Below are 72,089 nucleotides of genomic sequence, written 5' to 3' on the forward strand. Positions count from 1 at the left end.
TCCTGATGCTCTTTCAACTAATATGTCGGAGTGTGAAATATGTGTTGATAAAAAAGACGTGTTGATTATTTATTCATTGGTTCAAATGATAATGATTCAAATTCAAAGACAATATCAATTACATAGTTGTAGATATGAGTTGTATTGTATGAGTGATATAGAATCAATAAATAGTTTCCATCATTATATTTCGGAATGGTGGGAGTTGGAAGGTCTCCTTCTTATTGATTGCTCTAATTCTTATGAATCCATACCAATCTGTGGAGTATTAGATAAAATGAAAAGAATCTTTAATAATGATGATAATCTCTATTGACTTTTTGTGTCATTAATTAAGATTCCTATCCGTTATGAAGGGGGTAGAAGTAGCTCCAATATTGATAGTATTTCGAAACTTCCGTACCTGAGCTATATACTATTTGATATTTATATGGATAATATCGATCGATTTATAAAATATTGCTATCCTGTTTGTAAATATGCGCGCTTTCGAAGTTATATGGTTATAGGTTTCAATTCAATAGATGAAAAACTAACATTTATGTATGAAAAGGAATCAATATTTAAAAAGTACTTGTTACCAAAACCATTTACGACGCTTCTTTTAAGGGATTCGTTTCCTGTTCCTTTTATGAAAGAATGGTATATATACGTTAAAAGTAACGGAGGGTGTGAAATAAGACATCGATTGAAAGATCCAATGATCCACATTCAGAAGTCGTCATATAAACCAATTCGAACTAAAAAAAGAGTCCCTTATTCGTGGGAGTCTAAAGATAAAAAATAATAAGGGCTAGCAATATGGCAGAGAGTTGGAATTCATTCGAATGATAAGATCTCAAACAATAAGGAACGAGGAAGATCAATGCCTTTGAATTGTTCGAGGGAATATCTGTCGTTTAACAGTATCGGGTATTCTGATATGTGATAGCTCTTTAACATTGGTTTAAACGCTCTCTAGGAGAGCAATATCCTTTAATTGTTTGGAGAGAAAGACGTTGTTTAGCAGGTTTAAGGTAGTTCGATACTCGATCGTTTCTTACCTTAGGGTTAAACCTTCTTATTTTCATTGAACCGGATAAAGGAGATGTAACACCACAATAATTCTCTCTTAAAAACCTGTGAGAAACCGTATATAACCTGAACAATTTCAAGAGAATTACTGGCGTGCTACCGCCACGTGTTCAAACATTAAGGCTATCTCAGAAATTAGCAGCGGAAAACCAAAACAGTTTTAAATAAACCTCAAAACAAAGGAATTAAATCAAAATAAGTATTACAAGTTGGAACCATTAAGGCCCTTATTTAAAACCCAATAAAAGTAGTAAGTGATTAAATTCAGTGTTCAAATAAATTCAAACCCAAAGGAATTAGTGTCAAATAAAATCGAATTAAAATAAATTCAAACTTGCCAAAGACATAAAATGCAAACAACCAACTCTCTACTCAAGATCCCACAACCCTGATGAATGCTGCATGTGTAAGAACCTGTGGTTATTCTACTCCCCAATATTACAAGTGTAAAAATTGGATCGTCACAGGGTCATTGAAAGGCGAAGGCCATGACCAAAGAAAGACACACACAAAAGCAGCAGTCAGCAAAGCTGAGTACATACAAGCTGCGAAATCAAATTAAGAAAATACCTAACATGCCACTAATAATCAAGCACAAGCATCATTAAATATAGACTCAATTCATGACTCGGCTATTAAATTTATTAAGACCTCACTAATGGATACTGACTGACTCATTTAATTAGTTCATTGGATTTAGCAATAGACAAGGTTGTCCAACCCATGTCCCATTTGGAACATCAATAAAGAAAAACCCCATGCCTCCTTTCGGAAACATCAATAAACATCCAACGACCACGGGCGCGACTCCATGACCGTAGTTAGTATGAGATCTCACCTAACTCCTAGTTTTAGAAAAATAATATTTGAAAGAGGAGACTCGTAGATCAGACGGCCTCGATAAAAGTACACGGCTAATACCCCATGTACCCCAACCCCTGATTGTCATTACTCCAGATGTGCACCATTCCAGAGTTTTATTGCTCATCCATCTTACACTTTACGTGATTTACAGGTTTAGACTTGGTGATGACTCATATACATTTCAATACAAACATCCCAAACAATTCAATCAAACATGGCAAATTCTCAATTTAGATTCTTGATTTATTAGTGATAAACAACATTTATTAATTATTCCATTACTACCTCGGTGTATAAACACCTTGAGTGCATAAGGCACCCCAAAACCTTAACCTCATCTTACAAGACTTGAATCTCTCCTTTACTCATCATGTTTACATAATCATGAATGAGTAATAATTTGATTTTTACACCAATCACATACCTTTGCCTTTAAGCGCACCTTGCATAATTAAAGCACACATAATACTTGCATTATAAACTAGTGCACATCATTTGAAATTCACAATGTATAACCAGACAATTTAACCCAGTCAATCCTGTACATGATACTAAGTTCTCGATCCGTCCTTAAACATGCACCTACAAGCAAGGTTTCGTAACTTGTACGTACCTTGAGTAAACAATTCTATTGGCCACTTTAAAACTAGAAGTCGCCTTCTACAATGTCCTCTCCTAAACCAAACAATTAGAAATAAATCAATACCAAAGCAATTAAAATTACAGCAATACTAAACTACTTTAAAACCTCTTAAATCATCAAAATAAAGCCTTTAAATTGTCCCCAAAATCAAGGTTAGTAATACAACATCCCAACTTCAAGTTTATATATTAGATTTATGAAAATATAGTGTTTTATATCAAATTACAGCAACTTTAAAGTGGGTAAATAAATCTGGAAATTTGTTTTAAGTATATTAAATAACCCCATAAGCATAATTAATTGAAATAGTCATTATATAGCAAGTTAAAAACCCAAAAATATATCAATTCAATGCAATTAGAGGCTTCAAAATAAAAGCTATGAAATCTGAAAATTATTTTTAAAGTTAGAATATAAAGTTTCAAAGCTTTTTCAATCACAAAATACTCACCATAATTATTTTATACGTTTAGAAGCATAAAAAAAAAACTTCGTTAAAAATAAAAAACTGCCCGAAAATCAATGCAATTATTTCTTAAAACGTTGTTTCCACATGGAAAACACTACTTTTTTTTATCAAAATCGGATGAGTTCAGAACCTGATCGGGATTAAAAAGGGATTAATATTAACGAACGAAAATCTAAAAATTAAAACACGAATTTACGTGTTCAAAATAATCTGGAATTAAGTTAATCTAATCATTAGTTATAATCACCAAAATTTCAAAACATCATTACTATAAAAGCACTAAATTAATTGTTCGTAAAAACCCTAAAATCATGATTTTCAATAATTAAAAACCCTAGGTTATAAAATTTACAAAATCTGAAAATTATGACATTTATAAAATCTGAAATTATAAAGTTTAATCATCAAAATACAATTTGATACTAATTAAATTAATTTCAAACAATAAAATCAAAACCACAAATTAATAAAATAAAGGAGAAAGAAAATAAGACTAACCTTTTTGTGTGGGAAATTTTTGGGGATTCATGGTGTATTTATAGATTAGGGAGTGTAGGGTTAAATTTGGGCTTATAAAAATGTGGGCTTAAGTTATGGGATAGGGCTTAAGTTATGGGTTTTGGAATGGGTTATTCCAATAAGAGTATGTAGGAATAATTTACATTGCCCAATAATTAATAAACGTTTGGTCCAAAATATATTTTACTTTTATAAAACCTTATACTTAAAATACTTTAACCCTTTAAAATATTTAATTAAAATACTTGAGCCCTTAACAATACATTTTATTAATACTTAAATACTTTATAAAAAGTACATAAAAATACGGGGTATTACAGGAGATCCTTGATTGACCCTAGCAAACCCCAATTAACGATATGCTTGACTAGAGTAAGGGATCCCTTGAAAGGGGCACGTACGTGTTTAGTATAAAGAAAGTAAGGAACAACTATCTTCTTAGTGTAAGTTAGTGTCGTTAAATACAGATTTTATCAAATTAATGAAACAAAACCAGCTATCTCCCGTTGCCATTCCTAAATCCGACCTCGATCAAACTCCTATTATCGAAGCTAACGAGTGGAACGGGCATAAGGATAAGGTTTACCAGTATGGCAGAGTTTCGTAGCCAAGTTAAAGACGTGCCAACTTTTCAAACTCTTTCTTAAGCGCTAGTTCTGCTTTTACTATATGAGCAATATAAGAGCATATAAACGATAGGGCAAGATAGAAACAATAGCAACAGGAAGCTCTTAGCCGGTCTATCGAACGTCCCTTGTTATTAGTGGGCTTTAGCAATAGGAAGAGGAGATGGTTCATTAATACTAGTTTAGTTAAATAACTATGTTGTTAGCTCCGGTTGAGCTCTTCCTCCAATAACAAAAGGAACAACTGGTTATGATATTCTTAAATCGCGGTATAAAGACCATAATTGGCGTAGATTAGTAATTAGAAACTAGATTCTCCTATATGCATCTTATTATTGGTATAGTGTATTGGAATTAGCTAAAGGAGCTATAAGAGGAATGTAGCTACAGTGAAACAGTAGCTGTAGTAAGAATAGAGCTATAAAATAGTAGTTAAAGCACCTATTATGACAGGAATAAGAAGTAGCGAAAACGAGTCTAGCACAAATAAGAAGATAAGAGCAACCGATCTTCTTTCTTTAGCAGGCACTCTATAGGGGATTTTATCAGCACTCTCAAGGGTCAGGGTTAAGGGTATGATAATCAGTAAGATAGGGAACAAGAGAACAAGAGAACAAGAAAGGGTTTGGTTAACTAGTTTTCTCTTTAACAGCAGGAACTACAATCAAGTATACTCTTTTAGTCGAAGTAGGTCTTAATCGTCCGAGCTCTTTTATAGAGAGCTCTCACTCAAGTCAAGCAGATCCGACAGGTAGCAACATGTCCGTGGTATCGGAAGAGCTGCATTCATTAGTATGTTAGTTCATTACTTCCTTAGTCCTAATGAGTTCAGCCGCAGCATTTCCCTGCTGGATGTCTGGCCTCTAGATAGGCCTGTAACCGTAGTTAGGAAGTCTCCTGTATGATTCCTTAAAACATTTGATTCCATCAAATCAATTGATCCTATCAATATTAAAAAGATCAGACACCGAAATAAAAAGTATCCAACCTATATCCCATCTGGGCAATCTAAAAGTCAAAATAGGAAACCCTTCTTGGTAGCTGATACGGAGACTATTTTATTAGATAAAGAGAAAGGTGCAAGAGTCCACAGTACCTTAAGGATCCTGTAAGAAGGTAAGTTCTGATTTTCATTTAGCTTCCATTTTGTGAGTCTCACAAGAGGGTCCGCATGCCAAAAAAGACATAGTGCCTACTACGCCCCTAAATAAAGGATAAGGAAATTGGACACGAGCGAGAGCTAGACTGACTCTTGGCCCAATGCTCGTGGGCGATGAAGACTGACGACCCCTTCTGCCTAACTTTCTCTTTTCAAGAATTAGCAATTCGAGAATGTGCTGCAAGCCTAGGATTCATATCATCTAGTGTATAATCCCAATTGGCTGAATTGGCTCTAGATTCTCTTAGGTTAGAAAAAGAATTCCCATTCCCGGTCCAATCAAAGTACTAATGACTTTTCAGCAGATTCAATAGCTGCGGTTTCATGAAATGAAAAGAGACCTTCTAAGGAAGGGAAGGAAGAACGGCAAGCATATATGGTAAAATATATATAAGTAGGATCAATCCCCCTCTTAAGGTTAGACTTTGTTCGCTTAGCCTCATCGTCGTTTGGAAGGGAAGTACAAAAACTAAACTGGAAACCGCAGGGAGGGCTGCAAAGCTTTACGTGTGTCAACGAAGTGATTAACTTGCTAGAAGCACAACCGAACCCACAAGCACGATGGACCGCCGGCAATCATATAATATATGATTTCACTCTTTTTATTTCATTTGTTGTGAGCTTAGCTGAGCATGGAGCTGGTCTGTGGGAGGGTAAGATTCTCTCTCCTTCTTTCTTTCGAACTTTGCTCTTACGTCTTTTTTTTTTAACCGGAATTTTGAACGAAGGGCGTAAAGACGAGTTCCAAGAGTCGTCTAAGCACATCCATTCTCTTAGGCCTTAGGGGATGCCAAAAGCTAGCCTCACTCTCATATCTCTTTACCTTTCTACCACGGTCAAAGGAATGAGTCCCAGGTCAACATAATGAAAGAGGAAGGAAGATTCTCCCACTGGTGCTTACTCTCAGTCTGAAGGAAAAGCTTTTATGATTGGGCGGACATACCGAATAGTTGGAGAGAAGGAATAGACCTAGGAAGGAAAGAAAACCCCTCGATACAAAGGAATTGTCCCCGGGCAGCAGGTAAGGTAATCGAAAAATTTATCAAGGGCTTCTCCTACAAAGACGATCACGAATGGGGCTCCCCTGCAATCTAATTCCTTCCCTCTCACCCGAGTCTTAATCTCAAAGAAAGGGAATTGGCTCTTATACGACTTCGAAGATTGTTAGACATGGACTGCTAGCGGAGTGGAAATAAGGACTTGTTACATCCTCAAAAGAGTGAAAAGTACCTCAATGAATAGAAAAAAAAGTAAAGACAAGAAGAAATCCAGTCTAGCCGCAATAAACTACATGAAAGCAAGCAGAGGAAGCAAGGAAGTACTTAAGAGAATGGAGGGCAGGGACCTCTAATCAAAAGCAAGGTGCGTAGCGGGAATCGGGATATACTGATTAACCTACCTTTGGAGAGCTGCAAATCCTTAGATTGCTACCAACTAGACTAAAAGATAGAATGAAGATAGTGCTTGACTTACATACGTTATTTCCTACAAGACGGACTAGAGGATAGTACCTTGGGCTGAGAGAGACTTTTTAGGCCATAAGCGATAGGGTCGTGCTAGAACTATAAGAAGAGCTCAAGGAAGAGAGAAAACAAAAAAAGGGAATTCAACCCTTATCTCACTGGAGGAGTGAAACAGTCTCAAGACAAAAGAAATAGACACTCATCCGAATAATAAAGCCACTCGGGAATGGGTTAACTAAGAATGCGGGATGGACCACTTCTGGACATAGGCATTGTTCCCTCCTAGGGCTATTAGATTACACCAACTTTATCCGAGGAAGGAATGAAAGACTCACAGAAAGCAAGACATCCAAGATTGAGAAAGAAATGAAAATCAATACAGTACTCGTTTAAGGGGAGAAGAATTAGGCTGCTGTAAAGGCTAATGCGATTAGAAGGCTAGCAAAGAGCAAAGAGACTAGAAAGCCGGGAAAGCATGAACTACATCCGATGCCCTTACTACGAATACGAAAGACGGAGAAAGAGATCCATGCGGGAATGAAGGGGATTTGCTCTTCCTAATCCTGGTTATTTTCTGTTATTACATTAGACCCGATGCGAGGCTTGATGTAATTGAGCTCTAAATAGAAAGTATGAAAGAAAAAAGCGAATCATGAAGTTTGCTTCATAGTTTTGCTTGAAGTTTGGTTCACAGTTGTGACTATAAGGAATAAGACTCATAAAGGAATTGGCTTAAACCTCAATCTTTACTTTCAAAAAACGCCCCAAGTAACCATGAATTGGGAATCCTTTCTAAATTCAAGTATAGGCGTCGGTGATTAATCTGTTTTTTGACTTTTTACAAGCAAGGAAGAGAGAGACACTAGTTCAGTTTGAGTATTTATCAGGAGTAGTTGCATTGCTAGTAGGCAGAAAATCAGTATTGCGTTAGCTTTTCTGTTCATTTTAAAAAAACCCCTGTTTGTGCTCCTTTATGCCGCTCTCGCTAGCAGGGAATCTAGTTCAGCAAGGGCATTTTTTTATAGAGGTTGAGTAAGGTTGAGCGAGATGGCTTGACTCTAAGTCATTTCCTAAACGAAGGGTATACCAATCAACGACATGGGAGAGGTCAAAGACCAATTGACGAGTTTACCTGGATGAACCATTTGAACTAGTCAATTTTGAACAAGAAACCACCCTCGTGGGTGACTGGCCATATGAGGGTCCAAAGCAGTATATCGTCTTTTCTAAGCTAGAAAGCTAGTTCACAATAAAGCATTGGGGTAGCTAATGGAAAGCTACAAAGCAGGGGAAGGAGCTAGACCACCACTTTCTGGCCTAAAATCTCAAGTTACCTACTCTCAAGGAATGGGACTACTGGTACCAATTCACCTTGATCAGTTGAAAGTTTTACTCCCTTTGTTTCCTCTTGCAACTTCTATACCAAGATAATCTCTCATCTTTCCTAGATCCTTGAATGTGAATGCCTCATCCAAATGCTTCTTCAAGAATAGTTGAAATTGGAGTCCCTGCATTGTGATCTACATCTTCTTCACAGTGCAGTTGTGGCAACATCTGTATACAGTGAGGAAGCTTGTTAAACTCTTCTGAACTTTACTTAAAAGGAAATATATGCTCCTTAAACTCTACATCTCTTGACACAAAGATCTTCCTTGTCTCTAAATACATTAATCTGTAAGCTTTTTGTCCACCAGGGTAACCTAAAAGGACACATCTCACACCCTTTTCTGTGAGTGTTAACTGCATAACAAAGGCATCCCACCACCTTAAGGTGATCACAATCAGGAAAATTCTTCATCAATATTTCATAGGGGGTCTTCCATTTGAGCATAGAGGATGGAAGTCAATTTATGATGTGAGTTGCTGCTAGAACACACTCTCCCCATAAATTCTTAATTTGTTGCAGTTTAGAAGATTCCCTGATGTGTTTATTTCTGAAGTTGAGTGGGCCATTAAATGTGGCAGAAGAAATAAGCCTCAACATCAGATTTATTTTATGTTTTTTGTGGAGTGTGTTGTAGAGCCTCTGATGTTCAGAGAGCTGTTATTTTGAGTCTAGTGAATCACTAATTCACTTTCCAAAGCTAGGTTCTCTTCTCTCTACTACGGGCAGCGGTACCTTACATTTGCTCTCTCTCTCTCTTCTGTCAAGTGTTTTAAAATGTATTATACGTGTTTTAAAATGCTGGCTATGATTAACACTTCTTCTTTCCGCTTCCTTGATACACTTGCTTCGTTTTGAAGGAGGGGAAACTAGAAAATGGCTAAGAGAAGTACTTCTCTTTGGAGCTTGTTTTTGTCCCCAAGGGTTAGAGCTGCAGCTTCTGCTTCACCTGGGTTGTCTCCTCAATGTGGATTGGAACTTATATACTTCAATAGTTCGCTAACCACTCGGAGCTGTTTTGCAGTTTAGGATATAAGCTAGTTGGTTCTTTGTCTCATATGGCTCTTCAATTAGGAATTTTGGGGGAAGGGTAAAGACTGCCCAATGGGCTCATTCCTAGTGAATGGAGGGTTGTAATAGCTTAAGCGAAGCTTTTGGAAAGAATACGTTTTTGAGTTTGGTTGGTTTGTCTATGTGTGTGTAAGTTGAACGGCTGGAGTTCGTTCGACTAATGGGGGGGTGCTATAATTGGTAGCCCGTTAGTCTCTCTTGCTGGCCAAAAAGAAGCTAAAAGCGGGGTCTTTGTCTTCGCTTCCCTAGTATGACTGATTCATCCGTTAAAAGATGAAGTCATAAAGCACGAGGAACTATTTAAGTAGGCCTTAGTTAAGGCATCCTTCGACAGGTGATCGACCAACAATGATATAAAAAAGAATGAAGATAGATATAACGTTAAGGAGATAACAGCTCGGGAAGCAACAGGGGCTAAGAGGAGATAGGTGTTTGCTTCTAGCTCTACGACTAGCAATTACCTTTTCTTGTATGTTCACAAGTAGTTTACCAAAGCGAAAACGACTAGAAAAGGGTCTCCTGTTTAGAATGTTTTTTCAATTTTTAGCTCTCTCTCTTCTGTCATGTATTTTTACAAAATTTTTATATGCCTATATGAGAAGTGAAACGTCACTTTATCTGCAATATGATTAAATTAAGGTACTTTACTAGTAGTTACTCGACATCCTTCTGCCTTCAATGCCATAACAACATTTTCTGAGTTAGGCTGCATGAAAAAACAACCATACATGTGCTCTCTCTCTTCTGTCATGTGTTTTCATCTTTCATAGGTGCTCTCTCTCTTCTGTCATGTGTTTTCATCTTTCATAGGTGCTCTCTATCTTCTGTTATGTGTTTTATAATGTATTATATGTGTTTTAAAAAGCCGGATATGATTCCTTAGCTTAGTACAAGGTCGAAAAGAATGCTTTGCATCCCAAGTGGGGTTCCATAGTGGAGAAGAAGGAGCGAAGTCTTAACTACCACGCACGCTACTACTAGACTACTAGGACTCTACGAGTAGATTAGTTGAGTGACTAGACTGAGACTCTCTTTGATATCAATCACTAAACTCAAGAAAGTTGCAAAAATCATAAGAGAAGAAAGGTCCACATAAGGTTGGGAAGTAGTATGCCCGGTTCACGAGGTTCTACCACTGCAGGACCCAATCATAGTCAAAAGAAGAGTTTGATCTTGTCTGACCCCGCCATTACCTGACCCCGAGGAAGGTACTGGAATAAGAGGTAGAAATAGGATGGGGGAGGGGTGCCTTGCTCAGAAGGAACGGTACCATCCGATTCGCTGCCGAAAAAACCCTTATACTATAAAAATGGTCTTCATCTTCGGCAAATCGGCTTCGTCTTCGGCTTCGGCATCGAGGTGTTCTATTCTAATAAGAAAAAATGACAAGACAGAAAGGTGTCGGTAGAGTTGATCCTCCGGAGGAAGAACCATAAAACTTTAATTCAAGCAAAAAAATGGAAAAAAAAACACAATGCAAAAAAAAAAACCACTGTATAAGAGAATTTCTTCTATTGGAAATTCAGAAAAGCCCGGGACAACTGACAGAATCACAGCTATTAAAAGCGCTTACAGGAGAAGGGGCTTTTGGCTACAAATCCATCGTAATTGCGGAAAGAGAAGAAAGCAACAACTTTTATTACTTAGTAGGGCTTCAAATGCTAGATGCGTCAAAGAACAACTACAAGAAAAAAAGAAAAAAGCTTTTTCCTGAAGTGAAAGAAGAAAACTTCTGCGCCTCCGCGAAAAAGGGAGTTGGGTCGTGGGCAAGTCCCTGTGCGCCCCGAAAATGAGAATCATCTACTGTTCTGGCGAACTTGAAAAGTCCCAACTTTTAAGTATCGCACAGCAGGGCAATAAGAAGAAAGCTTTCTTAAAAAAGCCAGGCCCATCAAAAGAGGCGGGAGCTCTAAAAACAAGTGCAAAAAAAAAAAAAACCACTGTACAAGGGGTTATCGAGATCCGTTTTTAATTTTTTTTGTTCCACGATAAAAACGGTTTATCGAACCGCTCTAAACCATTTTACCGGCCTATGTGTCTGGAGCTTATTTACTGCCTATTTCTTCCTGTACAAAGACGCTGCCAGCATCACACCCGAAATGCTGTGGCGCTTGAATCTCAAGGAATTCCTGGTTTGGCTCTTCGACTTTCAAACCCCGGGGCTCCCCCCAGAGTGGTACGAAACAGTGAGCAAAAAAAAGGAAAAATTGAAAAGTTGATTCAATTCATAAAAAACATTTCCTTCTTCATTTCATGGCTCTCTTCCTTTTTCTCCAATGTTATTAAACTCAAAGATCAAATCCATCGTGTGTATTCGTGGATAAAAGAACATTTCCGCGACGGTTATTGTAGACACCCATTTGTGTCTCCCCAAAACCAAACCCAGTGATGAATGCCTTTCACGTCGAACCATAATCGAATGAGGTGAAAGTGTGAAAAGTCAAGTGTTGCGGTTAGTTTTTATTAAAATCCTTCTTTCTGTTTTCGAAAACCCACTCTATTTTATGAAAACGTCCAATTAAGTTTATTTTGGTCCATGATAAGGGTCCAATAATAGTGTAGTTGGATGGGTCTTGAAAAGAACTTTCCAACGATATATTATAAGCCCAATTCCGATGAATAATGAGGAAGTTATGGCCAAAATACTAAACTGGGCCCAAACCGGATTTTACCTACGACCCAATGATCATGTGGAGGGTCCAAAGGTTTAATCCTATTCCTAAAATAATTAGGATTGATTAGAATCTTCTATAAGTTTCTAAAATATCTTAATTATCCTTTTTTGAAAAGATAAGATCATGGAATTTGATTTGAATATAAACTTTCCTTTTTTAAAACTTTCCTAATTCTGTTCGGATTTAAAGATGTTCAAAGATAGTCAGATATTATTTTCGTTCCTCATATATTTTATCCAAATTTTATATGGTTGGATAGATCTTGAAATTATCTTTCCAATGATATATTATAATATTAATTCTGAGCTATAACGAAAAAGATATAAAAGATATACGAAACTCTATTCAAAACTGACACCCTTTCACTATTTCGGCCATATCTTTTTATCTACAAAATATTTTAATCTGATTCGAATTTCATTTGAAAGTAGACTTCAAGAGCTTTCCAACGAAATATTATATGACTTATTTGGACTTCTAGATCAAAGGATATGATAAAAACAAAATCCGCAAAAACTGTCTCTGTCGCCAAACGACAGGTTTGTCGCCTTGCGAAAGACTCTGTCGCCTGGCGACAGGATAAATTTCTGGCGACAAGGTCGGTTTGTTAGCGACAGCGTGGAGTTTTATTCCTCTTCAAATTCTGACTATTTTCTTATAAATAGGGTCCTCGGATCCCCGTTTTCATTCATCAATTCTCTCTATCAATTCTCATCTACAATCAACTCTCATCATCAATTCTCTCTATCAACTCTCATTAAGAATTACTTAATTCTTTATTATTTTCTCCCTCTTTCTAAACTAGCTTTTTTAACACAATATTCCGCATTCACAAGACTTAGAGTCTCTTAGCCAAGTTCGAAGTTGCCTTTGCCCTAGACGTGAAAGGTTGATATTTTCTGAGGGTTTGGTCCAAAACTAGTCAAAACTTTATTTAAATTGATTTCAATTTGATTCTTTAATTATTCTTTATTGATTTTCATTGAAGTTTACTAACTCGTGTATTTTGTTATTAGAAAGAGGTACGAGGTTTCAAAGTAAGTAGATTAGCTTACTCCCTATTTTATTAACAATGTAGAAAGCATGCTTATTATTGTTTTATGATTCCTAGTATCATGTTAGGATGTTTAATATTCCTAGTATCATGTTAGGATGTTATTTTATGCTTTCTAGTGTCATGTTTAGGATGCCTTTGCTCTTTTCTAATATCATATTATCATGTTAGTACCATGTTAGGTTTAAAGCTTTGATCTTTATTGTTTAGTGACATGCTAGGATTTGTTATTAATCTTGTTAGTATCATGTCTAGGATCTTGCTATTATTTTCAAGCTTTATTATGCCTTATCATGTTATTTTCATTATTATTGTTTTATTGATTTATTATGTTGCTTGTTTTATTTTATTGTTATTGCTTGATCACACCTTTTATGCATGTTTAAAGGGAATTTGTACTTGAAATCACGCTTAATAAGATAATTAATAATTTGGTTTAGGCTAAAGTGATTTTAACTCAAGTGATCGCCAATAATAGTTTGTTTGTGCATTAATATTCAACTAACATAGATAAACAGGGTAGGATTAATATGGTGTTTGTATGTTATTCGAAAAGCGCACATGAATACGAGCAGAACAAAGTAGAGGCCTATTTTATAGGGCGGGTCCTTTCTTTTGTAGATTGGATTCGTACCCTCATCCCCGAACCCTATTTGGTTCAAGACCTTATGGAGTAGTTGATGGTCCTTTTGGATTGTCTTTTGGGTTTACAAGTTCCTAAAACTTGTTGGCGACTCTTTTTGCTCTTTTTCTTTCCCTTTGGAACGCCACCGTACTTTAGTGTATGATCACAGTGGGGTTCAAGTTTGGGATCGTAATGCTTGAAATATTCCCTACAGTTTTTGGCGACTCCACTGGGGAGGATTTCTATTTATATTCCTGAAATTTATTTTGGCAATTATTTAGAATGAGCGGATGAGACTCGAAAAATTCTAAGTATTTCATGTGCGTGATTTGATTAACATCATTGTCATATGCATTAAAAGGTTCTCATTGGAGAGCCCCATGAGTCAATACCTAGGAATTTTACACGTAAGAAATTTTAGAAATATCTTTCATGACTAGAATCGAAAAGATGATGCGAAATCTGGAAAATTCTAAGAACACAGAAACTTGCCGAGGCATGTAGGAACTAGCGTCTAGAAAACAGGGCTTGTCGCCCTTAAAAAGTTTATGTCGCCTGGCGACAGAGGCTTTTTCGCGGCGACAGTCCCTGTAGTCTGGCGCCAAGTTCTTCCAATACCGAGCCAGGGGTCTGCCTTCTTGCTTTGACCATTTCTAGCATTGTTGGCTTGATTTTACTTATTGATTGAGTCCTTTTCTCACTTTTCTGAACCCATATGTGTTCTACATATGGATATAACCCTCTGGGGGTTCCTGCTTCACCTGCCCAATGGAATATCCCACTATCATGTGCAAAGTTCAAATTTGGGTACGTGCAAAGTTTGTGAATCCACCAAACCATGGAGTCGAGTTCGATTTCATCACGAACTCGCGGGGTCCCGTCCATTCGCTCCAACCCTCACGGTAGGCTTGTGTGCAATGCATATGGATTCATAACCATGGACCTCTTTTGACTTAACCCATATCCTTGAACTTTAGAGAACTAGAGCCATGGTTAGGTTGCAAACTCATTGCATCATATTGTGACTATGTGAACTACTTGTGCATTATTTGCTTGTGCATAGCTTATATGTGACTAAACTAACCGTTTGGTTTGACTTGTGTTTGTAAATAAGTCTAAATAAACTAACCAATGACTAAAGAACTTTGTTTAATTAATTAATTAATTAATTAATTTGAACTAATAAAAAAGCCTAAAGTCGAGTCATAATTCTTTTTAGTCAACCCGGATTTTTATTCCCGTATACTACACATGCGTCAACTTGTTTTGGTCATAGCCGGAGTTCTAGGAAGAACCACGAGTCGTACAGCCTATGGATCTGTAGCCCTGGGTGTTATCTTTAATTAGGCGTTGGTTTCGTCCCAATCAGAGTCACAGATTAAAAGTTATGACTAAAATACCACATCCTGTCCAGTTTAATGCACATACGTGAAGTCTTAACTTAGTCTTTACTTGAGTCTAGTCATATAGTCTAGCCACATGGTCATGAAACAAGTCTTAACATGTCACCTACACTCATTAGTCTTAGCACACACATAACATGTTTGTCACACTATGACCATGTCTTAGGTTCATGCATGAGTCGTTCTTCCTTCATTTGAGTTGGGGGTCCATTCTATTCTTAATTCTTCCATATTTCTCCATCTCCATCATCTTCCCACTTACTACATTCTCTCCCCATGCATATCATACTTCTCACTCTTCCATAATCTTTTCCCATCTATTGCATGTTGAATGAAGCTTGAGTCAAAATAATTGGTATAAAACTTATCCCTAATTTCCCTTTCTACAGTACTTGGTCAAGGAGAGAAGGGCGATTAATAAAGGACAACACTTTCATTCAAGTAGCACTTTTTGACAAACCGGTTAGTAGGAAAAGGAAAGCTAAGAAGGCAATGGCTAGTCAAGAAGAACTTAATGAAGTCAAGGGACAGGTAGCCAACTTGGCTGAGACATTGCAAAATTTATCTCTGCAAATAAGTGACCCTGCGAGACAAAAACAAATGGACCTAATCCAGGAAAGCTTGGGCAAGCTGTCCAACGACTTTAGATTCCAAGGGATTAGCTCACAAGGGGTCTCGGTGGATAAGGACCTTCTCCCGCAGAAGTTCAGTCCCAATGACATCCCTAAATTTAAGCCTATGGATAACCCTTATTTTCATTTAAGAGCATTTGAAACTATAATGAATATTAAGGGGATAGACAAGAAAGTCTTTCATTCTGTATTTTCCTTGTCTTTAGAAGCTATATGTCAAAAATGGTACTTTTCTCTTGATAAAGAGAAGACCTCAAATTGGGAAGAAATAAAAAATGCTTTCATCAATAGATATAAATGTAACATTCAAGTTGAAACTGACCATAGACAGCTTGAGATGCTAAGACAAAAAGAAAATGAAAGTGTCACTTTCTTTTTCAACAAGTGGAGGGAAACTTCCGCTAATATGATTGAAGTCCCTACTGAGAAGGAGTCTGTGAGGTTGTTTATCAAGAATTTACAAGAGAAGTATTTGAAGCATTTGAGATATCAACACAACTTGAACACTTTCAAGGCAGTCTACGACATAGGCATAGAGATTGAAGATGACCTTGCAAAACAAAAAGCTACTAACAATAATAACCACAGTGGCTGGAAAGGAAAGAAGAACGACAATCCTTCTTCTTCTTAAAGCACCCAGTCTAGTAACAATGTTAGTACCTTTGACCTCAATGAAGTCTTAGCCATGAATAACCAAGAATCTAAGAAAGAATTAAGGAAAGAATTCACTCCTATTGGGATGAGCTATGATGTTGCCTTCGATCGACTCCATACTAAGGGGCTCATTACTCCCATTGGACCTATTCTAGACCCCGCACCTGAAAAGAGATTGCCTAGTTGGAATCCAGATCCACATTGTAAGTACCATCAAGGTAGGGGTCATACTACTGAGAGCTGTTAGAAGCTAAAGGAGGCCATCCAATATTTGATCGACAATAACAAGCTTCCTATACCTCCAGTCGGCAAGAAGACCGGGTGATGATAAAGCACAAGACAAGAGGCGAGCTTCAACGACAAGATTTCGTGACCTCTTTTTTCTATTTCTTTTTTTTAATTCCTTTCCCCCAATAAAGTCTAGCATAGGTACCTTTCATTTTCCCCTAGTTTTTACTTTGTAGGACTTTCACTTACTTTTTTCCTTTTAATAAAATGAGCATTTTATTTTCTTGCATATGATCATTGCATTGCATTATTAAAAAAAAAAAAAAAAATCGCCGAATTAAGCACAAGGTATACCAATGATTTGAGGCACCCTTGTAGCCATATCATATCCTTCACCCTTTAAATATATAATCCTTTTCTTGATAAACCACTTTGAGCCTTGTCTAACGATAGACCTTTCGTTCTTCAACCCATGTCTAACTAACCTTGGGATGGGATGGTGTGTAACTTATGCAAGTTCTAAATGCAAAAGCTTGAGTGATCTCAAAGGAATAAAAAAAATACAAAAATAATAAAAGTGTACAAAAGGGCAAGTGTTCCAATGTCTATGATATGAAAATATCTTTGATAAGAACATGTCTCAGATTGCGTTTCTTATCGAGTGCTCGGTACCGTGCCTGAGAAACATGAATGCCAAGTGAGTGATAGACCACATGATCGAGATTGCCCACACATATAAAAAAAATGAGAATATGAAAAATGCAAAAGCAAAATAAATAGAAGAGCAAACAAAAAATAAAAGAGAGCTCAAAAGAGAGAAAACCTCAAGAATAAAAATAAAAAAGATTCAAAAGAAAGGTTGCACACCTTGGGGGCTTATTCAGGGTCTTGAGCCTTTATCCCCTTCTTCTCTAACCTTTAGCCTAACCACGTTACAACCCTTAAAAAAGACCTTTTTGAGGTATACACACACTTGTGCGAGGTTCGGCTAGAGCTACATTTGGCCTGATTCCTAACGGATACGTAGGCAACCTCACAATGAGGTGCGGCCATAATAAGAATGCATTCATATTCACACTTACACCGTGATCATATAAAGGGATCTCCAATGCTCATCCCTATTTACTTAGAGCTAGACTTGGGGGCTTGATCCTTACATCATTAGCCTACCTAGCCTAAGAGTCTTCATTATTTGACTCTTATCAAATAATACTTTTCCATACACTTAGCCTTTGCAGCCTAACTTTAGTGTCACTTTCACACACTGCACAGATACATGACCAAATAGACTTCCAATTAGGAAACCTTTGTCATGAAGTCTTAACACATCGTTGAAGCATGCTATGTCATATCACACATCACTCATCACTCATAATCATAATCATCATCATCATTGCATCACAAAGTATGAAGTACTTAGCCTCCGCGCCTAAGTTACCCAAATACTTTCATCATTGAGTCAACAACTAAGATAGTTTAGGATGAATTACTCCTTGCACCTTGAGGGACAGTATTGAATGCGTATATTTTCCTAAGCTCATTCAACATGCACCATCAAACACTTCGATTCTTTTTCGCGTCTTTCTTTTTCGGGAGAAAGTCGGTACCCTCCACAAAAATGACAGAAAATTTTTATTTTTGAGTCATGTACACATCGAGTCGAGTGCACACACGAGTCACACGTAGTGAGTCATCATTAAGTCAAAGTTCACACCTTGAGTCATGTCAAAACACATGTGTCAAAGGCTTTGAGTCGAGTCATGTCAAGTCAGTGAGTCAAGCAACACTAAGCCTTAGGTCAACCCTAAGATAATAAAAGATTAGCAAAGTCCTATAGTCCGAAATATAAATGTAGGTACATTCCAGTGAGTAAGAATAATTTCGAATTTTTTCGAAAAACCGCAAATATAGATGTATGAAACTTTTCCAAGATGAGAGAAGTTTGAGCAAAATTATATGGAGATGAAGAGCCTTAATTTGCAAAAGATTTGAGCGGATTTGGTTGTAAGGAAACGACCAAATTGAAAGTTCGGAGTGAAACCGAGCAATGAACAGCAGCATCAGCGGTAGAAATGAAAAAGAAATCTGTCGCCAAACGACAAGGTTGTCGCCTGGCGACGGAACAATATCGCGGCGACAGAAGGTTCTGGCATGCGCCAGAGCAGCAACAGGTCACGTGGCTTCATGATGTGGTCATAGAGACCTGGTTCAGCAATTTTGGGTTCCTTGGTACGCCAGTTAGCCCCTCTAAGCAATTTGACATGATTTAGTGATCGACTCGATTACAATCGCAATGGGTGATCGACCTGACAAAAGATCGTCTCACTTAGCTTAAAGCGCCTAAGCATTGGCTCACGCAGGCACCAAAGCAACGGTTCACAAAGATTTCCTAGGATGGAAGAAGATTTTAAGAATCAAGAAGACGAAGCTTTCAACAGGGGGGCTTTAAAATTTAAAGGGTTTCACTATGATTGGGGAGGTTATTATTAGATTTGAGAAGAACGGTTCAAGATGAAGCGGTCTTTGATAGCTTTCGCTAAGATTGTGGAAATTATCACTTGATTTGAGAAGATAGCACGAGATGGGCGATCTTCGACGACCTTCGCTAAGATTGTGGAAGTTGTCATCAAGATTTGAGAAGATAGCACGAGATGGGAGATCTTCGACAATGTTCGCTAAGATTGTGGAGAATGTCATTTGATTTGAGAAGATGGCACGAGATGAGCAATCTTCGACGACGTTCGCTAAAATTGTGGAGGTTGTCACCGAGATTTGAGAAGAGCGGTTCGAGATGAGCAATCTTCGACGACATTCACTAAGATTGTGGAAGTTGTCACCTATATTTGAGAAGAACAGTTCGTGATGAGGCGGTCTTCGACGACATTCGCTATGATTGGGAAGGTTGTCACCATAATTTAAGAAAAAGCTCGAGATGTAGCAGCAATGATAGACAGTGTTCACTAGGATGTGGAGAGTTGTCACAAATTCTGAAGATGACAAGATATGGTCACCTTCGACGGTCCCTCAAGGTAAAGAAGAGATTGTCTATAGCGGCGATGCGCTGCCGTGGCGACGTACGGCCACAACCCTGGAGATAACGACATACAGTTATTTTTGACGATGTTCCCGAAATACTGTGGAGGATTGTCACCAAGAAGTGTTGAAGATGACGACGCAATGTTACCTTCAAAGATGGCGTTCTCTAGCTTGTAGAAGGTCGTCAAAACGAAATGCAACAAATTGGTTACGTTCAGAGACGTGTGCTCGACGGTGCAAGATACGCGTTTCTTAACTCTTTTATCTGTTTAACTAACATTGTTTGCAGGTATCGGAGTTATAAGAATGATTTGGGATCGCAGAACGTTCTGAATCATTCTCCGTCCCTATCGCTACTTTGACTTTCGTTTTTTCGAAACATAAGTTTCTCCAAACTCAGTCAAAGTGGGGGCTTCTGTAGACACCCATTTGTGTCTCCCCAAAACCAAACCCATTGATGAATGCCTTTCACGTCGAACCATAATCGAATGAGGTGAAAGTGTGAAAAGTCAAGTGTTGCGGTTAGTTTTTATTAAAATCCTTCTTTCTGTTTTCGAAAACCCACTCTATTTTATGAAAACGTCCAATTAAATTTATTTTGATCCATGATAAGGGTCCAATAATAGTGTAGTTGTATGGGGCTTGAAAATACCTTTCCAACGATATATTATAATCCCAATTCCGATGAATAATGAGGAAGTTATGGCCAAAATACTAAACTGGGCCCAAACCGGATTTTACCTACGACCCAATGATCATGTGGAGGGTCCAAAGGTTTAATCCTATTCCTAAAATAATTAGGATTGATTAGAATCTTCTATAAGTTTCTAAAATATCTTAATTATCCTTTTTTGAAAAGATAAGATCATGGAATTTGATTTGAATATAAACTTTCCTTTTTTAAAACTTTCCTAATTCTATTCGGATTTAAAGATGTTCAAAGATAGTCAGATATTATTTTCGTGCCTCATATATTTTATCCAAATTTTATATGGTTGGATATATCTTAAAATTATCTTTCCAATGATATATTATAATATTAATTCCGAGCTATAACGAAAAAGAAATTAAAGATATACGAAACTCTATTCAAAACTGACACCCTTTAACTATTTCGGCCATATCTTTTTATCTAAAAAAGATTTTAATCTGATTCTAATTGCATTTGAAAGTAGAATTCATGATCTTTCCAACGACATATTATATGACTTATTTGGACTTCTAGATCAAAAGATATGATAAAAACAAAATCCGCAAAAACTGTCTCTGTCGCCAAATGACAGGTTTGTCGCCTCGCGACAGACTCTGTCGCCTGGCGACAGGATAAATTTTTGGCAACAAGGTCGGTTTGTTAGCGACAGCGTGGAGTTTTATTCCTCTTCAAATTCTGACTATTTTCTTATAAATAGGGTCCTCGGATCCCCGTTTTCATTCATCAATTCTCTCTATCAATTCTCATCTACAATCAACTCTCATCATCAATTCTCTCTATCAACTCTCATTAAGAATTACTTAATTCTTTCTTATTTTCTCTCTCTTTCTAAACTAGCTTTTTTAACACAATATTCCGCATTCACAAGACTTAGAGTCACTTAGCCAAGTTCGAAGTTGCCTTCGCCCTAGACGTGAAAGGTTGATATTTTCTGAGGGTTTGGTCCAAAACTAGTCAAAACTTTATTTAAATTGATTTCAATTTGATTATTTAATTATTCTTTATTGATTTTCATTGAAGTTTACTAACTCGTGTATTTTGTTATTAGAAAGAGGTACGAGGCTTCAAAGTAAGTAGATTAGCTTACTCCCTATTTTATTAACAATGTAGAAAGCATGCTTATTATTGTTTTATGATTCCTAGTATCATGTTAGGATGTTTAATATTCCTAGTATCATGTTAGGATGTTAATTTATGCTTTCTAGTGTCATGTTTAGGATGCCTTTGCTCTTTTCTAATATCATATTATCATGTTAGTACCATGTTAGGTTTAAAGCTTTGATCTTTATTGTTTAGTGACATGCTAGGATTTGTTATTAATCTTGTTAGTATCATGTCTAGGATCTTGCTATTATTTTCAAGTTTTATTATGCCTTATCATGTTATTGTCATTATTATTGTTTTATTGATTTATTATGTTGCTTGTTTTATTTTATTGTTATTGCTTGATCATACCTTTTATGCATGTTTAAAGGGAATTTGTACTTGAAATCACGCTTAATAAGATAATTAATAATTTGGTTTAGGCTAAAGTGATTTTAACTCAAGTGATCGCCAATAATAGTTTGTTTGTGCATTAATATTCAACCAACATAGATAAACAGGGTAGGATTAATATGGTGTTTGTATGTTATTCGAAAAGCGCACATGAATACGAGCAGAACAAAGTAGAGGCCTATTTTATAGGGCGGGTCCTTTCTTTTGTAGATTGGATTCGTACCCTCATCCCTGAACCCTATTTGGTTCAAGACCTTATGGAGTAGTTGATGGTCCTTTTGGATTGTCTTTTGGGTTTACAAGTTCCTAAAACTTGTTGGCGACTCTTTTTGCTGTTTTTCTTTCCCTTTGGAACGCCACCGTACTTTAGTGTATGATCACAGTGGGGTTCAAGTTTGGGATTGTAATGCTTGAAATATTCCCTACAGTTATGTTAAAAAAAACCTAAGAAGGACAGGTCGTAACAAGGTAGCTGAAGGGAAACGTTTGGCTGGATCGAATCAATCTTTAAAGTGGTGTAAGCCCATGTGTCGTGACTTTCACTGTTGGCGTTGGCGGTTTGAGTATTCTTAATGCTATTGCTGGGGCATACTATGAGAATCCTTCAATGATTATGGGACTAGCCGGGGGTTACATCAGAGGAGACGGAAGCCCAGAGAAAAGCACGCCGCAGGGCAAAGCTGTCGCATTGTTTGCCCTAATAATGGCCTTTTTATTTCATTCGTATTCCGACGAGTGGTTTTAGTTGTGGATGGGATTGCACGTATGGGTTGAGCGAAAGCTCAAGAAAGAGTTGCTTGTGGCTCTAGGCCACCCCGGACATAGTCTACCTTCGTTAGTCTTTCCTTTTGTTGAAGATATTGATGAACCGGGTAACCAAAAGTCACGATCGGTAGGTCGAAACCCAGATCATGATTCTGGAGCATGCTGGTTCAAATCTAGCTCGTGACAAGACCATGGTCATATACATGGGAGGATAGCCCTTTTAGGAGAGTGGTTGTCTATCCAACTTATCGTGGTTAAGCTACTAAGAGCGGTGTCAGGTTTATGCATGAAAGTCTAGGGGGGACAACCTAAGTAGTTCGAAAGCCCTTGGTCCTTGGTGCCGATGCGGAATAAGCTATCTTGGGGAAAGCCGCAAGCACCACGAGGTCCCAAAAGAGGTTCCTTGTCTCTAGGCCGAGAATAGCAACAGAGAAGGAGACAGATTCCGTTCTACTATAGAGTGAACTGGTCACTTGACTGCGGATGTTGACTGTCTTGAAAGACTAGGTCATCGCCCATACTTCTTTTATTGGTTTTAACACTACTCTGCTATCAGAATAGGGCGATAGGTATTAAACCGAAACCCTAACCTGAACTGCTAACGGCTTCTTCTCTTGTTAGAGGAAGCCCTAGAAAAAAGTCTTATTAATGTTACACGTAGCAACTCTTCTTGTTCAATCCTGACATCCGCTCTCAGGAACGACGAGAGAGTGACTAAGCCAAAGCGCGGGACTTCACTTTATTCTATGTAATAGAAAGTCTTCGGTACAACTCTTCTTTCCTCCGAAGACCCCTCTCTTTAGTCAAAAATCCATGTGTTGAAAGATCTGATCGGTAAAGAAAAGGAGTTTTTCCCTAATATAAATTATATCTATCTCTTACTGTTTCTTCCATTCGTTGATAAAATCCTCAGGCTACTCAGCTTTATTAGTCTTCTACTGATTAAGGATTTTTTTTTACGCCTTTCTTACTAAGGTAAATCTCTATTTATATACTCCTTTGGGTTTACAACGTTATCAAAGACTTGGGAAGTCCCGAGACCCGCATCAAGTTAGAAAACTTCTGCTATCCTCCAAAAAAGAAAACTCTTTTAGAGCCTTACCTTTGGAGATTTCCATGTATTCCTTAACTTGGCTTACTGAGTTAACACCTTAGCTACTTCAAGTATAGGTAGAAGTGCTACTCCCCCTGAAAGATTCTTAATGTTAGAAGAATGCCTCCGATACCGGATCTGCTAAACTAAAGAAAGTAACATCTAATCTAATAAGGAATATAGGAATGCCAGCTGCTAGAGATGGATAAGGGGATTTGAGGGATTCCTTCTTCACTACTCTTCTGTTCTCTTTCTAGCTGTTGTTGGTGATATAATAGCCATTGCTTTTCTTTTAAGAAGTGCTCCTATGGGCAAAAGATTAGGAGCGGCTACTCACACGGTAAGAGCGCCTTTTGGAATCACTTCCTATTCTAATGATATCTCTGGCATTAAGTCAGTGAAGTTACTCTCTTTCAGGCTAGGCAAAGTCTGTCTTTCCTTTCCAAAAGCTTCGCTTAAGCGATTACATACCTTCTTAAGGAGTTGCTAGCTTAGTTCATGAGTCTAGTTCTGTTGAGTAGTAGTAGTTTAAGAAGTCTTTTCGTAGGCTAACCTTCTTTACTCACAAAAACTTCCACTGAATAGGTGGAAGATTCATCACTTGTAACAAGTCATGTTAAAGAAGAAGAGAAGATAGTAAGAAGACTGGATTTCTACAGGCTCTATATTGCGTTATAATGCCTTTTATGATAATTATCTAATTCCACATATATGATATGAGAAGTGAAACGTCGCTTTATCTGCAATATGATTAAGGTACTGTACTAGTAGTTACTCGACTGTAAAGGTAAAGGGGAGGTTCGAAGATGCTCGTAAGAGGAACGATGTTGACTGATTGCTCAGTCAATCACTCGATAAGATTGAATTATTAAGGGCTCATGTAGCCCATTAGAATGAGTTTTCTTGTCTAAATGTGGATGACACACTAATGAATCGTTAAATGTTGTTTTATCAGTAATAATCTCGCTATCATAGTTAAGGTGCGTAGTTACTCTAAGCTATGCAACGAGGTCCATCAAAGGGATTAGATTATAAAAAACGCATTAGAAAGCTATCTAGAGCCCTATAGAATGAAGAAAAGCCTTTGGTTCACATAGTTTCCTAACCAGTAGGTTAGTGACTTACGTACCTATTGGTAAAGCCGGCCTACACAACCCTATAGGTGGGAAAGAAACATGTTTTTCTTATGAATTGAAGTTGTCCACCGGGCCTTCCGTTTTTTTAGCTATGAGTGACTACGTTCCTTAAAACAAAGGACTACTAAAAAGGAACCCCTCATCACTGTTACCAGCAACGAGGTCAAGTGTTGTGTGCATACCTGAAAGTGGTACACGTTAACCATTCATATAGGGAATCGTTAACAAGATGACCAGAAAACGAAATATAATGCTATTCTTTCTATCAAAAGACCGAAAAAAGAAGAAATAGAAGTCAGGGTTGTAATAGCTAAAGCTATGCTTTTGGAAAGAAATGTAGCTTTTCCACCTAAAAGAAGTTATTTTGGGGCTTTCGGACTAGGCAGGTTGTTTCTATTAGGTTTGATGGGTACTAAATAGCGAGTAAACCCATCTATCTACAGTAGGAGTTAATCGGCCTTAACCAGTCAAAAAAAAAGAAGAGGAAGAGAAGGTAATTCCTATTTTTATACTTGGACAGGAGAGATCTAATTAATAGAGAAGTGAGGACAAGGGAGCAGTTGAGATGGTACGAATGGGATGGATGTCACTTGCTCTATAATCTTCCTTCTAATAAAAAAACAGGACTAACCATAATATACTAAATAACGAGACTAAAGCACTACCGGTACCACCTAGCGTAAGAGTTAACAGTCAGTCCTATCTTAAATAAAGTACTATCATTTAGAAAGCATTCTTAATTAATGCTTTTCCTAATCTCTTGCAGGTTAGTTCCTTTCGATTGCAGCAAGTTCCAAACCAGACCAGTACTATACTAACTTCTTCAAACCTTCTTCCTTCGTTTTCTTTGCTTAGTCTGTTTTGGTCGAGGAATTGACACCAAGGATTCACATTTGGCATCATCACTGCCCACTAATAAGCTTTATTCACTAAGAGTTGTTTTATCAATATCCGAATTTGGAATCTTTTTCCTCTTTCTAGTAGAAGATCATCATCTACAACCGTAGAATCAATCTTAGTTTTATTACTAAAAAACGGAATTCTCTCTTCTTCATCTTCTTTTGCTATCTCACGTATTAAACATCGTAATTCATCAACACATTTGTGCAATTCCATTTTTAAACATCCTACAAACTTTGAAAAGAAAGATAAATATCTCATTTTAGACTGATTTTAATCACATTAAGCTAAAAGAGGGTGTTTTCTTTTTCATATGAGAGTCTCTACCCACTGGACTAGATAGGTATCTTAGATTTGATTCATAGATACAAGCTAACTACCGTTAGGTAGAAATTCAGTAAGAATAGAAGCCTGCATGGTTTTTTCACTCCGATCATAAGAGGATCTGCGCCAATACTGATTCTTCAATATACAGATTTATCGACCGGAGTCAGACTTCGCTGGAAAAGAAGCATTTCAATACGTTATTCTCTATCCCACGAATTATCCATTCTCTAGAGATACCTCTAGTACGAGACACTTCTGGCTCTGATATCCGAATTCTACGTTTCAATATTCTTTTATATATCGAGTAAGCGACTCGCAACACCCTTAATTCAAACACTAAGCTAGTAAAAACCATGATAAGAAAGACAGAATTCAACATCTCTAGGGAACCAAAATATTCTAGAATCTTTTATTAAACAGCATTCGATTAAACAAAAAGAGCGGGATGATAAGGACACACAAAAGCAGAAACATCTCATTAACAATACACCATCATTAGACACTTGTTTAAATCTTCTAGAAAGAGTCGACAGACTCTTCTATTCTAGTCTTCCCGACGACCGGGGGCGAGGTGGGTGGTGGCCTGCACAATCAGGGATTGTTGCTAGTTGAGGAGGTCCCGTTTGCTGTCTTCCAGAGCGCGAATGTGGCGCTGGATCCGTAGCATGGCTGCAGCCACAAGCGCTGGATCAATGGGAGGCGGGTGCTCCCAGAATAGAGCAAGCCTTTGCTCACATTCGAGCTTCTCGGCTTCTACCAAACGGATTTCGTTCTGAATTGTTGCTAGCCTTTCTGAGGTAGGGATATCCATTTTTTTTTACTTAAAGTTTTTCTTCTACCTCTCTCTTTGAAAATATAGACTGAAAGAAGCTTCTATTTATAGGCCTTGGAGGCGCTTAACTCTTTCTTATTATTAGTAATAAATAATTGTTGTCTTAGTTTCATAACATGTTTCAACCCCGGCTTTTCATGAATATGGAACCAAATCCACTAGATTTTAGTGTGCTTAATAATTCTCTTCGTACGGATTGGAGTACGAAAGGCCGTGCCCCAAAAACGAATAAAATAGTCCTTTTTTTTGCGGGTACCGCCACGCAGCTTAATTCCGATCACTCCCTCAGGAAGAGGAGGTAATAATAAAACGCACATCAGAGAGCACTCCCCTTTCTCGTCTAATAAGGCAGGTTTCCAAAGCCCTTTTCTTAAGAGATAGAGCACTCCTTTCTCGACAGCTCAAAGCTGACCAGTACAAAAAGCATGTGATTTGTCCTTAACCTTCTAATAAGCGACTACATACCTCGTTTACGTAACCTACTTGCACTATTTAGCCCTGCCTACTCCAATTGAACTCGCTTCTACTTGTCTTTTTTTTATTGGTTGATTTGTACCCGGGTACATCTGGAACTTCCCTCGCCCAATCCTCACTCGACAGATCCGTCCTTTCTTAGGTGAGCTACGTGAGACCGAAGCTAGCTCTCTTTCTTTTCTTTCTCCGGAAAGACAAAAAAGCCCCTTTCCAGCTCACTCTGTCAGTCCACTAAGACCGATTTAGAGTAATTCAGTACAGCACTAGCACTAGCAATAGCTTTTTCAGTACAATGAGTCCCCTTCTCCACGACCATTCTTATTTGTTTTCATTTGGGCTTTCCTCATGCTTCTAATAAGCAACTACATACCTTGGAAATTTCCGTGTCCCCCATAAACTCTTCCCAAGTAATTCCATTCCATTTTGGACTCGGACGTGGGCTTTTCAAACCATCAAGTGGGCTATGCAATCCAGTATCTTCAAAACCATGAGTCCCCCAATTTCTCCTCTTCTTTCTTGTCAATGGGCTTAGATGGATCAAAGCATTCAAGAGATAGCAAGAATGCCAAGTCCAATTCCTCAATATTCAAAAATTCTTCTTCTTCAGCAGCCCAAGCAAGATCATCTTTTTCCAAATCAGAGAGGATAGGGTTCAAGGGTTTCTAAGGGATGAACCGTTTGTCCTTCCCGTAGAGATAGGACTAGAAATATTGTAACATGGGCTATAAACATAGATTTTTATCGCCTAGATCTGATGGTAGTTTACTTGCTTACTTGAACAACAACTATGGATTTCACTTGAAAGAATCCTCCTTTTAATGCTTTTATAACTGTTCTTGTTAAGGAAGGGATAAGTGATGGAACTGAACTAGCTTATTTGCTGTCTAGCCTTATAACTCACTATTGATATATATGGACGGCAAGAAACTAGCCTCTTGAAAAGGGAAGAAAAAGTTACATGGACTACTAGTGAATAACAGATACTTTGTATTATCCCTTGTCTATAAAGGGTTGCTAAAGGAAAGGGGTTAGCCCAACATGAATAAGGGCTCTACTTAGTGGAAAAGCTACTCCCACTAGTGGAAAAAAATCTTATTTGTAACAAGCTATTCGTAACAGGCATATGATTTTCCGTTACAAATACATCATTTGTAACGGGCAAATCCAATGTCCGTTAAAAAAGTTGTGACTTGGGCAGGAAAAGAGTTATTCGTAACGGACAGATTGGTGCCCGTTACGAATAAGTGGTTATTTGTAACGGGCATTACTCTGCCCGTTACGAATAACCAACTAATCGTAACTAACAAATTGTGTCCGTTACGAATAATGTTTCAAAATAAACCCTGAATGTTTACATTCCCCTTTCTCACACTCTCTCTCAAAATATTTCCCCTTTCTCTCTCCAATATTGAAACCAAAACCGCGCGCGGTCGTCGTCCTCAACTCCATTGAAGCAGCTCCAAGCTCAGTTCGCTCAGTTCGGGTTGCTCATTTCTCTCTCTTGCTTTTGCTCCTATCATCCTCACTCTTCTCCTCCATTGAAGCGCACTTTGAGTTCTCCATTACAGCGCACTCTGAGTTCTCCATTGAAGCGCACTCTGAGTTCTCCATTGAAGCGCACTCTGAGTTCTCCATTGAAGCGCACTCTGAGTTCACCATTGAAGCGCACTCTGAGTTCTCCATTGAAGCGCATTGCCGCCGCTCTTCGCTATCACATCTCCTCCCAGGTTATTTGAAATGTCTGACGCATGCTTCGTGTTCCTACAGTTCATTCCATCTTTTGCTTACTTTAATTTGCCAATTGTGAATTTTAGGGTTATCATTGAATATCTTTTTTGTTCAATTTGTTTATTTTAATATGTTTCCATGGTTTTATTGAAATAAATTTTTGAAAAATCATTCAAAATTGATTGATTATGCAAAAGTCCTAATTGATTTCAATATAAAAATCGCAAATGTGATAATTCCAACCATTTTTTCTCTCTGTATTAGTCCTTAAATATGTAGTATATATTTTCTAAAGATAGGGGGTTAATTGGTTAGAATGTAGTTATAATTGTAATGGGTTAATTATGGATGAAGGGTATTGAGGTTCGCCTGAACTCCATTTAATTCTGGATTTACTCTGATTTAATTCTGTTTCTTGGCCTAAATTGCTGCTGCTTGGTTTCCGTGACTCCATCTCTCACTGCCAAGCTCTCTCCATTGAAGCAGCTCAAGCTCGGTTCTGCTCAAGAAATTCCCAGCAGCTTCCTGTAAGCTCTCCTCCCCTAATTTCGTAACCCTTGTGTCAATTTGATAATTGCAATTACTTAATTAGGTTTTTTTCCCCCAAATTAATTGATTGATTTTACATGTTTAATTTGATTTTTTGATTTTGCTGGGAAATGGGATTGACTTGAAACTGATATTTCAGGAGCAGCTCGGTCCACAGCTCCCTCAACTCCATTGAACCAGTGCGGTCCTCTCCAATCTGTCTCCATTGATTCAGCTCGGTCCTCATTTCAAGATGGTGATTTTTTGATGCTGTACCAGAAAGGGTTGCGGCTTAAATCTGACAATTTGGTATGAGTAATTAATTGTTTTGTAGCTTGTTTTTTTTTTTGTTTAATTAGTAAATTGCATTGAGAGTTTCTTTCTTATGATTTTTGTTTAATTTGCTTCCAATTTTCTACCAATTCAAATTTGTTTTTTTTTTTTTGTTTAATTTTCTGGGAATTTTTGTTGTTTTTTTTTTTTTATGGAAATTTGATGTAGTTTGCATTTTCGTTTAGTTTAATTTAGTTGAATTGTTGTTTTGATTTTGCATGAACATATCTCTAATTTGTTGATTGTTCTTGAATGTGTTAATATTTACTATGCATTATATCTTCATATGCCTAGATACCAGTTCAAGATTTACTCCTAATGAGTAAATCTTGAATAGTCCCCGTTTGGGACTATTCTTGGAATTGTATTCTCACTTAGGATGTAAATGGTTGATTGTTTTTCGGAAGTAAAGGTAATTTCGTGTTAGCATTCCCTAATGTGTTCTCTGGGTACATACGTAATTAAGAAATTAATTACGTCGAGTATTTGGAGAACCATAGGGAAATGCTGCCGAAATTTCCTTAGGTCCGAAAAGTGGTCAACCATTTGCTAGTGGGAATACACTTCCAAGGATGGGTTAGGTTGGAGCGATAAGGACCTTTGAAATCATGAATTTGGAATGTGTTGATATGTGATGTTAAATATAATTTGTTTCTTGGGTGTTAATCATACATTGTTAGAAATGGACCGTCGTTGGATGTATAATGGTGCTCGAACCACACCAGAATACTTAGCCGGGGTCAACGAGTTCTGTAGAGTCGCAGTGCAACACCAATGGAGTACTCTCGTTGAACAAAGGCTAACCAAAGCAAGACCTATTTTCTGCCCTTGTCGTGATTGTAACAATGTGAAGAGGTGGGAAGACATTAAGAAAATAGAGGACCATTTGATTATTCGTGGGTTTATGCCAGACTACAGTATTTGGTATTGGCATGGTGAAAAATTTCCTCCCATGGATAATTCTTCTTCTATTAACGATAATGGCAATAAAGCTGATGAGAGGGAGTCGAATGGTTTTGATGATAATGAAGTGGGTTCTAATGATGACACGGAGGAAGATATGATAGATGAGATGATAGACCGGTTAGGCGATCATGTTAATGAAGATTCTCATATATATGAGAATGTGTCGAAAGAAGCTGAGACACCGTTGTATCCTGATTGTTCTAAGTATTCCAAGCTTTCTGGGATTTTAACATTATACAACTTGAAAGCGAAGAGCGGGTGGACCAACACTAGTTTCACTTCATTGTTAGAAACCCTCTCTGATATGTTTCCAGAAGGAAATGACATTCCTAAGTCGACTTACTATGCGAAGAAATTGATGTGTCCATTAGGTTTAGAGTACACCAAGATCCATGCTTGTCCTAATGATTGTGTGCTTTATCGAAAGGAGAACGCAAAATTGGATGCTTGCCCAAAGTGTGGTGAGTCACGATACAAGCGAGAGGGCTCAACTAAGGATCGCTTGAAGTGGCCACCAGCTAAGGTAGTATGGTATCTTCCCATAATACCAAGGTTGAAGCGCCTGTTCTCAATTAAGGATGAAGTGAAAAATTTGGTGTGGCATGAAAATGAGAGGAAGAAAGATGGGTTGATTAGACACCCGGCTGATTCGTTGCAATGGAAAAACATTGACAAGACATTTCCAGAATTCGGGAAGGAGCCGAGGAACATAAGACTGGCATTAAGTACAGATGGGATGAATCCATTTAGCACTCTTAGCAGTCAACATAGTACATGGCTTGTTCTTCTGTCAATGTACAACCTACCTCCTTGGTTGTCCATGAAGCGCAAGTACATCATGCTCTCACTTCTAATCCGAGGTCCTAAACAACCTGGCCATGAGATAGATGTTTATTTGGAGCCCCTTATTGACGATTTGAAACTGTTGTGGGATGAAGGTGTTGTGACATTTGATGCTCTTTCAAGTACAAATTTTCGATTAAGAGCCATGGTGTTTTGTACCATAAATGATTTTCCTGCATATGGAAATTTTTCAAGGTACAAAGTCAAAGGAGAAAAACCATGTCCTATTTGTGAGGATGACATGCAAATTACACGCTTGAAGTATTGTGGCAAGAATGTGTATATGCATACCAGACGATCACTTCGTCGAAATCACCCATACCAAAAGATGAGGCAACAATTCAACGGGCATGTTGAGAATGGAGTGAGTCGTGAGCCATTGACAGGAATTGAAGTGTATGAGAAAATTAAAAATGTTAAGACAATCTTCGGTAAGATGCACAGAAACAATCAAAGAAGGGTGTGTTGTGGAAAAAAGTGTCTAAGTTGTGGGATCTGCCTTATTGGAAGCACTTGTCGGTTCGACATTGTCTTGATGTTATGCATATTGAAAAAATGTTTGTGAGGCACTAATTGGGACTTTGTTGAATATCAAAGGGAAGACAAAGGATGGTGATAATGTGCGTAGAGACATGAAGAAAGCCAAAATTAGACCTAAGTTATGGCCTGAGGACAATAAAGCAACGAAAAAAGCATTTTTGCCCCATGCGTGTTATACATTGTCTAGAGAAGAAAAAAGGATCTTTTGTGAGTGTTTGAAAGGAATCAAGGTGCCGACATGGTATTCGTCGAACATAGGGCGTTTTGTTTCTACTAGTGATAAGAAAGTTGTTGGTATGAAGTCCCATGATTGTCATGTGATGATGCAAGTGTTCATGCCAATTGCACTCTGAGGCCTTTTGCCAAAACATGTTAGGCATGTTGTTGTGAAGCTTTGCTTGTTTTTCAATGCAATTTGCAGTAAGGTGATAGATCTAAAAACACTCGACGCTATGGAATATGATATTGTTGAAACATTATGCAAATTCGAGATGTATTTTCCTCCTTCTTTTTTTGACATAATGGTTCACCTTGTTATGCACTTGCCTCGTGAGATAAAGGAGTGTGGTCCTGTATTTATGCGTTGGATGTACCCATATGAGAGGCAAATGGGTACTTTGGCAGATAAGGCAAAAAACAGAGCAAATCCTGAAGGGAGCATCGTTAAAGAAACCATAGCCGAGGAAGCAGGGAACTACTATTCAGTGTTTTTAGCTAAGGCTAAAGAAATTGGGATTCCGACTTCTCGTCACGAGGAAAGACTTCAAGGGAAGGGTACAGTAGGTCGGAAATTGGTTAAACCTCCACTTGATCGATATAAGAAAGCCCACCGATTTGTGCTACAAAACCTATCTGCAATTCATCCATACATTGAAAAAAATCTACATGAGTTGAAAATTCACAATCCCAAGATCAGCTCCTATGCGTTGATGCAGGAGCATAATCGCCACTTTGTTGAGTGGTTTGAAGGCCAAGTGAAGCTTGAATTGAGTAGAAATGAGAATGTTTCAGAAACGATTAAGTGGCTTTCACGAGGTCCACAACCACTTGTTTATACTTATGAGGGTTACGATATCAATGGATTTACTTTTGCCACTTGTCGTCAAGATGAAAAAAGTTTGCAATAGAATAGTGGTGTTGGCGTGGTTGCATCTTCTACTGAATACTCAAGTTCTAGGGATACAAGGCCAATTGAAACTACACAGGCATATTACGGTGTCATTCAAGAAATTTGGGAGTTGGATTATGTTGATTTCACAATTCCTTTATTTCGTTGCACATGGGTTGATAACCGTCGTGGTATGAAAACCGATGAGTTATTTGGATTCACCTTGGTTGACTCTAGTCGATACATTGATGGTGAAGAGCCTTTTGTATTAGCCTCACAAGCAAAACAAGTATTCTACATCAAGGATAATATAGATCTGCAATGGCGTGTTATAGTTGAAGGCAAGAGAAAAATTGTGGGTGTGGAAGATGTTGTGGACGAAGAAGAGTATGACCAATTTGATGACATCCTGCCTTTAACAATGGGAGTGCAACCTCTACAAGAAGGGGAAGATATTGTTGATGATGAAGAGTATGATCGTGAGGAAGGGGAAGTGGTTCCTATATCTACAGTCGAGGTTTGTGTTATTGTATTCCTTTAACAATATATTTGTATTTTTTTGGCAATAAATATTGAATTTATTAAATTAGTATATATCTAAATCATTAGTTGCTTTATTGTATAGTATTTAAATTAATATGATTTTAATGTTATGATTTTGATTCTAATTCTTATTAAGTTCATTCTTTGTGTAGGTGTAGGCATACTACAATGGAAGAACACATAGATGATCATGATGGACAGGAACAATCTGGTGACATGGATGCCTCCGCTTCCCAAGGAAAATCATCTACAAGAAAGGGACGAGGCCCATCTAAAGCAGTCCAAACAACTTACACCCATGTTCCTCGAATTTGATGAGTTTGACATGCCTATTAGAAAGTGGGAATCTGCTTATGGGAAGCAAATTGGTAATTGTGCTCAAAGAGTTAACATTAATGTGAAGGGATATCCGAAGTATGATAAAGTTCAAAAGCAAAACTTGTGGGAGGAGAGTAAGGTAATTAAGATATAAATATGGTTAGTGCTCTAATTTAATGATACTTTTAATTAATTCTGAATATTAACATACTCTAATTTTATAGCGGAAGTTCCACATTGATGATCCCAAGGGTATTAGAGAGAAGAAGTTCCACGAAGCTGTTGGTGCTAGATTCAGGAAGCACAAGTCTTGGTTACTTTCACGATTCATTACTAAGGAAACAGCACCTCCGCCTGACTCACCAAGTGCAAACATTAAGCCCTGGGAGCTTTATGAAGGTTACATCACAGAAGAGCAATGGAAAGAGTTTGAGACATATTGCAATACAGATGAATTTAAGGTGTGTAAGATATTATGAAAGTAATTTTCACATACTTCATTTGAACTATAACACTAATTACAATAGCTATTCTATTTGTAACAAGCTTTGAGTGAAAAAGGCAAGGAAAGTGCAAAGAATAATAAGCATCGCCACCATCTAGGCTCCAAGAGTTATGAGAGGGCTCGAGTTAATTGGAGTAAGACCAACAGAATTCCAGCAGAATCTTCAACCTCAAGCACAACAGAGTCCACGACAAGCAGTGTAATGATTGAGAAGCTTAAAAACCGGTCTCTTTGGTGGATTTTGGCCAGTCAAACTCGTCGTGCAGATGGATCGTGGGCTATAGACCCGAAGAATGCCGAAACCCAGCAAATAGCCAGTGCTATTGTAAGTGTACCCATTTTTGAGCTGATCAGTTCAGGTTTGGGCTGTAATTTTTGAGCTGATCAGTTATGATATGTTCTTATCAGTTCAGAACTGTTCTGATCAGTTCAGGTTTGGGCTGTAATTCTTGAGCTGATCAGTTCTGATCTGTTCTGACCAGTTCAGGTTTGCGCTGGAAATTTTTGAGCTAATCAATTCTGAACTATTCTGATCAGTTCATGTGTTTGCTGAAATTTTTGAGCTGATCATTTCAGAACTGTTCTGATCAGTTCATAGTTCATGTTTTTGCTCAAATTTTTGAACTTATCAGTTCTGATCAGTTCAGATCAATTCTGATCAGTTCAAGTTTTGGCTGAAAATTTTGAGCCGATCAGATCTGATCAGTTCAGGTTCATGTTCTGCCAAATTATGTAATTTTCTTGGAATCAGACTATGTAATTTTCTTCTGTATAATATGTTTATATACGTTTTTTTAGGTAATAGTTGGAAAACTTGCAAAAGAATGCTGAAGGAAACGATTCAAGTGAAGGTATTGGTATGGATGCCCTCAACAAGGCTTTAGGAAAAAAGGATCACTGCGGGCATGTAAAAGGACTAGGAAGGTGTGGGGTTGGAGTTAGTCACACACAAGTATATGGGAAGGGACGTAGAAAGGGTAAATCATCCGGCCAAGGTGGATGCTCATTGGAAGAGTTAGAATCAATGAAAGCTACCCTAACTCAAGAATTTGAGGCGAGGCTAGAAGAAAAGGTTGAAGAGAAGCTTCAAGAGAGGATTGAAGAGAGGATTCAAGAGAGGTTGGATCAACGTGTGGCAATGGAGGTGAAAGCTTATCTCACCAATTTACTACCACAGATGACCGGTGACGTGGAGGCATTTCAAGGAGTGCAAGTGATGACGACCATGGAGGCAACACAAAGCACTTGTGTAATAGAGGTATATGTCTTATGAACTAATACTAAAGATGTGACTTAGCATGGTTAACATGTATAATATTGATCGAGTTTTTTGTATTATGTAGGTAGCCACTAAATGTCGCCTTGCATTGAAAGATGAGTACAATCAAAATTTAGTGGTTGTGGCAGATGGAACGGTATACCCTGTTACCGGTGAAGTTACTCACAACCTGAAGATGTTACCCGATCATTACAGGGTTAGTGTGGACAACCCTTATCCCGATTGTGCCCTCCTCGATATACCGGTACCGTCTGCCGATGGTGTGACTAAGTTGGGTAAAGCCAAGTCTGCCTTTGTAGTATGGCCTGTTGACATGGTTTTTCTTGATGAAGAGGTATATTCTCCTACTATTGACATTAAATTCCATCATTTTTGTATATTTTATCTGGACTAATATTCACCTTTTTATAAAGGTTTCACCATCGCCCAAAAAGAAGCATAGATCTACCCAAAGCAATGAAGGGGACGATAGTTGTGGCGTTAAATCAAGGCAATCTACCATCAAACCCACAAAATTCCAACCACTTGAAGATAAAATTGTTGAGACTTTTGGCGAGGGGTGTGAGTTGTTGTATTGGTTAATGAGTTCTGATGATGCAAAGTATGATACAACATCGGTACTTTTAAAGGCCTCAATGTTTAATTTTAACAGCGATAAACAGATTTGGGTAACTTCTACCGATGTACGTGAATTTCTAAGAGGAGCGTGGGCTAATGTTTCATTGATCCATGTTTATATCATGTAGGTTACTTAATAATCCTTTACTTTGGTTGTTTTATTTACTATAGTAATATTTTTACTGCTATAATGCTGATTTTTCTTTGTTCTATGACTTTATCATGTAGGTACTTAGTAGACAATGATTTCTAAGAGGTTCGAACTATGTTTTTTATACTTCCACTAAACTTGTTTTTATCAATGATTTCTTTCCTAATACTCTAACTTATCTTTACCTTTTAAATGATGTAGTGTCATTGGGTTCTTGTAGTGGTAGATCTACAATTAGGTTTAGCGTATGAGTTTGACTCTATGAAGCAACCTAAAGAAAAACCACGACCAATGAGAATTGCCGAAATCATGATGACGTGAGCCACTAACTTCAAATTGTGCCCAATTGAGTTTCTATTTTCATATTGTTTGTGGTGTTGTATCACATTTTGTTCTAAGTGTTAGAATATATATATCATTTTTGTAGGGATTATAAAGTATATCGGGCAAATCTAACAGGGAATGAATTGAAAGCACATAGGCAAAAATTGAAATTCATACAAATGGAGGTAAATACACAACTCACCCCGTTTTATCATACATTGTTAACTTTGAATATAAAATGTCCTAGCTATTTATTATATATGCTAGTGTGCTGAACAACAAGGAGGCGTTGAGTGTGGCTACTACATTATGAGATATATGTATGAGATTGTTACTTCTCACTTGGATTGCAAAGGTGTCTTAGAGGAGGTTAGTAGCTTTTTGGCTTTATATGCTCCCAAAAGTAAGTAAATGGTCCTATTTCATTGATTTCAATTCATAGAAACCAAAATATAAGTTAATTATGGATGTTGTGTGTTTTATTTCTATAATTTGATCAAATACATGAAAGATGGGAAAGATAGAAGCCCCTTAGGCAATTTTGAAGCCTTTTTGGCTTTATATGCTCCCAAAAGTGGGTAAATGGTGTTATTTCATTGATTTCAATTCATAGAAACCAAAATATAAGTTAATAATGGATGTTGTGTGTTTTATTTCTATAATTTGATCAAATACATGAAAGATGGGAAAGATAGAAGCCCCTTAGGCAATTTTGAAGCCTTTTTGGCTTTATATGCTCCCAAAAGTGAGTAAATGGTGCTATTTCATTGATTTCAATTCATAGAAACCAAAATATAAGTTAATAATGGATGTTGTGTGTTTTATTTCTATATTTTGAGTTTTAATTATAATTTGGACCATCACATTTATTCAAGTGATTGTTTTTATTATGGATTGTTTTTATTTTGTAACCTCATTTATAGGGTTTTTTGTTTTTTTTTTTTTTTTTTGTTAGGATTATTGTCCAAGGAAAGCCCCATATGATGTGGACGAGTTGAATGTGGTTCGAGAACAATGGGCGCACTACTTTAGGACAAAGTATTTATTGAATGCATAACTATTTGCTTAGGTAGAACATTAGTAATATTATTAGTGTTGTTCATTGTATGTGTTGGATAAATTTATACAAGTTCTTATTTGTAATATTATACTAGAATTTTTATATTATGTCGTATTAATTTTTACGAAAGTCGGTATAATTGTTTATCTACAGGAACAGGTTTATTATAACAGGTTTTAATTAAAATATATTAATTATATATAAATACATGCTGCCGAAATTTAATAAAAAAAAATTTAATTTAATGAATATTTGTAACGGGCAGGAGATTTGTCAGTTACAAATAAGCACTTATTTGTAACGGGCGTTTTTATTGCCCGTTACAAATAAGTACTTAATTATACACCATAAAACCTTATTCGTAACGGGAAGATAAAGTGTCCGTTACGGATAATGGGTTATTCGTAACAGGCGTTTTTATTGCCCGTTACGAATAAGGACTTATTTTAGTTAAAAAAAAGGACTTATTCGTAACGGGCACCTGAAACGCCCGTTACGAATAACCCATTATCCGTAACGGACATTTTATATGTCCGTTACGAATAACCGGTTATTCGTAACGGACAACGCCCGTTACGAATAATAATGGCTATCCGTAACGGCCGCATACGTAACGGACACTGCCCGTTACAGATGGGCCCTTTTTGCCCGTTACGGATGGCGTTTTTTCCACTAGTGTCCGAAGCACCCTTTTGCATAGAGAAAGCTCTTTTATCACCCCTTTCAGGGAATCAGCCAAGAGGTGTCCCAAAGTCTCGTTAGAACGCAAGATTGGAGCCTTCTAGAGCATCCAGACCTTGTCACCAACCCTGTGGAAATTCCTTCTAAGGAACGCACTATTGAATAGCTTCATTTTGAACGAGATATCTTAGTTCGTATCCCGGATTCAAAAAAGTCTCGTGAAAAGGAGCCTCTTTCTGATCCTCTCTATAGGAATATCAACCTCGACTTTACCATCTTGAGATATACTAAAAAGAACTTCCCCACTCTTGGTGTCTAACCTCTTGGTCGAGCTTCTTTCATCCGTCACTGAACTATCTGCTCAGTTGGAATCCCTTACCTCATCAAAATTTTTGGAATAGAGGGGCGATTCTTCAGCTTCAGCCTTAGAGCTTCACTCCGCTAACCGACTTAGTCTTTTATCTTTCACTTCTCATTAAGTCGGGTTCCCGTAACATAAGGCACGCCACCCCACTCAAGCAACATGTCCCTTCTCATGGCAAGCATATGAACATAACAGCTCTAGGGAAAGCATATAAATCTAAGGTTCTAGAGAGAGAGAGAATGGGGAGAATGAGGATCTTACTAAATTTACATTTATACATGTCGTTGTTCCAACCTTCCCCAGCACCCTTATTATATTAGGAGTAAGGAGCATGCCTTTTCTTATGCATTTCTTCCCTTTTTGTTAAGTAGCCCTTTCTTTGCTTTGGTGACAACTTCTTTTGGGTCTGGAAGAAGTCGTTTGTAGCTACATTAGTTGTCTTGACCAAAAATGGAATGCCAAGCGGATAGTGCCTCCAAACCCTCAAAAAATGCACTACTGCTGTCATTTTTTTCTTTCTTTTGTCTTGGATTGCCATTGTATATATACTCGAAAATGCGAGCTTTCTATCTCACTTCTTTGCTAGCTTGCAACTGCTCTTCTTACTAGCACTGAAACTCACTCGGCTGTCTAGCGCCCTGCCTCGATTCAAGCCTCGTTCTTCCTTGTCGGGCCTGAGATTCTAAAGGAAAGGAGTTTCCGGTACCAGCAAGAAAACGGCTTTAGTGACTAACTAAAACGGCTTTCGCGTCACCCGGTGCTTGTTCAAGGCTATGGTGAGGCTCCTTTTTATTTTACAAAATATACTCTTCCGCTTTTATATACTATATACACTGTGTTCGACTGAACCCTTTCTCGTTTTGGCTCTGCGTTCATGAAATTCAAAGACCAACAACAGAATGCAAATTCTTCGATCTAAATTTAAGGTAGTTTCTACTTACTTATTTGTTAGAGTAAGGCGTATGGAATTGATTCATCTCTAGTACTGAGGAAGGGGAATCCTACAAGGTTTTGGCTCGCAATAAAGCTAGGATCCTGATCGAGCAACTAGTAGTCCTATCTGTCCACCTCTCCAAACACAATATCTTGAGTACCTATGATGGTGACCACATTGGCTGGCCTGTGATGTTTCGACATAGAATCGAGTCCTTGTGAATGGGCAGAGCCAGGTGCTCTTATTTTACGACGATAAGGACGATTGCTTCCATTACTGACCAAAAAGACACCAAATTCTCCTTTAGGTGCTTCAACTGCGGTATAGGTAGAAGGAGCTGGTACGGAAAAACCTTCTTTATAAGGTTCGAAATGGTGAATTGAGGTAGAGTACACCGATGATCCTGTAGTCATTTGGCCGGCTATTGAAAGAAAAAGCTTGCATCTTCTCTCTTTATTATATAACCGGTCTCATCTCTCTCCAAACCTAACGTGATAGTTTCCCATCATAAGGCTTTCTATCTATAGATTAAGCCATTACCAAGGAGCTAATTTGTTCAGAACTCGGTTGACTGCTTCTATAGATAAGGCGGAGCGTCCTTGGCTCTGTATTTTATCACATAGGGCTTCGGCCTACAGGGCTTCGCTAACTTGAAGCGCCCCGCTATGACTATGAGAATGGCGCTTTGTTAAGGCCTTGCCTTGTCAGCTTTGCTACCGACGCTTGGCTAAGTCTTGAACCTTCGCGCTAACCGTTCGCTTTCTCAGTAGCAAAAGCGCTTCTCTTTGCCCCTTAAGTAGAAAGACAAGAAAGAATTTTTGTGTTTTCTTGCTCTCGCTTCCTCATCTGCGCTCGTCAAGCCAACTTTCCTCTTTGTTTTGGGAGGTGAAACAGCGGTTGAAGCGGACATTTTGAAATAACAGCATCAAAGATATATATATATATATATATATATATATATATATATATATATATATATATATATATATATATATATATATATATATATATATATACACGGTTACGGTTATCCCAAACTGCGTTCTGGAAAAAGTGGCCTACTTGAGGGCACTCTTGTGTTTTAACCTCACTATACTATTCATAGTTGTGGGGCACTGTGTACTTACAACTTTTACGAGAAGCAAGTGAATGGGGCCAGTGCGTGGCGAACGGAATGCTTCATCAAGTCATTTCTCGTCTCAGCCCCTATAAATAATAGGAAGAAGGGTACTTTTTAGTGGTAATTGCTTCGCACCTGACTGTAATAGCCCTCTCGATACCTTATTTGAGCTTTGTTACTAGTGGCCGCTTTCCTGTCGCTAGAGCGCTTTCCCAGTGCACGGAGCCTCAACGAGGAAGGTGCTAGTGGTTTATCATTAGGTTAATAACCCTTCCCGGTTCCTCTTTTTGTGCTACTCCTAGGGCGGGAAAAAGATAAGAAAACACAAAGCCTTCTCTTGCTTTCCCAGCCTGTTGCTTCTAAAGACTGCCCTCTCTCGGCTGGATGTTGGCCCAGCCTACTATAAGGATCCCGTATCTAGAAACCCAACCTATACAAAGAAAAACTTCTATTTTGTTTTTCCTTAACTAGTAGGGGTCCTGTGGTTCCTATGCCGCCGCGTTTCCCGGTCCTTTTCTTTTAGTGCTTCGACCCAAAGCGATAGCTTCTAGCTAGTTTAGTGGATAAGATGGCTGCGCTCCAGCTCACTCAAGAATGGGACGGCAGTGGTCCGCCGGCAAGCTCGTTCTGATCTTGGACGCAGTACATTGGAATCCTGAAGCACCACCACGAACGCTACTGCGCATTCGCCTGCGGTGCGGTAAGGCACCACCTGTTGTGCCAGCAGCCAACTCCGGCGTTTCAGCTTAGTTATTCTCATCAAGCCACTTACTTGATGTCTAGCTTTCCAATTGGTAGACGCTTTCTTTTCCCCCGGATCAATGAAGAAGAAAGAATTAAGTAGATTGTTCCTAAGAACCGGAAGCGAAGCACTATGCCGAGGCGGGAGGACGAGAAAAGAAAGGGCTCCGAAGAGAGAAATTTAGGTTCCCAATGCTTCTCCACACCCAACGAGATGCGCCAACCTCGGGATGCTTTACTCCTAACCCCACATGGTTCCGAGACGGAGCTTAACCTGAGTCTCGGTTAAGAACGGCAATGATCTACGTTTCGCACGGCGCACGATTCCATGGATAGTTTCATTCGATATCGTGATGGAGGACATAGCTTACGATCATCGGCTTTGATCATGCCACTAGGCATTTGATTAAGACATTGCACAATGATCTGAACACTTTGTCGCATCTCTTTGATACGGATACAGTAACGATCATAGCGATCTCCTCTGGTACCTACTGGTACGTCAAAATCCAATTGGTCATAAACATCGTAAGGTGCAGCTCTTCGCAAATCCCGGCATACCCCTGGTTGGGATAGGTAGGCCCACCACTTCACTTTCGCTTAGGCCCGAGCCAAGTCAGTGGGGGGCCTTGTCGGGCTCCTCCCCCCCCCCCCCCAAAAAAAAAAAACAAACTGTACTTGAGAGTTTCCCTTCATACGGCTCGAATCATTCTCAGATGCCCCGAGAGGGCATCCTTTCCTTCTTTGTTGGATTAGTTCACGTGCATGCAAACGAGCACCGGCCGCAACAGCAGGAAACTATGACCAATAGAGTCAAACACTTAGCTACATCCGCACGCAAAAGGAATGAATGTGGTTCTGGTTTAGGCTTTCTTTCCCCTGCCTTACTAATAAGGGGGGCGCAGGACGTTCGCGGAGTCCATGCCTTCCATACCACCACAAGAATGGTCGTTCTTGGGGGGATCCCGCTCCTAAACATAAGGGTAAGGGGGGCGGGCCTATCATATCAAAAGGATTGTAAAAAGATAACCCGACCACTTTTTTCATTCGACGTTCCGGGGTAAGGACCGCCCGATTCGACCAACTTTATGATAACAAGAAGGCGAGCTGATCTGCTTTGATCAAGGAAAAAGCCCAGTCAGCCACCAACTCGGTGCAGGTCACGTGACCTACACGACCTTCGCTTTTTGAGGCTTCCTTTACCCACATCTCTATGTGCCCACAACACTTCCATATGGAGAAAGATAGGCTTACCATGTTCCATCAATAGCACTTAACCTATGCCGATTTTGGCGGATTGTGCTCCACCCCGGTGAACTCATGCAGTTCCGACGTGCCCAAAGGCCAGAGGCGAATCCGTTCACGGTCCTACGGACCAACACCATTCGAAGGCGGGTGGCCCGCCCCACCTAGAACAGTCATGTTTGACTGGGCTTACACACATTCGCTCACTTACGTTGTCCCCCCTCAGCTTACCCTAGCCCGGGCCTTCTTCTAACGTAAGCTCCAAGGCTTCACACCAAGTCTTCACTGACATAATATGCATGCTTTAGTAGGGTCAGGCAGAACCGTTGTTGCCTGATGGGAACTTCCCCTATATTGCTATCAATGTCTTCATGTCGCATGACCTCTTAACATTACACCACTGAATCCCCAATCCTTTGCTTGCTGCGCAGTGACAGTACCAATATCCACTAATCGTTGTTTCCAGATACGGTTGCCGGTTGACATCTCTTCTAATTCGTTGATACGAGAAGCAAATTGTTGTGTGGAGGAATCAATATCTCGACATAAGCCAAGAGGCAAATCTTGTGCCACTCCACCTGGTCGTATGAAATTGGCATGCATCCTAGCTCCCGGGATTCTTTCATAGAATTCCAACAATTTCTCTCGCTCCTTAAAAGCCCACAGGAACGGAGTTAATGCTCCCACATCCATAGCATGAGTAGTTAAAGCAAGTGAATGATTTCAAATTCGAGTTATTTCACGGAATAACACTCGTATATATTGAGCTCGTAATGGTACCTCACAATTCAAAAGTCTCTCTACGACTGAAGAATGAGCGTGTTCTTGGGCCATCATAGAAACATAGATAGGGTCGACGACGGAACGAAGAACTCACCCCTAGATATAGCTTTTTCGTACACGTTCACTTGCATCACATACACAAGTGCTCTCTGAACCGTGCAATAAGGTCACCCATAACACGGCTCTCCTACTTGAGTTACTTTAGCCTTAGGTCATGCTATTCAATGATATTGTAAAAATGACAGCATAACCTAGCAACTAGTATTGAAAACGGATCTCCCTTTGATTGAGGGAGGTTGACGTCTAGTCAATAGGGCCCCCACTTTCCAATCACTAAGAAAAAAGAGATTTTAAAAACTATCTAAGTAAAGCTTGTCTGTTATTTTTTCTGGCCCCAAGGGAGTTTACTCAACCCATTTCCCAGTCTCTCGCACTGCTCAAGTAAGTGTGTGACTCCATATGAGGACCTCCTTCCCTTCTGCCCACTCTCCGTTTACACGGTTCTCAAAGCGGAGGAGGAAGGGTGAGCAGGAGGTACCACGAGCCCTCTGCCCCACACATCTATCCAGAAGCAAGTGTAGTTCACCGGCTTTACCGAATGCTCTTATCTCTCGGCAAAGATCGTGTGAGTGTGCAGTTATGCTTTGGATGCTTCGCCATAGAATAGATCGAATCAGTTCCCGTTCTTTTCCGGTGTACTCGCTTTATATCTCCGACACACAAGGAAAGACGTGGTGGGGAAGAAAGTAGCCCTAGCCTCTATCCGGCCAATCATTCCGCTGGCATCTCGCATTCACGCCCTCGTTTGACTGCCGCTCGGGGATGTAGTTGTAGATATGTTAGTCTTAGTGGGCCGTTGGCTCCACCTCTTATCTCCTTCTACGACATGCTTTTGTCGTTGCCATATTCTTTATGTCACTTAGTCATCTCTGCTTCGCTGCGGGTCAGTGACTCCTCGATCGCCCTCTAAACGATCAAAATAAGGTAAAGCTTGAAGATAAGTTTTGTACTCTATTAATTTCTCAGTCCCTCTAGTCGGGTGGGTGCCGGCCGGTCTTTCGACCAGATCCCCCTAAAAACCGTACGTGCGGGTCTCCCCGTATGTATAATCGTATAAAGGTTTTTGTTATATGTAAACCTACGAGCTAGATATAATCATCAATGTACACTTAGTAATCGTTTACAATCAGTAACATTAATAATGATTAATATTTGTACTCTTGATTTCTAAAATATTTCTCTTAAATTTTTTTGGTGAGCCACAAGGACGGGTGATGAGAATCGATCCCAAGATCTCTTGGAATCGGGAAGGAAGCTCAAACCACTTGAGCTATCCCTCACCCTCGTTCAATCCAAACTAGTGGTTAATAAGAAACGTCACTTTAAACATTGCCAAAAATCCCTCCATGACAACTCACTCTGTCAGTTATATTATAGCTCTCATTATCCCTTGATCAGCAAAAACAACTATGCCCATCTCCTTTATTAACCATCCTTTACATTGCTTTTTCGCTCTCCACCATTATTCTCTTGATTCAGAATTCTATGCAGCTCCGAAAGAACCTGAGCTAGAAAACTTTTCGTGGTATGTTCGATGCTCTAAGACATAAGTGAAGTTTTTCGATTTTGTGCCGGTTAAGCCTACAACTCCTGTAATTTGGCAGTTTTTGCTGCTGAGTTTTTTTGTCTTTCGTTTATGTTAATCTCTTACAAAAAAAAAAAAAAAAAAAAAAAAAAAAAAAAAAATTAAAAAAAAAAAAAAGTGTTGCATATTCACTAACAATCGTAGGTGCCTAACATAGGAAATTGTCGAATTGCATAATAACCAAGGAAACTAATAAGCCCCTAATTTTTTTTCTTCATAAAAAATATGAGAAGAAATACTCCGTAAACCATTACAGTGAAAATTAGTTTAATGTCATTCTCAAGTTTAAAATAAATAGACCCTCCATATATCATTATTAAACTTTCCCAAAATTCCCTCTACACTTCTGTGATTCTTTCCTTATCTGCTATCATTGACTTGAGCAGTTGAGCTTTACAAAACTGGCAAAATCTTTACCTATGCCAATTAATCATCCTAGTCATTTTTTTTATCTTCTCCATTGTTCTCATCAAAATATTTGTTTCCTACAACTTCAGTGAAACAATAGCTAGAAAAATTTGAGCACGAGCCAACTATTGTGCTTTCTATATACTTTTTCTGAGTTACCAAGCTTCTAAGGTTTTTTTGTCCTTTTTTCTTTATTTGTTGTTAGAATGAAAATCTCCATGGTTTGTCAAACTCTTTTATTTTCAGAATGAATATATGGAGTTAAGTCATGATCTCTCCTTTTGTCATAAAAATTTAGATCAATGTTTTCGTACAAACACATTAGAGGAATCCGCTGTGTCATCCTATGATTTCAAGAAGTATTTTATTGATCTAAATGCTTTTTTTTTTTGTTGGGTGTCTCAGGTGGTTGATACGTTGAAGAGTATTTTAAGTTAAAAGCAAAATGACATATGTTTGTGAAACTTGTAAGGCTCTAGAGAAGGACAAATATTGGCATGAGTTTCCACCTAGGAAGCACCGGTTTTTCAAGTTGATGATTGGTAATTTTGAGCAACAGCTGGTAAGTTAACACACCTGATAGGCCTAAAAGAATTCCTATTATTAATACTTTAGTCATATATTAGATCTAACACAGTTGATTTTTGATAAAAATTTCTGTAGCGAATTCCTAGAAAATTTGTTGAATGCTCTAGGGCAGACCTTTCAAGCTCTTGCACTCTAAGAGGTCAAAGTGGGAATATATGGAAAGTTCAAATACAAAAAACTGAGAAAGATGTCCTGTTTGCAGATGGTTGGGGTAACTTCGTGACTGATCATGGTATTTAAGTATGGTTGTTTCTTGGTCTTTTGCTATGTTGGGGACTCTTCTTTTGAGGTACCGGTTTTTGATGTTACTGGATGTGAGGTAGCATGTTCGCACTTCACAAGGAATACAAACATGTCCTTGAACACTTCTTGTAGAAGCCTTTTACACGCAGAGAACGATGAATCTAAAGGTGCAAGAACATTGGAAGCTGATATTGATTGCTCTGTAGAAGTAATTGCAGTGGATGAGGAATATGATTCAGATGCTTCATCTCAAGAAAACAATTTCAGAGGCAGTCAGAGTGCAATATGTAATGCTGCAGATAAAGGGAAAGCAAAAGGGAAGATACATGAAGAGGAAGATCTGGAATTATCATCTGATCACTAGAAGAGGTTTCATAAACTTCGTCTGAATGTGAGAAGTGGAACACCTCAAGGTATAAAATCTATCAAACATTTTTCAACAAGAATTTATAACTGCAATCAATGCTAGTGTGATTGGTTCATTTGTTTGATATCTATATCTCTAAGTGTATGCAATTGCGATTTAATTAATTTGCAGTGAGACAACCTCAAAAGTATTACAAATCAAGGAGGCAGAAGGTTACAGAGCAAGAGAAGCAAGGTGCACTTAACAAGGCCATTAGTTATATGAGTTGGAGATGTCATATGATTGAAATTGTGATGAAGCACACACATGTTTATCGCAGCTTTCATCTGGTATGGCATCCTTATACACCTTGTTTTTCATAGTAATTTACTTTCTCATCGTAAGGACCTAATCTAATAAGAGTGACATAATTATCATAACCATTTTACTACTCTCAATGTAAAAGTAGAACATCTTTTAATAATCAAATCTAAGCTAGTTTGGTTTACTGTGGCTGCAGACCATCCCTAAAGAATGGGCTGTAAAACACTTGCTTCAGAAGTCTGATCATGATGTCATACTCCGGGTTCCAGGAGTAGAGGAGAGCTGGACGGTGGGATACAGATGGACACCTTTGCAATGTCAGTTCAGACCAGGGTGGCCGACTTTTGTTTTAGAGAACATCTCGAGGAGCATGACGTTTGTGTATTTGAGCTGCTTCAGAAAGGAAATTTGGGTAACAAGAATAATTCTGCCTTCGATGTTCACATTTTCCGGGTTGTTAAAGAAGTAGTTCCCTTGACTGTGTTAAGGGACATTAAATCTAGAGTCTAATGTAATCGCAAGTTCAGATGATCTAACATGAGCTTATTTTCTAAGCTAACTACTGCAATCTAGAGCATATCATGTATTATCGCAAAACTTTGATGGGCTCATTCCAGAATTGAATGGTATTGTATGTTTGCCTTATTATGATCATAAAGGGAAGTACATAATTTTTATTTTAGCTTAGCTTTTACTTGGTGAATGATTAATTTTAATGTTTATTGTACTTTATAAATTGTTTCTAATCCTTAGTAGTTGACAGCCTTTTGGAATTAAAAAAGATGTTCATTTTGCTTCATAAATCTGCAGGAAGTGCAAAGTGCAACTGTCATAAGGTTTCTTCTAACCAGGTCTGATAAAACTGCAGGCTTTATTAGTAGTATCTTATAAGAAAGAACATAAAAAAAATAAAAAAAACTTTGTGTTTTTTTTTTTCCTTTCTGCAAATGAGATTATGTTAATAAATGAACTGATTAAAACCTTAGAATTAGCCTTATAGGTTACAATTTAAGTTTAATCCAGTAGCAAACTTTCTTCATATCTTGCACATAATTTACTTTGAATACATACTTTATAATCAACAACATTGCTCACAACCAAAAACCATTTTAACATCATTCACGCTGACACGCCGATATCTAAAATCTAAAATCAATAACAAATTAACAAGCTGATATCCCTAAAGAAAAATAAATCTAGGCGGCATTTTTCCTTCCATCATATGATTGTTGCTTCCTTGCACCATTTGATTTTTGTATCGTTTTAAGCATTGGGACAGCAGTCCTTAGCTTTCGGTTGGAGCTATTTCCGGTCCTCACATTACCCTTACGCCTACTATATGCATCCATTACAGCACCTTCATTCTAAGCAAGTGAGAACAGCCTTTAAATAAGCATTATTCTGCATCCAAGTGTTTCTGTGTCATCATATAATAAGCTGATTTAAGTTGCCACAGTTGTATCAGTAATCTGTTTCAAGGCCTTTCGAAAATGATTCGAGGCTGTTTCAAATTATGATTATTGTTCTTAAAGTTGCTTGCAGGGTACAATAAAAAAACTGAAACAGATTAAAATTTATTATCAGCTCTGATAATATGCAGACATCTGTAGTTCTGTTACCTTCTGCATTACTATGTATGCAATATTGCATTCTTTTCTGTACTAAAATTATATGATACGTATGACTTGTACAAGTTTTCTTACAGGGTATCGATCCGAGCTTGTTCTAGTAGCAAATATTCTCATTGCTCTCAATTCGACAAAAAAATGAATCTTTACAACCAAAAGCAATGTAATTTGTTTTAATTAATCTGATAAATGAGATCTGGAAGTTAATTTGTTGCCCGCTTGTCTTGAAAAAAAAAAAAAAAAAAAAAAAAAAAAAAAAAAAAAAAAAAAAAAAGTTAACTTAGTTGTGTTTTTCTCACAATTAGTGGGTTGTGGGAGTGACCAGAACCATCTAGGCAAAGGCTTGAAACCCTCCCTTTAAAGCCACTTTTAAAAGTACAAAACAAAAAAGAAAATATAAGATAGGATGAAAGCTTTAAAATGGGAGAACAAAAAGGAGTCTTTTGCTTATGTGATGAATTGATGATCAGATGTTCTCTGACAACATTGAGTTTTTGTAGTTTTGGATCTCAAGTTAATTATTTGGGGGTACCACTTGCACATGTTATTTTTCCTTCTTTAGATTTGATATTGATGCAATAGAAACAATTTGTCATAATTTTGAAATCTAGTTGTTGAAAGATTGGGGAGGTGGTTGTATTTTGAGGTTTTAGGTTTTTAACTAGCTGAACTAGTTCGTGAAATATTTGAGCTCACTTTAAATCATTCACGAGCTTAGCTCAACATATTTTTACTTGTCAATGTCGTGAACAAGTTAAAATGTCTGTATATGTGTTTTTTCTTAACTATTGTATTTTTTATTCCGTATACTATAACATGCATTAACAAGTAGTAAAAATGCAAACAACTATGAGAAACTAATAAAAAAGAACTAGAGCAAACTAGCTTAAATAAACAGTTGAAACTTTTAACTCAAAATTTGAGTTACATAGAAAATTGAACTTGCATCTATGCTCAAAAAAGCTCGAGATTCGGCTCGAGTTTGAATGCAAGTGTAATAAGCAAGCAACCCAAGAGCTTAGTCTCGGCTCACTCAATTATAGCCCCTAGTTGTATTCATTTTATTTGGTTATATTTATTTTCAGCCATTTGGTTAGATTCATTATTAGTTTGATCCAGGCTCAAATGATAGAATTGAAACGAAACTGATAGATTTGATAAAAGGGATTTAAATGAAACATTATCTCACCTTAACATCCTCTTTTTTTCCGTCTCTTCAAATGTTTGCTGTTGTCAAAACATTATGCAACTATTCATTATTATTGCACAAAAGTGTAATTATGGACATCTGCATTACCAAATCCAGTGTGCAAATCACTATCTCATATTCCCATTTGTTTTGATGAGTTTTGGTAGGTCATGACATACCTTACAAATCACTTTCACAGATAAATTTGTCTAAGACGTACTTGACATAACCTAAATAATCAAAGCATGATGCTACATCAAGATAGCAAAATTAGTCATTGGTTGTGCAAACAGCTACAACATAGTACTAAACATCCCACAGCCTAGGATTGCAGCTTAATCCCCACTAGCACAACCCCTACATCCACAGTGAACGCATTCTACAACTTTCTCCTCCCTCAGATGCTTGGGCACTCGGCAAACACAAGTTGTGCCAAAGTTATGGTCTCGTGGTTGTATGCAACGCAGGCAACACAGACGCTCATATCCTGGCTGCAAATCAGAGGCAAAACAAAAACATCTATCAGCAATATTGAAACAGTGTCTTCCCCTAATATGAACATCACACTATCAGCATTACTTACATCAATACGAGAACAAGATAGTTTAGATTCAATGGATATCAGTAATGATCAAGCAAAGACTATATTCACAGTTCACACAGTTCCTAATATTATTTTAGCTTAAGCTCAATAATGGCTTGTTGATTCAGTCTGACAAAGAAAATGCTAAACTCAGAAATTATACTTCATCTGTCTGAAAATATAAGCAACAAATACATGTACTATATTAAGATGTCCAGAAGAAACTGTCACACTTCTAAAAATTAAAATGTCTTCCAAGAGATTTTGCTGATATACCCTCCTTTAAATCGAGTAATTGGGAGGGTATGAACATAGTCCACCAATACAAATGTCAAAAGTATGTCATACAGGTATACGAGTATTTAATAACAATTAACAACAATGTGAATAATATAAACAGGACAAGTGGACAACAGAGTAACACTTTGGTAATAATGAAGTGTTGATTTCAGCAAATTCTACAAGTTTTGAGCTAGGATACATACATGTAGACCTTAATAACATTGGTTTAACAACTTCCAAGAAACTTACTAGTAAATTGGAATGGTGGAATTCCACTCATGGAGCAAGTATTCACGACGCAATATCACAATGTCGCGCCTACAAATTAGGCAATAAAATAGGCTAGTAACTAGCAAATTTTTGCAAAACCCGCCCATCCATTTACCCTAACGGGCTCGCCGGTGACGAAGAAGGTTTAGGTTGGCCTTCCGTATGCCGGCGAGCCACCAATTTCACCTTAGTCTCCGGCCTACAGCCCACAAAGCTACTGTCAAGTTTAGCTTCTCGTACTATGCAGGTCGACCCAGCCCGTCCACGCTAATTCCTTTAATTACAGGTCCTTCCTAGCTTTTTAATCTGTCCCTTTTGTTTCTTTCTATTGTTTCTCTCCTATTTCCCTTGTTCTTAGTACTGGTTTAGTGGTATTTGTGTAGTTTGTAGACTTTGTAGTCTCTTGCTAAGTTGGGCTAGTCTGTGCTTGCCTTGGTAATGTATTCCTTGGAGTCTTGTGAGGAGCTAAAAGGGGATCTTATATCCCTTCTATGGGAGGAAGAACCAAAGGAAAAGGATGGTTTGAATGTTTGATGATTGATTTCATCCTAAGTTTGGAAAATCCAGAAGGTATAATCAGTTATGATAAGAATTTTAAGAAGGGAATCTGCAGTTCAAAAAAGGAAATTACGAGGGAGCTTTGGAGAAGTATGATTGTGCAGCAAAGTTCCTGATGTCTATTTCTATTAATTCAGTAGAAGATGTTCTTTTGTTGAATTATCATTTATCACTAGTTTAAATAAAGCTGCTTGTCTGCTGAAAACGGGAGATTTTTCCCAAGTTGGCCGATTATGCTCCGTAGTCCTCAATTATAATCCCAATTGCACTAAAGCCTTGTTTAGGAGAGCTTGTGCGGCTATGGAACTAGGGAGAAATGACCTTGCTCACCTAGACTTATTGACAGCTTCTAATATAGAACCCTCAAATCAAGAAGTGTCTAAGAAATTAGATATCGTGAGGACTCTCATTTTCGGTCACCAAAAGGTAGTTGATCAAAAAGGTGTCCCAGCGGGTCTCGGAACTAGTCTCCCTTCCCAGGAGAGGTTGTCTAAAAAGTGTGAGAAGGCAACTGTAAGGTAACACACTGCTGATTTGTGTTCCTCCAAGAATAAAATAGTATAATGGACTTCAACCCTTCTTCAGTGGGTGTTCAGGATATCCCTTCGACAAATCCATGTCATTCATCGAGCAGTCTGGAAAATGGATCCCCAATCAATATGGAGAGTGATCTTAAACTTCCTTTTACAAAGGAAGAAAACAAAAATGTTCATCATGCGGAGCCCAAATATGGGTTTCAAAACCGAAAGAGGTAGGGTTCCTCTCTTACGATATCTCGAAAAAATTATCTGCTAATGGAGCAAGGACAAACTCTTATTTATTTCAACTCAAAGTCGGGAGTATTTTTCAAAGTCGGGGTGATTCCCTCATTGAAGGAAAGTCCAAGCAACAAAGGTGAGTTCAAAAGCAATGAAGAAGAGCATGTTGAAGAGGCAGCAAAGGTGCTTGAAGAAACAAAGGCACAAGAAGAAGAAAAGGTTCACAACGTAGCTGCGATTCAAGGGACAACCCCACAACAAAGAAGCCAACCTCGTTTTTAATGAACCCAGAGGAAAGGAGTTCAAGGAAATCCTCCATTGTCAAGCCCAGTCACGCATCAAGGAAAATCAGGAATAGGAAGTCAGCACATTGTCAAGGTGAGCATTCCACTTCTACTAACTATGAATTAATGTGCAGGTACCAAGTAGGAGTGAAACGGAAGAGCATTGCCCCTCCCTCAACAGATTCCTCAACCCATCCAAGGAAGAAGCCAAACTAAATTGTCCAATATAGCTTTTCAGTTTTTAGTCCTTGTTTCTATGTTAGCTCGAAAAGTAAGGGTCGTAGTGTTTTAGGCGGTAGAAATAAAATAAAATAAAATAAAAGCCCATATTATGGCTATTAGCCAGATAGGGTTAGTGAAATCTTGTTTCCCAGCTGCCACAAAAAAATAAATAAATAAAATGGAATGGTGGCAAAAAATTCTAGGGGTCATTTGGATGACAAGGGAAATAACTTCCCATATGAATTGACAAATTATGGGAATTAACTTCCCACATTAGAAATCCCATGAATTGTTGAAAGTTGTTTGTTATTCATGGAGGAATTTGCAAATCATGGGATTTTCAACTTTCAAGTTACCAAGGGGGCACTTGGTAATTTAATTCCCATGTTTTGTGGGAATTGGAAATTCCCATGTTTTGTGGGAATTGGAAATTCCCATGGATTTGAAATTCCCACAATTTTATGTTTAATGGTCAACCGAACAAAACCCAATATCTAAATTCCCATGATTTTCTATTTCCCCCATTTCTTTTGTGCAACCAAACAACACCCTAGGCAAGGATACATAAATTTAGAGCTTGATAGCATTTAGCGGTAAATAAAGCAACAAAACGGGTTGAGATGAAAGTGATACCTTCTTCCACTTAGCAATAAGGTTTCTGTCAGCATAGCCTTGGTCCAAACAAAACTCATAGAGCTCTTTGGAAATCTCACTTCTTCTATAATAAAGATCATAAATGTAACGACTCTTCTGGTGAGCAATTTTGAAAATTGGCCACAATGTTTCACACTTTCTCTTTCCATCATGAGAATCCATTTGAGCTGCCAATTCAACCATAATCAATCAAACATGGTTAATCGACGAATTCGAGAATTTTACAAGAACAAATTGAAATCAAATTAGACAAACCTACCTTCTCTCATCTTAGATTCTAGCTCCTGAAGCGTTGGTTCAATTAATTCCCAACCTTCTGGGTATTTCACACGATTTGTCTTCACTTTCGGCATCTTTCAACTGCAAAGTTAATAATTTTAGGGATAATTGATTCAAATTACGCTCATAATTTTCTTTTCTTTATCTAAGAATTTACGAACCCTAAACTTAAAGCACTGATAATTAAATTAAGGGAAATATAAGCCCTAGATTGTGAAATTGATATGATGATGACAACAACAAACAACTAACCTTAGAAGCTGCTTCAATGGGGGATACAACAACGGAGAAGGCTTCAATGGAGAACGTTGAGTGCGCTTCAATCATATAACTCAAAAGAGGTAGGAAATAAGAATGGAGGCCTAAAAGCCATGACCAGCCATAGTTATAATATGGGTTCTCATTACACGACATAAAAGGTTTTAATTATACTCCCTCCGTTTTTTTTTTTTTATTTACATCACTTATTTTTACACGGAGTTTTAAAAAAAATGAATTAGGTATAATATAATAATGTGAAAGGATGAATAATTTATTATGGTAAAAGTAATATGGGGACCATGAAAGTAAAAGCATGTGAGAGAGAGTAGCGGGGACCATGAGAGAGAGAAATGATAAATCATTTGAATGGGGTTTAAAGTAAGAGAGAGACATAATAAAATATAGTATAAAGTTACTATATATAGAAGTGATGCAAATAAAAAAAAAACATGCATAAAAGGAAAGTGATGCAAATATAAAAAAACGGTGGGAGTATATCCCTAGAGTCTAGTGTATGTAGCTCTACCTACACTCCCTCTAAAACGATGCGTTTAGCCTCCTATTAACCCAATATCTAAACCCATCAAAATGACACGCTTCAATTCATAAAACCATCGAGATCGCTCGTCGACAATGAGATTTCTAGCAACTAATGATCTAATAATTAAACACTCCCCAAACTACCTCCATGGTTCTGCATTCCAAAACCTCCAATGCTAAAGTCACCGTCGACGACAATTGGCGGAGATGGATAATCGATTAATCGTGTATGTGACTTAAAAGTGTGTGATTTGTTCTTCTACTGGTCATTTCCATGGAAAATTCAATCAACAAAAATTTCATTGATTGAATTTTCATTGATTGAATTTCCCATCAATTTTTGTCCCTCTTAAATTTTTCAGTCTCTAACTCTACTTTCTCTTTCTAATTGACAGTTATCATAAACATAGCTGTTTTCGTTTTCTTTCCCAAATCATAAAAGAAAAATTATCAAAGTAGTTTTATTTTTATTTTATTTTTATTTTTAAATTTATTAATGTTCATTTTCATATTGATAAATGTTCATTTTCATATTGATAAATGATCAGTTTATTTAATATATATTTATTGTGATATTGATATATACATGGTGTATGTACGTTTTCGTATTAATAAATGTTCATTTTCGTATTGATAAATGTTCATTTTTATTTTGATAAGTTTATTATTTCAATTTTGATAGACATTCATTCACGTTTTGTAAATAATGTGTATTGATTGTTACAAATACGTACTCTTTTTTATGTATAGTATGGAGTAGTAAGTAATTAAGTATATGTAGTACTTACTATTTAGCTTGCTTGTATCGTTTGTATGTCATACCTAACATATAAGAGTAGATACTCATTTACATATTATGTTGATCATGTCAATTTCTATACTCTTTTAGGTTCCTTTTTTTTTTAATTTAAATACTTTTTCATGTGCTATTTTTCCTATCAATATATATATAGCGTTTAATGTTCATATTTACTATATTTAAACTACTTATAAATAAATTTGATGTTCTTATCAAAGTCTTTTGCTCATTCTCATGTAGATACATATCCAGGATATTAATAGATGTATATTTTGAATTTTTAGTAGATGTTAATACAGATATTCACTAGTAAAAAATAAGGGATGGGAAGCCCCAAATGGCAAGCGGTTTTAAAAATTCGCTTGCCATTCACCCATTTTTTTTTAAAAAAACCTGTAATATTAAATGGCAAGCGGTTTTGGCGCGAACCGCTTGCCAATATATATAATGACAAGCGGTTTGGGATTGAACCGCTTGCCATTAGATTTATTGGCAAGCGGTTCAACCCCAAACCGCTTGCCATTTAAAAAAACCCTAAATCCGCGCCCCCCTTCTTTTATTTCTCTCTCCCCTCTTTCTTTATTCTGCTCTCTCTCTCTCCTCTTTCATTTTGGCTGCTCTCTTTCTCTCTCCTCTTTCTACTCACGTTTTCCCTCTCTCTCCTCTTCTCTTCCCTCTAATTCGCCTCTTTCTTCTTTCATTTTCTCCTTTTTTTTTTGTTCTTTCTAATCTCATCAAATTCGAACATAACCGGTAATTTCGAGGATAATTTTGATGAGCAGATTTCGAGGATAATTTCGAGCAAATTTTGAGCCAATTTCGAGCAAATTTTGAGCAAATTTCGAGCAAGTTCGTGCATGCGTGTGGGTGTTCAAGTTTTTTAGGTCAAATTCGACCACGAAAACTCTAGATCTAGAGTTTTCATGGTCGAATTTGACCTTTAAAACCATAATTTGAAGCCAAAATCGGTGGTTTAGATGGTCATGGTGGGTTAGATCGGTGGTTTTTATTATTTATTTCGATTTTAGTTTTATTTTTTTAATTTGATTTTCGGTGGTGGTCGTGGTGGGTGGGGGTCGTGGTTTGGGTAGGGTCGTGGGTGGAGGTCGTTGTTTAGGTGGGGATCTGGTTTGGTGGGCGGTGGGGTCGTGGTTTCGGTGAGGGGTTTTTCGGTGGGTGGGGATCTGATTTTGGGTGGGGGGTCGTGGTGTGGGGTGGTGGCTGGTGGCTGTCGTCTGGTGGTGTGTGGTGGTGACTGGTGGTGTGGGTGGTGGCTGATGGTCTTTGGTTGTTGAAAAGCATAAATTGTAATTGTTATTAATTTTTTTGTTAATTTATTTTTTTGTGATTGAAAATCAGGAATTGTAATATTACAACAATTAATTAATAAAAATATTAATATTTTTACATATGGTTTGATTATGTCTCAATTTAATCGAAAAAAACCAAAAAATTAATAATAATAATAATAATAATAATAATAATAATAATAATACCCCTAATGGGCAGCGGTTTGGCGCCAAAACCGCTGTCCTTTCTTTACAATTGGCAAGCGGTTCTGAACCGCTTGCCATTTCAATGGCTATTAGCAAGCCCCCCCAACAGGGAGCGGTTCAAAACCGCTTGCCATTGGGGGGTTTGAACCGCTTGCCAATTTATTTTTTCTACTAGTGATTATTGCAATTGTTCAATCCCATAATTTAAATGCACGGTCAAGATATTTGTTAATTTTCGTTTGAATTTCATACTGATATTTTAATAAATGTTCATTCTTGTATTGAAATATGTTCATCTAGAAATGGATGCATGTTCATTGTCATATTTATACATGTACAACAAGTTATTGAGTTATGGATATATTGACTATACAGATAAATCAATAGCTATAGGAGAATAAACTCATATTGCACAACCTATAGTGTTTACTTGATGAACTACGAAAAATTCTTTTTGTTAAATGTTCTTTTTCATTTTGATAAATGTTCGTTTATATATTAGTATATGATCATTATTCGCATATTAATAGACGATCATTAGATATCTGATGTAATTTGTTATTTTCTATAGTTTTACATGAAAATGAAAGAAAAAAAAAATCAATTATATATTATTTGATGTTCATTTTCATATGTATAAATATTCATATACTTTATATACTCCACTAATTTTTAATATATGTTTATTTTTCACATAAACCTCTACAATTATCCTCAAATTCCTTTAATAATACAAAAAATATAACTTTTATAAATTTTTTATCATCTATGAAAATAAGTAAATGTTCTATCAAACCATAATTAAATGTTCAATTACAAAATATTATATGTTCATTTATGTTTGTCTTTCATTCATGAACAAATTCATTATGCAGTACGGTGTTTTCGCTATCTTTTCTTGAGCTTTAGTCTTCATAATTTTCTCTCTCCTTCTTAATACTCTACAATCCTCTAAGCTTCATTCTTCATCTTTTTCTCTCTCCTTCTCTATTACTTTCATATTTGTAAATTAAAAATTGGAACAATAAGTAATCGACAACTTTAGTTGTCTCGTCATCGCCTCCACCACAACAGTGAACCGGCATATATAATTCCAAATCTTCATCCCACAAAAAAAAAAAAAAAAAAAAAAAAAAAAAAAAAAAAATTAGGAAATATTGGATCAAATTATTTTTATAATTCTTGTGTTAGTTTCTTGATATGGCTTGGCTGTTTGATTAAGCTCGTTATTTGCTTGTTGAACTAATTGATCGTAAGTTACCACAATCAATTTTTTATCAAATCAATACACAAAAATCTCTGCAATTCATAAATATATTTAAAGCATGCAAATGTATCGAGTCTACCGAAAACTATTTTGTGATCGACGGAGAAGTAGAAAATGGCAGTGAGATCAACATAGATGTAAGATGGAGATCAAGTTAGGTTCTCCTGTAGTTTGAAGGTGAAAGAAATTAAAAACAACAGAGATACGGCGTCATTTGCAAGGGGGTGCAGGGATTTCATACTAGACTAGAGTCTAGGTAAAAATTTATATAAAGGTTTATATGATCGTCTAATTACGAGACAGGTGGGCTTTATAAAGGTTTTAAGTAAAACTCTATTAAGTATAAACTTGTATCTGAAAGGAATGGTGTCCTTCGAACAAGTGTATTATTCCGATAGAGGGTTCGGAATTATTAGAAAACTAATTATTCAGTAAGGTCAAGTGATCGGAATGCCTGGGTGGAGTCTGCTTCCGATCAATAATATTAATGAATAATTAATATTACAGCTTAATCTTGACTAAACCCATCGGGTCACACCCAAGCAACTAACGAACCGATGCGACGAATTAATTTCGAAAGGAATTAATGAATCACCCGAGTAATTAATATTTAGACGTCGGAAATTCGAGCTTGGAGTGTCGAAACCGAGCGTCGAAAGTCGAGTCAAAAATAATAAAAGAAGAGACGAGAAAATTACTAATAAATCAACAAAATTACCAAGATACCCCTAGCATCGGAATGCCTCAAGAAAACCGAGTGCTAGGGGCATATGGCCTAGCAAGGTGGCTAGCAAGCGCACCAAGCCGAGCCTAGGGTGGCTGGTGCGTGCTAGCGCACCATTGCTAGTAGCTGGCCAAGGTTGGCAGCCCGCACCATGTGCGAGGCATGCTAGCAGGCTAAGGCTAGCAGCCCGCACGAATGTCCGAGGCATGCTAGCAGGCCACGGCTACAGCCCGCACAAATGTGCGAGGCATGCTAGTAGGCCGCAGCTAGCAGCCCGCACATTGGTGCGTGGCTTGCTAGCATCAGGCTTCGGCTAAGCAGCCCGCACATATGTGCGTGGCCTACTAGGCCAAATGTGCGACAGCAGCAGCCCACTTGGGTGCCTTGGTGCCCAAGTGGAGGTGCCACATGGCGCGCATTAATTGGGGCTTGAGTGTTGTGTTGGCCGGCTATAGGAGAGGAGTGGGGAGCAAGTTTGGTTCCCCCCTTCCAAATGGTCCTCACCTAACCTCTCTCATGTATATGCCACTTGTTGATTTATTAGTAGCTTGATAATTAATTTGATCTTTGATTTAAAAATAAAATGGAAAAATTAATTCTCCCACATTAATGGAAGAGCAAATCTCACTCTTGTTTTCCCTATAAATACCCAAGTTGGCGTATTGGGAAAATTGCTTGAGTAAATGTTGAAAAAGGCATCACCATTGTGAAAACCTTTGAACACAATTAATTACTCGGGTTTAGGTCGGGCTTAGCTAACTCCTAAGCATTGGACCATTTTCGGTGCTCGGGTTGCGGGTGGACTTTGTTGGAGGTCCTCGTGTGAGCGGGGCTTAGCTTTCGAAGTAAGAGCTCTTTTAGTGAGCGAAGCACGCATCAAAGTTATTAATCTCTTTCTTAATCTTGTTGTTTAAATTAATTATGCTTTATGGTTATAATTATTGTGAGTGTGGTCTTGGCTCGGGTTTTCTTCCGCGGTGAGTCAGACTCATCGAAACCCAACAGCAGCGCCTAGCCGCAGCAGCAGCATAGCAGCACCAGCCAGGCAGCAGCACGCTACGACTTTGATGTGTGCGTGGCTGCTGCTCGCTGCCAGCATCATGGCGCGCCAGCCAGCAACGAGCAGCAACATCATGTTGTGCGTGCATCGTGCGTGCTGCTGTGCTGCGCGTGACTGGTCGTGGCTGGTGCAAGCTTGAGCGGGTGTGTGCATTGCTTAGTGCTTGGTGCGAAGGGGCAAGCAGCCTTAGTGCGTGTGCCTAGCACCAGGCAACCCGTAGCAAACGCTACTAGGCTCGGCCTAGCTAGTGCTACGTGGGGTGGTGGAGGAACATGCACCAAGCCGTATAGTCCGAGGTTGCTAGACGACCTTGGCTTGCATATGGCACGTACTTAGTGCATGAGCCACTTGAATGTGGTTGGCTTCATGTTTTCTTATTTTGCCGTTTTAATTATTTTAATTAATTATTTTGGTTTTAATCAATTTTAATTAAATTTTGAGGCTAGGCCTCGGTTTTTTGAGCAGCATTTGCAAAATTTAATTTTGGCAAATATTTGGGTTTACCGGCTTAATTAATTGGATTAATTAAGAAGGGTGCGGAATTTAGTGGGAGCTTCAATTAGTAATTGGGCTAAATTACATAATCAATTAAACAACTTTGACTAGTTTTAATTAGGCATGTTAATTGGATTAACGACCTAAATTAGTTACTACTTTACGCACGCTTTATGCATTGTTACTTGTTTTGTCGTTATAAAATGCATGGGTCATTCACAAATAGTGAATGGATGAATGGAATGTATATTCTCTCACAGGTTTTATAAAATGGCAACTAGTAGGGCCCGATAAGGATAGAAAATACGGACTGGGATTCGTGATGTATTTCTGTAAATCTAAATACGGTCTGCGAACCGTTGAGTATTTTTGTACCTTAATATTTAGATTAGTCCTGATCGTAGATACTAGTATTTGCATAATTATGGTCATGTCTTGAAGACGGAGGTTCTTGAAAGACGAAGCCATGAAGTTGCAAAAGTCGTCCCTTGGAGACTTGAAGACTCAAGGGGTCATGCTAGTTGCCAAATGTATCTTTATTTATGTTTTCGATATTTATCTATTTATGAATATTTATATATGAATTATATGTTAGATACACGTTTAGGATTTCGAATGTTATGATGATTAATTAAGTTCACTTAAATCAACCAACTGTAGGGAATATTTCAAGCATCCTACACTTGAGCCCCACTGTGATCATACACTTAAGCATGATGGCGTCCAAAGAGAAGGAAGCTAGAGTAAAAGAGTCGCCAACAAGTTTTAGGAACTTGTAAACCGTTCACTACAGGGTGAAGGTTACACCCCTTCACGATCCATGAGATCGCTAACTCCATAGTAGTCTGGAACCATGACTGGATATTCGGGGATGAAGGTACAAATCCAACCTAAAAGAGATTGAACCTGCCCTAATGATAGGCCTCTACTTTATTCTTCTCATATTCATGTGCGCTTTCTGACTAACATTCAATCAATATATTAACCCTAAACCTGTTTAATCTATGTTTGTTGAATATTAATGCACAAGCAAATCTATTATTGGTGATCACTTGAATTATAATCATATTAGCCTAAACAAGATTATTAATTATCTTATTAAGCGTGATTACAAGTACAAATTCCCTTTAATCATGCATAAAAGGCGTGATCATGCAATAAAAATAATAATATCAAGCAACAATAATAACAATCATCATCATTATAATATTCTCAATCTCATCAAACCATAACAATAATAGCAAGATCCTAGGCATGATACTAACAAGATTAATAACAAATCCCACCATGTCACTAAACAATAAAGATCAAAGCTTTATCCTTAATATGATACTAACATGATAGGAGAAATAGGAAACAGCCATACATGATATTAGAAATCAATAAATAACATCCTAACATGATGCTAGAAATTAAAATAATTAAAGCATGATTTTTATAGCAAAAGAATAACAAAGTAATTAAATTACTTACTTGGATGCCTCATATCTCTTTCTAATAACAAAATACACACGTTAATAACTTCAAGGAAAATATTAAACAAACAATTAATTTAAATAATTGAAATAGAGATTTGGGACCAAACCCTCAGAAATTATCAACCTTTCACGTCTAGGGCGAAGGCAACTTCGAACTTGGCTAGGTGTGTCTAGAACTAATGTATACGGTATGGTGTTTGTGAAAAAGCTAGTTTAGAAAGCTAGAGAGAGAAAGAATAAGCTATTACTTAAGAGAGAGAAGAGAGAGAATTCTGGGTCCTCTGAAAACAGGGGTCTAGGACCCTATTTATAAGAAAAAAAGTCTGAAAACCGATAGAAAGAGTAAGAATTCGAATCGGAATAAAATTGGTTCTGTCATCTGGCGACAATTAAAAGATAAAACGCGCTTTATACGGAATCCTTTTCCTAATATAATTAAGTAATTGGAATCCGCGTTAAACAGTTTTAAGATCAGATTTATCATAAAACACTTTTTTTATTCCAATTAACACTCTTTAAAATAATAAAATTCTATTAGAATTTAAAAGAACCTTCTAGATATTCTAGAAGTTTAAAATCAATCCTAATAACTTTAGGAATAATAATTAATAGGCCCTCCTCTAGATCATTGGGACAAATATAAAATTCATTTTGATCCCAATTTAGTATTTTGACCATAACTTCCTCATTATTCATCGGAATTAGGCTTATAATATATCGTTGGAAAGCTCTTTTCGAGCCCGATCCAACTTCACTATTATTGAACCCTTATCATGGACCAAACTAAATTTGACGGGCTATTTTCATAAATAGAGAAATATTTTCAAAAACAGAAAGAGAGATATTTTAATAAAAACAACCGCATCACTAGACTTTTCACACTTTCACTTCGTTCGATAATCAAGTGACGTGAAAGGTATTCATCACTGGGTTTGGTTTTGGGGAGACACATTTGGGTGTCTACAGAAGCCCCTACTTTGACTAAGTTTGGAGAAACGCAAGTTTCAAATACGAAAGTCAAAGTAGCAATAGGGACGGAGAATGATTCAGAACGTTCTGCGATCCTAAATCATTCTTGTAACGCCAATACCTGCAAACTAGCATTAGTTAAATAGATAAAAGAGTTAAGAAACGCGTATCTGATTGCATCGTTGAGCACACGTCTCTAGAGTAACCGATTTATCGCTGCATTTTTGTTGGTGACGACCTCCACAGTGCCTCGTGAACGCCATCGCCGAAGACCGTTGCTTGTAACCATCTTCAAATGCTTATGACAATCCTCCACATCCTAGGGAACATCGTCAAAGGTGACTGCTTGTTGCCATCTTTAGGGTTGCTGTGACAATCTTCTACATCCTAGGGAACATCGTCTATCATTGCTGCTACATCTCGAGCTATTTTCTTGAATCATGGTGACAACCTTCCCAATCATAGTGAATGTCGTCGAAGACCGCCCATCTCGTGCCATCTTCTCAAATCTGGGTGACAACCTCCACAATCTTAGCGAATGTCGTCGAAGACCGCCCATCTCGTGCCATCTTCTCAAATCTAGGTGACAACCTCCACAATCTTAGCGAACGTCGTCGAAGACCGTCCATCTCGTGCCATCTTCTCAAATCTAGTGATAATTTCCAGTATCCTAGCGAAAGCTATCAAAAACAGCTTCATCTCGAATCGTTCTTTTCTCAATCAAATAATAACCTCCCCAATCATAGTGAAAGCTATCGAAGGCGGTTTCATCTCGAACCGTCCTTCTCAAATCTAAGCGAGAGACTCTTTTGGAGCCTTCTATTGAAAGCTTCTTCATCTTGAATCTTCAAATCTTCTTGTCCTTAGTTTTAGGAGTAATCGACCTTTCTAGCTTTGGGAAGAACTTTATCTTAAGATTCTTCGATCTTCAAGTCAATCTCTGTAGAAATCTTCCATCCTAGGAATTCTTTGTGATTATGATCAATCACTACTCAAATTTACTTAATCAATCTTCAAATCTGCTTCTTTTGATCGTTATCAGGTCGATCATCAATCAATTTGTAATCAGGCTAACTACTAATCACAGGTGTAATTTCAAAGCTGTTCATTTGATATGATCGTCATCAGGTCGATCTTCAATCAAGTTGTAATCGGGCCGATTACCAATCAAATAAGAATCAAATGCTCATTAAGAGGCTCAAATGGATTAGTCGCGGACCAACTAATAAAAGTTGTGAGACCATCGAAGGTCGGCGAGAAAAAATCAAAGTCGTCGCGTAGCGACAGGTCTGTCGCGCCGCGTCAAAGAGTATTGTGATGCGCCAAGGTGTATCGTCCTGTGCCAGGGTGCATCCTGCTGCATTTGCTTTAATCCAAGTCCGAGCCTTTTTGCTCATTCATTTGTGCTCAATCCAATTTCCTATGATTGTACCTGCATCTATGTTTTGGACTATAGGACTTTGCTCATGTTTTTTTTAGGGTTGACCCATCTAAGGCTTAGTGTTATTTGACTCGTTGTGATTACTTTGACTCAATGTGATTGACTAACTTGAGGTTGACTCAATGTGTTTTGACACATATGTTAGACTCAACTCGATATGATGTGACATGATATGACTCAATGTGCATGACTCGTGTGTGCATTGTATTGTGATGTGCTTGACTCAAAATGCAGAAAAGCAAAAATTTTCCGTCATTTTGTAGAGGGTATCGACTTTCTCCCCAAAAAGAAAGACGCAAAAAAGAATCGAAGTGAGTGTTTGAGGTGCATGTTAAATGAGCTTAGTCAAATGTATATATCGATGTTGTATCTTGATGATGAAAGTATTTGGGTAACCTAGGCGCGGAGGTTAAGCACTTCATACTTTGTGATGCAATGATGTTTGAGTGATGAAGGACTCTAAGATGACTAGGCATGCTTCAACGTTGTGTTGAGTTTTCATGACAAAAGGCTCCTAAGGGAAGGATTATTTGTCTAAGTATCTGTGATGTGTGTGAAAGTGACACTAAAGCTAGGCTACAAAGGCTAACAGTATGAAAAAATATTATTTCAAGAAGAGTCAAATGATGGTAACTCTTAGGCTAGGTAAGCTAATGATGTAGGGATTAAGCCCCCAAGTCTAGCTCTAAGTGGATAGGGATGAGCATAGGAGATCCCTTGATATGATCATGCATGAATGTATATATGAATGAATGCATTTTATTACGGCCGCACCACAATTTGAGGTTTCCTACGTATCCGTTAGGAATCATTCCGAACGTAGCTCTAGCCGAACCTCACACAAGTGTGTGTATACCTCAAAGAGGTCTTTTGAGGGTTGTAACGTGGTTAGGCTAAAGGTTAAACAAGAAAGGGGATAAAGACTCAAGACCCTAGATAAGCCCCCAAGGTGTGAAACCTTGCTTTTGAAATCTTTATATTTTTATGCTTGATGTTCCCTTAATTTTTAACTCTCTTTTGTTTATATTTTGCTCTCTCTTTTTTGCTTTATCATTTTTTCAAATTCAAATCTCTTTTTAATAAGTGTGGGCAATCCCGATCATGCGGTCTATCACTCACTTGGCATTCATGTTTCTCAGGCACGGTACCAAGCACTCGATAAGAGACGCAATCTGAAACGTGTTCTTATCAAAGACATGTTCATATCAAAGACATTGGAACACTTGCCCTTATGCACACTTTTATATTTTTTGCTTATTTTGATTTTTTTTGTTTTTGTTTTTTTTAGATCTAGGTAAAATCACTCAAGCTTTTGTATTTGCATAAGTTGCACACCATCCCTTCCCAAGGCTAGGTAGATGTGGGTTGAAAAAATAAAGGTCTATCGTTAGAAGAGGCTCAAAATGGTTTGTCAAGAAATGATTGTATATTTGAAGGTGATATGATAGGCTACAAGGGGTGCCTCAAATCATTGGTATACCTTGTGCTTAGTTCTGCATGAATTTTTTTTTTTAATTTTTTTATTATTATTTATTATTATTATTATTATTTAGAATGCGATGCAATGATCATATGCAAGAAAAGAAATGCTCATTTATTAAAAGGAAAGAAGAAAAAATTCTACAAAATAAATCTAAGGAAAATAAAAGGTGCCTATGCTAGACTTATTGGGGGAAATGAAGAATCGAAGAAATAGAAAAAAAGAGTCACGAAATCTTGTCGTTGAAGCTCGCCTCATGTCTTGTGCTTTATCATCACTCGGTCTTCTTGCCGGCTAGAGGTATGGGAAGCTTGTTATTATCGATCAAATATTGGATGGCTTCTTTTAGCTTCCAACAGCTCTCAGTAGTATGACCCCTACCTTGATGGTACTTGCAATGTGCATCTGGGTTCCAACTAGGCAATCTCTTCTCAGGTGCGGGATCTTGAATAGGTCCAATGGGAGTAATGAGTCCCTTGGGATGGAGTCGATCGAAGGCAGTATCATAGCTCATCCCAATAGGAGTGAACTTTTTCCTTAATTGATTTTTAGATCCTTGGTTATCCACGGCTAAGACTTCATTGAGATCAAAGGTACTAACGTTGTTGCTAGAGTGGGTGTTTTCAGAAGAAGAAGGATTGTCGTTCTTCTTTCCTTTCCAGCCACTGTTGTTGCTATTGTTAGTAGCTTTTTGCTTTGCAAGGTCATCTTCGATTTCAATACCTATGTCGTAGACGGCCTTGAAAGTATTCAAATTATGTTGATATTTCAAATGCTTCGAATACTTGTCTTGAAGGTTCTTGATGAACATCCTTACAAACTCCTTTTCAGTAGGGACCTCGACCATATTAGCGGAAGTTTCTCTCACTTGTTAAAGAAAAAGGTGAACCCTTCGTTTTCTTTTTGCTTTAGCATCTCAAGTTGTCTATGGTCTGTTTCAACTTGAATGTTGCATTTATATCTATCAATGAAAGCGTTTATTATTCCATCCCAAGTAGAGGTCTTCTCTTTATCAAGAGAAAAGAACCAATGTTGACAAATGGTTTCTAGAGATAGTGAGAACAAAGAGTGAAAAATATTCCTATCAATCCCCTTAATGTTCATTATATTTTCAAAAGCCCTTAAGTGAAAGTAAGGATTGTCAGTTGGCTTGAACTTAGGGATGTCATTGGCATTGAACTTCTGCGAAAGAAGCTCCCTATCCACCGAGACCCCTTGTGAGCTAATGCCTTGGAACCTATAGTCATTGGAGAGTTTGCTCAAGCTTTCTTGCATGAGCTCCATTTATTGTTGCTTCACAGGGTCATTAATTTGCAGTGCCATAGCCTTCATCATTTCAGTCATGTTAGCCACGTCCTTCCTAAGTTCGTTGACTTCTTCCTGAGACGCCATTTTCTTCTTAGCTTTTCTCTTTTGTCGAATCGGTTTATCAAAAAGTAGTACTTGGACAAAAGTGTTATCCTTGATTAAACGTCCTTCTCTCCTTGACCAAGTTCTGTGGAAAGGGAAACTGGGGGTAAATTTTTATTTTTGACTCAAGCTCTATTCAAATGCAATAAATGAGAAGAGATCAAAGAAGAATGATATGGATGAAAAAATGATGTTGATAGAGAAATATGGGAGAATTAAGAATAGAATAGGCCCCCAACTCAAATGACGGAAAAACGACTCATGCATGAACCTAAAAACATGGTCATGGTGACATATACAAAGTGTGTGCTAAGACTAGTGAGTGTAAGTGACATGTTAAGACTTGTGTCATGACCATGTGACTAGACTCAAACAAAGACTAAGTTAAGACTTCACGTATGTGCACTAAACTGGACAAGATATAGTATTTTAGTCATAACTTTCGATTTGTGAATCCGAATTGGACGACACCAACGCCAAATGAAAGATAAAACTCGGGGCTACAGATCCATAGGTTGTACAACTCGTAATTCATTCTAGAACTCCGGCTATGACCAAAACAAGTTGACGTTTGTGCTGTAAATGGGAATAAAAATCCAGGTTGACTCAAAGGAACTATGACTCGATTTTAGACATATTTATTAGCTCAAATTAATTGATCAATTAATTAAGTAAAGTCCTTTAGTCCTTGGTTAGTTTATTTAAGCATATTTATAATTACAAGTCAAACCAAATGGTTAGTTTAATCACATGTAAGTATGCACAAGCAAATAATGCACAAGTAATCAAATAGTCACAATATGATGCAATGAGTTTGCAACCTAACCATGACTCTAGTTCTCTAAAGTTCAAGGATAAGGGTTAGTCAAAGACGGTCCATGGTTATGAGTCCGGATGCACCGCGCGGAAGCCTTACCTTTGGAAGGGTTGGCGCGAGTGAATGGGACCCCGCGAGTTAAACTCGCTTCCATAGTTTGGTGAATTCAGCAAACTCGGATGTACCCTTCGTTTCCAGGAGCGTTCGATTGGGTAGATGGAGCATGAATTCCCAGAGGGTTATGGCCACATGTAGAACACATATGGGTTAAGAAAAAAGGGAAAAACTCAATCAGGAAGTAAAACCGAGCAAACAGTACTAGAACTGATCGAAATAAGAAGGTAGATTTCTGGCTCGGTATTGGAAGAACTCGGCACGAGACTACAGTGCCCGTCGCCAGACTATGGCTCTGTCGCCAGACGACAATTACTGTCTCCAGGTGACAGAGCCATCGCATGGCAATGACACTGTTTTCTCAGCGCTAGTTCCTACATGCCTCAGCAGCTTTCTGTTCTTGAATTTCCCAGTTTTTCGCAGCGTTATTTCAATTCTAGTTGTGAAAGATATTTCCCTAATTTCCTACGTGTAAAAATCCTATGTTTTTAACGCATTACGGATGGTCTTTCCAATGCGGACCTTTTTTATGCTTATGCCAATAATGTTAATCAAAATTACGCACATGAAATACTTAGAACTTTTCGAGTTTCATCCACTCATTCTAAATTATTGCCAAAATAAATTTCCAGGAATTAAAATAGAAATCCTACACTTGATCCCCACTGTGATCATACACTTAAGCATGGTGGAGTCCAAAGGGAAGAAAGCTAGAGTAAAAGAGTCGCCAACAAGTTTTAGGAACTTGTAAACCGTTCACTACAGGGTGAAGGTTACACCCCTTCACGATCCATGAGATCGCTAACTCCATAGTAGTCTGGAACCATGACTGGATATTCGGGGATGAAGGTACAAATCCAACCTAAAAGAGATTGAACCTGCCCTAATGATAGGCCTCTACTTTATTCTTCTCATATTCATGTGCGCTTTCTGACTAACATTCAATCAATAGATTAACCCTAAACCTGTTTAATCTATGTTTGTTGAATATTAATGCACAAGCAAATCTATTATTGGTGATCACTTGAATTATAATCATATTAGCCTAAACAAGATTATTAATTATCTTATTAAGCGTGATTACAAGTACAAATTCCCTTTAATCATGCATAAAAGGCGTGATCATGCAATAAAAATAATAATATCAAGCAACAATAATAACAATCATCATCATTATAATATTCTCAATCTCATCAAACCATAACAATAATAGCAAGATCCTAGGCATGATACTAACAAGATTAATAACAAATCCCACCATGTCACTAAACAATAAAGATCAAAGCTTTATCCTTAATATGATACTAACATGATAGGAGAAATAGGAAACAACCATACATGATATTAGAAATCAATAAATAACATCCTAACATGATGCTAGAAATTAAAATAATTAAAGCATGATTTTTATAGCAAAAGAATAACAAAGTAATTAAATTACTTACTTGGATGCCTCATATCTCTTTCTAATAACAAAATACACACGTTAATAACTTCAAGGAAAATATTAAACAAACAATTAATTTAAATAATTGAAATAGAGATTTGGGACCAAACCCTCAGAAATTATCAACCTTTCACGTCTAGGGCGAAGGCAACTTCGAACTTGGCTAGGTGTGTCTAGAACTAATGTATACGGTATGGTGTTTGTGAAAAAGCTAGTTTAGAAAGCTAGAGAGAGAAAGAATAAGCTATTACTTAAGAGAGAGAAGAGAGAGAATTCTGGGTCCTCTGAAAACAGGGGTCTAGGACCCTATTTATAAGAAAAAAAGTCTGAAAACCGATAGAAAGAGTAAGAATTCGAATCGGAATAAAATTGGTTCTGTCATCTGGCGACAATTAAAAGATAAAACGCGCTTTATACGGAATCCTTTTCCTAATATAATTAAGTAATTGGAATCCGCGTTAAACAGTTTTAAGATCAGATTTATCATAAAACACTTTTTTTATTCCAATTAACACTCTTTAAAATAATAAAATTCTATTAGAATTTAAAAGAACCTTCTAGATATTCTAGAAGTTTAAAATCAATCCTAATAACTTTAGGAATAATAATTAATAGGCCCTCCTCTAGATCATTGGGACAAATATAAAATCCATTTTGAGCCCAATTTAGTATTTTGACCATAACTTCCTCATTATTCATCGGAATTAGGCTTATAATATATCGTTGGAAAGCTCTTTTCGAGCCCGATCCAACTTCAATATTATTGAACCCTTATCATGAACCAAACTAAATTTGACGGGCTATTTTCATAAATAGAGAAATATTTTCAAAAACAGAAAGAGAGATATTTTAATAAGAACAACCGCATCACTAGACTTTTCACACTTTTACTTCGTTCGATAATCAAGTGACGTGAAAGGTATACAATTCTGGGTTTGGTTTTGGGGAGACACATTTGGGTGTCTACACCAACATAGAAACCCTAGGTCCCTAAAATATTGAGTGAAATTGCCATTCCAAAACAACACTTATCGACCTATTGAGAGTAGTGATGGGCTACGCCAAAGCAAAGCATCACTATTACTCCCTAGGATACATAAGGCATACCAGGTATGCACGTTGGTTTTGTTTGTACTCAACGATATGAGTGATGGAGTCCTAACATGTCATGGGAAAGTGGATAAGTTGTTGAGAGAGCATTAGATGCGACAATTTATCCAACCAAGAGTGGCTTGAAGCCATTAGCAAAGCGTTGCTTACCTTAGGAGATTGAGTGTTAAGACAAGCCAAAGCATGCTTAACCACTCTTTGTTTCTTTGGATCTTGGAATCGACTTATTCTCACCAAAATGGGGACAATATTAATGTGTGAATAAGATGTTTAAATAAGTTTGATTAAAATTCATGATTTCAATCTTATTTAAGTATCATGAATGGTTTTTCATTTCAAATTCTTTCAATTGTAGAATCATGTCTTCAAATAACTCAAACAACCAATTCTCGTTGCGCTCAATTCTCGACAAGGAGAAGTTGAGTGGGCCAAATTTTCTTGATTGACAAAGGAACTTGCGTATAGTTCTCATGCAAGAGCAAAAGGAATATGTCCTTGATAAGGAAATGCCTAAGACTCCCAATGAGAAGGTGACTCAAGCTGCCCTAAACCGATGGCAAAGTGCCAATCGGGATGTCAAATGCATCATGTTGGCCACAATGTCTCCCGAGCTTCAAAAGACTTTCTTTGAAAAGGAGATAGCTTTTGAGATCATTTCTGAGCTGTAGAACATGTTCCAAGAGCAGGCCCGAACTGAAAGGTTTGAAACCCACAGGCAGATCCTTGAGAACAACCTCAAGAAAGGACAATCAGTCAGCCCACATGTACTCAAAATGATAGGATTGTCTGAGAACATGGAAAGGCTTGATGCGGGGTATTCAACCGAGATGGAAATTGACATCATTCTCCACTCACTGCACAAAGGCTATGATCAGTTCAAGATGAACTATAAT

At 37.7% G+C, this 72,089-nt stretch overlaps 2 protein-coding genes and 1 long non-coding RNA gene across 3 annotated transcripts; 2 read left to right on the forward strand and 1 right to left on the reverse strand.

Annotated features, from left to right (window-relative positions):
• Positions 1–30,586: 30,586 nt before the first annotated feature.
• Positions 30,587–34,062, forward strand: LOC145577882 (uncharacterized). Its single transcript, XM_081635303.1, has 5 exons — positions 30,587–32,144; positions 32,311–32,584; positions 32,675–33,302; positions 33,381–33,878; positions 34,057–34,062. Exons 1-5 carry the CDS (start codon positions 30,587–30,589, stop codon positions 34,060–34,062), a joined length of 2,964 nt encoding a protein of 987 aa, XP_081491429.1.
• An 11,965-nt stretch (positions 34,063–46,027) lies between these two features.
• On the forward strand, positions 46,028–48,213 carry LOC145579062 (uncharacterized). Its single transcript, XR_014098989.1, has 4 exons — positions 46,028–46,642; positions 46,744–47,324; positions 47,450–47,607; positions 47,778–48,213. It is a non-coding gene; the product is annotated as an uncharacterized LOC145579062 (long non-coding RNA).
• Positions 48,214–50,515: 2,302 nt separating this feature from the next.
• Positions 50,516–54,596, reverse strand: LOC145579063 (protein BUD31 homolog 2). The gene is made up of 4 exons (XM_081636340.1): positions 54,541–54,596; positions 54,269–54,369; positions 53,989–54,176; positions 50,516–50,889 (listed from the first exon to the last, which is right to left on the reverse strand). Exons 2-4 carry the CDS (start codon positions 54,360–54,362, stop codon positions 50,734–50,736), a joined length of 438 nt encoding a protein of 145 aa, XP_081492466.1. The 5' UTR covers positions 54,363–54,369; positions 54,541–54,596; the 3' UTR covers positions 50,516–50,733.
• Between the last annotated feature and the right edge of the window lie 17,493 nt (positions 54,597–72,089).

The sequence above is a fragment of the Chenopodium album genome, chromosome 14 (assembly GCF_948465745.1).
Source record: "Chenopodium album chromosome 14, dcCheAlbu1.1, whole genome shotgun sequence".
NCBI classification, from domain to species: domain Eukaryota; kingdom Viridiplantae; phylum Streptophyta; class Magnoliopsida; order Caryophyllales; family Amaranthaceae; genus Chenopodium; species Chenopodium album.

Bases quoted from the DNA above. Each gene is read 5' to 3' on its own strand.
- LOC145579063 (XM_081636340.1), bottom strand. From the start codon at position 54,362: ATGCCGAAAGTGAAGACAAATCGTGTGAAATACCCAGAAGGTTGGGAA. The intron at 54,177-54,268 runs GTAGGTTTGTCT...TTGAATTGGCAG, and splicing joins AGAATCTAAGATGAGAGAAG to CTCAAATGGATTCTCATGAT. The intron at 50,890-53,988 runs GTATCACTTTCA...TCTGATTTGCAG, and splicing joins TTATTGCTAAGTGGAAGAAG to CCAGGATATGAGCGTCTGTG.
- LOC145577882 (XM_081635303.1), top strand. From the start codon at position 30,587: ATGGACCGTCGTTGGATGTATAATGGTGCTCGAACCACACCAGAATAC. The intron at 32,145-32,310 runs GTAAGATGCACA...TGAATATCAAAG, and splicing joins AAATGTTAAGACAATCTTCG to GGAAGACAAAGGATGGTGAT. The intron at 33,303-33,380 runs GTTTATACTTAT...AGTTTGCAATAG, and splicing joins CACGAGGTCCACAACCACTT to AATAGTGGTGTTGGCGTGGT.